Consider the following 72,089-nt stretch of genomic DNA (forward strand, 5'->3'; position numbering starts at 1 on the left):
GTGAAGTTTTTCCTAAAGGTTCTACAGCCTCTTGAGGATAAATACAGACATCTCTATACCGATCCGCGAGACTATACTAAACCGGCTCATAACTTGCGAGACCTATGTAACCTAGGCTCTAATACCAACTTGTCACGACCCCAACCCCGGTCGTGATGGTGCCCAACACACTGCTAGGCAAGCCTGACCAACTAACAACCCCAATCCATTTTCTTATAAAAATCATTATCAGCAAACACAGTTAAATTGCTAAATTACCCTAATAAGAGTTTAAGACAACGAGTTAAATATGTGGAAATTCAGATGATCATACCTCTCCATAGCCTATACAGATCTTGTGTCACAAGTCTCGAGCCTCTAGTAAAAGTTAAATAACCTAATACATAATCAGTCTAGGAAATGTGGATAAAATGAAAGGATAGAAGGGAGAGATCCGGGCTGCGGACGTCGTGCAACTACCTCGATGCTCCCGGATATGAACTGATCGACTGAAAATCCTCACTCAGCCTCTGGAACACCTGGATCTGCACGCAAGGTGCAGGGAGTAATGTGAGTACTCCGACCCAGTGAGTAATAAGAATAAATAATGATTGAGAATAAGAAATCACGAAAAACACAGAGTAATCTATAATGCGGCAGTTTTAAACAAGTAATATGAAAGTAATAAACCAATGGAAACGAAATATGGTAATGCTACAACAAATATGCAGTTAAGTGATAGACATATAAAGAAAATCAACACATAGAACGGTACCCTATAGTACCCGCTGCGGCGTGCAACTCGATCCATATATCGCTGCGCTGTGCAGCCCGATCCATATATCTCATCGACGACACTCACTAGGGGTGTGCAGACTCCGGGAGGGGGCCCCTTACGGCCCAAGCGTAATATCAAGCCATCTCGTGGCATCAAATCTAGGCCCTTTGCCTCATATCAATATCAGTATAACACTGCTGCGGCGCGTAGCCCAATCCCATAGTATCCTCACATCTGGCCCTTGGCCGTACTCAGTCCAGAAATCATATAAGCCCCTCGGGCATTAGTAAAACAGTAGTTCTCAGCCCAAAACAATATTTAATATATCATTTTAGTTTCAAAAACCGAGTAAAAGTGGTTGAGTTGTAAAATAGTGGAAAACGGTACGACTGAGTTCAAGTAGTAAGTCAAAACAGTGAGGAAATAGTGATAAAACTCCCCGGAGGGTTCAAATAGTTGGCACGAAGCCCAAATATGGTAATCAGTCCAAATAATGATGTTAACTAATAAGCTTCAATCAAATACGTGGTAAAAGCATCACTCGGGACGGACCAAGTCACAATCCCCAATAGTAAATGACCCCACGCTCATCATCAAATGCGTGTCTCACCTCAATATAGCACTACGATGTGCAAATTCGGGGTTTCAAACCCTCAGGACATCATTTACATTCATTACTCACCTCGAACCGGCAAAAACTCTAGCTCGCTACGCCTTTCTCTCTCAAATCGGCCTCCTCGCGCGTTGAATATGACCAAAACCAGAACGAATACGTCACAATATGCTAAGGGAACATAACCCAAGCGAAAACAACCGAAAAATATCAAAAATCTCGAAATTAGCAAAACCCGAGCCCCGGGCCCACTTCTCGAAACTTGGAAATTTTTGCATCATTAGATTCCTTATCACCCCACGAGTTCATACATGTCAAGAGTTCTCAAATCCGACCTCAAATGGCCCTTCAAATCTCAATTTAAAATCTCAAAATCCCAAGCCCTAGTTCTTCCATTTTTAGCTAAATTTCCATGAATATCTAGGTTAATTTCACAATAAAGTCACGTTTTATGCTCATAAATCTTACCTCCAATCACTTCTCCTCGAATCCCTCTTAAATTTCCCTCAAAGAGCACTCAAAATACTCAGCTATGGTGGAAAAAATGGCTCAAAATCGCGGATGAAATGTTTAATAAACTCACTGCCCAGTTCTGAACTTCCTTCATCGCGATCGCGACCTCAGGCCCGCGATCGCGAAGCACTTTTTTTTCTCAAAAACGACCCTACGCGAACGCGGGTCTCTCCCTGTGAACGCGATGCTCTGACCCTTAAACGTACGCGAACGTGTCCTATCCCATGTGAACGCGAAGAACAATTACCACTGATGCCCAACTCCTTTTACGCGACCGCGAAACTCCTCCTGCGAACGCGAAGCACAGGCTTCTGACCTTCCGCGAACGCGAGCCGCATACGCGAATGCGAGCCGCATACGCGAACGTGAAGGCCAAAATCATACCACTCAAAAATCCTTCTACTCGATCGCGACTGGCCCCTGGCAATCGCGAAGGCCAATTTCGTCTGCAACAGCTGAACAGTTTCTGCATTAATCCAACACCAAAACTAGCCCGATCAGCCACCCGAAACTAACCCGAGGCCCCCCGGACCTCAACCAAAAGCACCAACACATCCTAAAACCTCATTCAAACTTGTTCCAATCATCAAAATACCTCAAACAACACCAAATCCATCAATTCACATCGAATTCAAGCCTAAGTTTTCTAAAAACTTCCGAAACACACTTTTGATCAAAAACCCAACCAAACCACATCCAAATGACCTGAAATTTTGCACATACATCCCAAATGACATAACGAAGCTACAACAACTCTCGGAATTCCATTACGACCCCTGGATCAAAATCTCACCTATCAACCGGAAATCGCCAAAATATTAACTTCGCCAATTCAAGCCTAACCGGACCTCCAAAACCACTTCCGGCTACGGGGTACATTTTTAACTTAGAAAATTGCAGGTTTTCAGTTGTGCATAGCAGGCATGCAGGCTTCGCATTTGCGAAGCTTGGCTCGTAAATGTGATATCGCAAATGCGAGCGGCTTGTCGCAATTGCGAAGAAAGCCCAGGCCAGCTCCCTCTCGCAAATGCGAGATTATCTTCGCAATTGCAAAGTTTCCCATTTGGCCGGTAATCGCAAATGCGATGATGTGGTCGCAATTCCCAAGTCGCAAATGCGACATATTGATCGCAAATGCGAAAGTCCAGTTTTCCCTAAAGGGTACGCAAATGCGACCCTGTTTCACAATTCCCAAGCTAGCAGAGTTCGGGGTTCGCAACTGCGAACCCCTGTTCGCAATTCCCACATCTGAGACCTGTAACTTTTATACTTAGACAATTTTAAACTCATTTTTCACATCTTTTCAAAATACAAACTCCTTTGGGCGATTTTCCAAGAACAACTCTTCTTCCAAATCGATTGTAAGTTAATTTTAACTTATGTCCTTCAATCATTAACATCTTTTAACATGATTTCAACTCAAAATCAATGATTTTCATGGGGGAAATTAGGTGTTTTGGGTAAAACCTAGGTTTTTCAAAAATTGGGGATTTGGACCTCAATTTGAGGTCTGATTTCAAAACAAATTATATATTTGGGTTTGTGGGGGAATGGGTAATCGGTTTTTGGTTCGAACCTCGGGTTTTGACCATGTGGGCCCGGGGACGATTTTTGACTTTTTGGGCAAAACTTTAGAAAAACTCATTTTCATGCATTGGGGTGGATTCATTTAGCGTTTATTGATGTGTTAAGTAACTTGTGGCTAGATTCGAGCGAATTGATGGTGGAATCAAGGGGTAAAGCTATAACTGAAACGTGAATTGTGTTCGTGGCATCGAGGTAAGTGTTTGGTCTAACCTTAGCTTGAGGGAGTAGGAGTTATGTCTTATGTGCTACATGCTAATTGTGGAGTACGAAGTATAGGCATGATGACGAGTATCTATACGTTGGTGTCAAGCATGCCCGTGAGTCTTGTATTATAATGGTTATGACTCTGTTGTGGTTTATTGCGCTTCATATGTTATTATCACCATTTTTCCCTTGCCGGGATGTTTGTTTGATATTAATGATCCCTTGCCGGGATGTTTGTTTTGATAGTATTGTTCCCTTGCCAGGATGGTTGTTTTGATATTATTGTTCCCTTGCCGGGATATTGTTGAAATATCATTGTTCCCTTGCCGGGATGTTTGTTTTGATATTATTGTTCCCTTGATGGGATGTTTGTTTTGATATTATTGTTCCCTTGCCGAGATGTTATTGAAATATCATTGTTCCCTTGTCGGGAAGTTGTTATATTGCTCTTGTTCCCTTGCTGGGATTCCTTGTGATTATTGTTGGCTTGTAAATGGGAGCGGGTGGTACGCCTAACAAAGATATAATGAAATGGGAGTGGGTGGTACGCCTACCACAAGATAAATAAAATGGGAGCGGGTGGTACGCCTACCACAAGATATAATGAAATGGGAGCGAGTGGTACGCCTAACACAAGATAAATGAAATAGGAGTGGGTGGTACGCCTACCACGAGATAAATAATATGGGAGCGGGTGGCACGCCTGCCACGCAATACATGAAGTGGGAGCGGGTGGCACGCCTGCATGAGATACAGGAAATGGGATCAGGTTGCACGCCTGCAACAAGATGTGAAACGAAAGTGAAATCTGCCTTTGTTTTCCTTATTCTTGTTAGTGGTTGATTTTTATTCCTTTATAATTCTCTTGATATTCTGGTTTACGTGTTATTCCCCGAAGCATGTTTCCCCCTCCTATCTTTATTTGTTTATTTTTGTATTTCTTTTCCGCTGTATATATATTTGAAGTGCACATGTTTATTTGGTAGTCTGGTCCTCGCCTCGTCACTACTTCGCCGGGGTTAGGCTGGACACTTACCAGCACATGGGGTCGGTTGTACTGATACTACACTCTACACTATGTGTAAATGCCGGAGCAACTTTTGGACAGTAGCTTGGAGGCTTCCTTCAATCCATCCGGAGACCCAAGGTAGACCTGCAGACGTCTGCAGGCCCTGGCGTCTCCCTCTGTCCCTATTTCCTATTTCATTTTCCTTTATTCAGAAACAGTGTACTGTTATTTCTTCAGACTTTGTATGTAGCAATCCTAGACAGTCTGTGACACTGTGATACCAGGTTTTGGGTGTTTAAGGCTTAAGTATTCATAATAGATGCAACTTTTCATAAATCTTATTGTTGTCTTCCGCTTAAATTTGAATTTCTGTTGTTACCACGTTATCGTCTTATATTTGTTAAAAAGAAATAATTGGTTAATGAAGTAATTAGATTAAAGGTTTGGCTTGCCTAGCTCACATTATTAGGCGCCATCACGATTTCCGAGGGTGGGAAATCTGGGTCGTGACAAGTTGGCATTAGAGCTCTAGGTTACATGGGTCTCACAGTTCACAGACAAGCTTAGTAGAGTCCGGGGATCGGTACGGAGACATCTGTAATTATCCCCTAGAGGCTACAGAGTTAGGAACAACTTCATATTTATTCTCTCCTGTCGTGTGATTTGGTTTCTTAATGCTAATTGAAATTCTACTCTGTTCTTTCGTAGATGGTGAGAACACGCGCTTCCTCATCCACTGACCGCAGCCCGAGCCCCCAGCAGTAGCTCCCAGGAGGAGCAGAGGGCGAGGCCTAGGCCGGGCTAGAGGCCGAGGTAGGGGCAGAGCTCAGCCCGAGGAGCAGCACCAGTGAAGCCTCAGGTTGACTTTGATGATGAGGTTCCGGCCCCAGCAGTTTTGGTGGGCCCCGCTCAGGTCCCAGAGGGGTTTATTGCTACCCCAATTCTTCAGGATGCTCTGGTACATCTAGTGGGCCTCATGGAGAGTGTTACCCAAGCAGGCTTGCTTCGTGTAGCACCAGCAGTCTCTCAGGCTGGAGGAGGAGCCCAGACTCCTACTACTCGGACTCCGGAGCAGGTAGCTCCCTAGAATCAGACTCTAGCGGTTCAACCAGTTGGAGCAGTTCAGCCGGGTGTGGTAGCTCAGACCGGTAATGGAGCGGTTATGTCTGCCGATGCTTTGTGGAGGTTGGATAGGTTCACCAAGCTTTTCACTACTACTTTCAGCGGTGCATCTACTGAGGATCCCCAGGATTATCTATACAGCTGTCACAAGGTTCTCAGGAACATTGGGGTAGTTGAGACCAATGGGGTCGATTTTGCCACTTTTTGCTTGTCTGGATCCGCCAAGACTTGGTGGAGGGATTTCTATTTGGTTAGACCAGCCGGATCACCATCTTTGACTTGGGAGCAGTTTACTCAGCTATTTCTGGAGAAGTTTCTCCCTATCACTCAAAGAGAGGCCTATCGGAGGCAGTTTGAGCGTCTCCAGTAGGGTTCTATGACTGTTAGCCAGTATGAGACCAGATTCATCAACTTGGATCGTCATGCTCTTGTCATACTTCCCACCGAGAGAGAGAGGGTGATGAGGTTCATTGATGGACTTATTCAACCGATTCGTCTTCAGATGGCTAGGGAAACTAGGAGTGAGATACCTTTACAGGAGGCAACCAATGTGGCCTGGAGAGCTGAGATGGTTCTGTCACAAGGAGGTGGTCATGGGTCGGACAAAAGGCCTCTTCATTCAGGTAGATTCAGTGGTACCTCATCTGGAGGTAGGGATTCATATGGTAGGGGCCATCCTCACAGGCCTTTTCAGTCAGTACATTAGGTTTCTCACGGTGCTTCAAGTGGTCGTAGTTCTCAGATGCAGTATTCTGATTAGTAGTCCTACAGTGCACCACCAGCTCCTATCAGTGTACCTTCACTTCGAAGTTTCCATGGTCGTCAGCCCCAGCAGCCGAGGTCTTGTTTTACTTGTGGCGACACGAGGCACATTGCTAGGTATTGCCTTCGAGCACCGAGTAGCTCTCAGCATCAAGGTTCCCGTGCCATGGTTCAGGCACTAGGTGTTCCACAGCCGCCCAGCCAGCTAGAGATGGAGGTAGAGGTGCTAGAGGTGGAGGTAGAGGTATTAGAGGTGGAGCTCAGGCCGCTAGAGGTAGAGGCCAGCCAGTAGTAGGTCGTTCCAGAGATGTAATTCAGAGTGGTGGGGCCCAGCCCCAATGTTATGCTCTTCCAGCTAGGCCTGAGGCTGAGGCTTCCGATGCAGTTATTACAAGTACGGTTCTGGTTTGTGATAGAGATGCTTCAGTGTTATTTGATCTAGGGTCTACGTACTCGTATGTGTCCTCTTATTTTACACTATATCTGGTCATGCCTAGTGATTCTTTGAGTGATCCTGCTTATGTGTCTACGCCGGTGGGTAATTCTATTGTGATAGATCGAGTCCATCGTTCATGTATTGTTGTGATTGGAGGTCTTGAGACTCGTGTAGATTTGCTTCTTTTGGACATGGTCGATTTTGATGTCATATTAGGGATGGACTGGTTATCACCTTACCACGCTATCTTCGATTGTCATGCCAAGACTGTGACCTTAACCTTACGGGTTTACATCGTTTAGAGTGGAGAGGGACTCCTAGTCATTCTACTCGTAGTGTTATCTCTTATGTGAAGGCTCGGCATATGGTCGAGAAGGGGTGTTTGGCCTATTTGACATATGTTCGTAATTCTAGTGCTGAGGTTCCTTCTATTGATTCTGTGCCCGTTGATCGTGAGTTTCCTGAGGTATTTCCTTCAGACCTGACGGGTATGCCACCCAACAGGGATATTGACTTTTGCATTGATTTGGCTCCGGGCACTCAACCCATTTTTATCCCACCGTATTGTATGGCCCCGCTTGAGTTGAAAGAGTTGAAGGAGCAGTTGCAAGACTTGCTTGAGAAGGGTTTCATTAGGCCGAGTGTTTCGCCTTGGGGTGCGCCGGTGTTGTTTGTTATGAAGAAGGACGGATCGATGAGAATGTGTATTGATTACCGGTAGTTGAACAAGGTTACAATCAAGAATAAGTATCCACCGCCGAGAATTGATGATTTGTTTGATCAGCTTCAGGGTGCCAAGGTATTTTCGAAGATTAACTTGAGATCTCGCTACCATCAGTTGAGGATTAGGGCATCTGATGTCCCTAAGATAGCTTTCCACAGTCGGTACGGGCATTATGAGTTCTTGGTTATTTCATTCGGGTTGACAAATGCCCCAGCAGCTTTTATGGATCTGATGAACCGTGTGTTCAGGCCTTACTTGGATTCGTTCGTGATAGTCTTCATTAATGATATCTTGATTTATTCCCTCAGCCGGGAGGAGCATAAGCAACATCTTGGAGTGGTTCTTCAGACCTTAAAGGATAGTCAGTTATATGCTAAGTTCTCGAAGTGTGAGTTCTAGTTGAGTTCAGTTGCATTTCTGGGTCATGTTGTATCAGCAAAGGGTATTCAGGTTGACCTAAAGAAGATTGAGGCAGTCAAGAACTAGCCTAGACCAACATCAGCTACAGAGATTCGGAGTTTCTTGGGATTGGCAGGCTACTATTGTCGGTTCGTGGAGGGGTTTTCATCTATCGCAGCCCCGATGACCAGGTTGACCCAGAAGGGTGCCCAATTCAGATGGTCGGATAAGTGTGAGGCGAGCTTTCAGAAGCTCAAGACAGCTTGACTACGACACCTGTGTTGGTTTTGCCCACAGGTTCAGGGCCTTATATAGTCTATTATAATGCATCTCGTATTGGACTCAGTACAGTGTTGATGCAGGATGGAAAGGTCATTGCCTATGCTTCACGGCAGTTGAAGATTCATGAGACGAACTATCTGGTTCATGATTTGGAGTTGGCAACCATTGTTCATGCGTTGAAGATTTGGAGGCATTACCTATATGGCGTGGCATGTGAGGTGTTCATGGATCACAAGAGTCTTCAGTATTTGTTCAAGCAAAAGGAGTTGAATTTGAGGTAGAGGAGGTGGTTGGAGTTGTTGAAAGATATCACCATCTTATATCATCCAGAAAATGCCAATGTGGTGGTCGATGCTTTGAGTAGGAAGTCAGCTAGTCTGGGCAGTCTTGCTTATATTCCGGTCGGTGAGAGACCGCTTGCCTTGGATGTTCAGGATTTGGCCAATCAATTCGTGAGGTTGGATATTTCTGAGCCCAGTCGTGTGTTAGCTTCCACAGTTGCCCGTTCTTCTTTATTAGATCGTATCCGAGATTGGCAGTATGATGATCCCCATTTGTGTGTCCTCAGAGACATAGTGCAGCACGGAGGTGCCAAGAAGGTTACCTTAGGTGATGATGGAGTTTTGAGATTGCAGGGTCTAGTTTGTGTGCCTAATGTGGATGGGCTCCGAGAGCTGATTTTAGAGGAGACCCATAGTTCCCGGTACTCTATTCATCTGGGCGCCGCTAAGATGTATCAGGATTTGCGGCAACATTATTGGTGGCGGAGAATGAAGAAGAATATCATTGCATATGTGGCTCGGTGTTTGAATTATTAGCAGGTTAAGTACGAGCATCAGAGGCCCGTGGTTCATTTCAGAGGATTGAGCTTCCTGAGTGGAAGTGGGAGCGGATCACTATGGATTTCATTGTTGGACTCCCACAGACTCGGAGGAAGTTCGATGTAGTGTGGGTTATTGTTGATAGGCTGACCAAGTCAGCGCATTTTATTCCTATGGCAGTCTCCTATTCTTCCGAGAGGTTAGCTGAGATCTATATCCGGGAGATTGTTCGTCTTTATGGTGTACCCGAGTCTATCATTTCGGACCGAGGTACACAATTTACCTCACATTTCTAGAGAGAAGTTCAGCGAGATTTAGGCACGCAGTTTGAGTTGAGCACAGCATTTCATCCTTAGACGGACGGGCAGTCTGAGGAGACCATTCAGATTTTGGAGGATATGCTCCGAGCTTGTGTCATTGACTTTGGAGGCTCGTGGGATTAGTTTTTGCCTTTAATAGAGTTTGCCTACAACAACAGCTACCAGTCGAGTATCCAGATGGCTCCTTATGAGGCTTTATATGGTAGGCGGTGTCGGTCTCCAGTTGGATGGTTTGAGCCGGGAGAGTCTCAGTTGTTGGGTACGGAATTGGTTCACGAGGCCTTGGACAAGGTCAGGATTATTCAGGATAGGCTTCGTACAGCTCAATCCAGGCAAAAGAGTTATGCAGACCGCAAGGTTCGTGATTTGGCATTCATGGTCGGGGAGCGGGTATTGCTTCGAGTGTCGCCTATGAAGGGCGTGATGAGATTTGGGAAGAAGGGCAAGCTTAGCCCTAGGTTCATTGGCCCGTTTGAGATTCTTGATCGAGTGGTAGAGGTGGCTTATAGACTTGCGTTGTCGCCGAGCTTATCAGCCATGCATCCAGTGTTTCATGTGTCCATGTTTCGGAAATATCACGGCGATCTATCCCACGTGTTAGATTTCAGCACTGTCCAGTTGGACAAGGACTTGTCTTATAAGGAGGAGCCAGTGGCTATTCTAGACCGGCAGGTTCGTCAGTTGAGATCGAAGAGTTTTCCTTCTATTCGTGTTTAGTGGAGAGGTCAGCCTCCTGAGGCATCGACTTGGGAGTCCGATATGCGGAGCCGTTATCCCCATCTTTTCCCCGACTCAGGTACTTCCTTCTTTTGCCCGTTCGAGGACAAACAGTTGTTTTAGAGGTGGAGAATATGATGACCTTTAAATGAAATTCTACATTTCAAGGCCTTAAAAACCTCTTTTAGCATCACCTCGATTTGCATGCGCCGTCCGGGTGCGTAGCCGGAAAGCCTAAATGTGAAAATCTGTGAAAAATGATAAATTTTAACTATAAAATAAATTAATTTGACTTCGGTCAATGTTTTGGGTAAACGGACACGGACCCATGATTGGACGGTCCCGGAGGGTCCGTAGGAAAATATGGGACTTGGGCATATGCCCGGAATCAAATTCCGAGGTCCCAAGCCTGAGAAAAGAATTTTTGAAGAAAATTATTTTCTGAAATTGTTCATAAGGTTTGGAAATGAATTTTGATTAGAACGTGTTGGTATCGGGCCCGTACAGGTCTTATATATGATTTAAGATAATTCTGTGAAGTTTGGTAAGAAACGGAATCCGTTTGACGGGATTCGGACCTTAAATGCAAAATTTGATGTTTACAGAAGTTTTGAGAAATTTCATTGATCTTGAGGTTTAATTCGATGTTCATGATGTTATTTTGGTGATTTTATTACACGAGTAAGTCCGTAGAATGTTTTTGAGGTTGTATGTGTATTTGGGTTGGAGCCCCGAGGGCTCGAGTGAGTTTAGGATAGGCCACGGGGTGCATTTTTAACTTAGAAAATTGCAAGTTTTCAGTTGTGCATAGCAGGCCTGCAGGCTTCGCAGATGCAATATCGCAAATGCGAGCGGCTTGTCGCAATTGCGAAGAAAGCCTAGGCCAGCTCCCTCTAAATGCGAGATTATCTTCGCAATTGCAAATTTTCCCATTTGGCCGGTGATTGCAAATGCGATGTTGTGGTCGCAATTCCCAAGTCGCAAATGCGACATATTGATCGCAAATGCGAAAGTCCAGTTTTCCCTGAAGGGTTAGCAAATGCGAGCCCTGTTTTGCAATTCCCAAGCTAGCAGAGGTCGGGGTTCACAATTGCGAACCCCTATTCACAATTCCCACATCTGAGACCTGCAACGATTTTAAACTCATTTTTCACATCTTTTCAAAACACAAACTCCTTTTGGCGATTTTCCAAGAACAACTCTTCTTCCAAATCGATTGTAAGTTAATTTTAACTCATTTCGTTCAATCATTAACATCTTTTAACATGATTTCAACTCAAAATCAATAATTTTCATGGGGGAAATTGGGTGTTTTGGGTAGAACCTAGGTTTTTCAAAAATTGGGAATTTGGATCTCGATTTGAGGTCTGATTTGGAACAACAACATTGTACTAGGTGATTTGGAACTCTCCAAGAGTCGTTGTGACTTTGGGTATTGTAGGTGGATTAGAGTTGATGAAGTTGAGGGTGCTATCAGTAAGATGAGCGGGGGCAAAGCGACCAGGCCGGATGAAATCCCAGTAGAGTTTTGGAAGAGTGAGGGCAAGGCGGGCTTGGAGTGACTTACCAGGTTATTTAATGTCATTTTTAGAATGAAGAAGATGCCCGAAGAATAAAGGTGGATCACGGTGGTTCCTATATACAAGAACAAGGGTGATATCTAAAATTAAAACAATTATCGGGGTATCAAGCTGCTTAGCCATACTATGAAAGTTTAGGAGAGAGTGGTAGAGCTAAGGGTGAGAAGGAGTGTCACTATTTACGAGAACCAATTTGGGTTTATGCCGGGGCGTTCGACTACAGAAGTTATCCACCTTCTTAGGAGATTGATGGAGCAGTATAGGGAGAAAAAGAAGGACTTACATATGGTGTTCATCGACTTAAAAAAAAGGCGTACGATAAAGTTCTGAGGGAGGTTTTGTGGAGATGTTTGGAAGCTAGAGGTGTTCCTGTTGCCTACTTTAGGTTGATTAAGGACATATATGATAGAGTAAAGACTCGAGTGAGGATGGTGGGAGGGGGTCTTAAACCATTTTCCGGTTATGATGGGGTTGCATAAGGGGTCAACACTCAGCCAATTTTTGCTTGCTCTGGTGATGGACGTACTGACGCGCCATATCTATGGGGAGGTGTCGTGGTGCATGCTATTTGCAGATGATATTGTATTGATTGACGAGACGCGAGACGGTGTGAACGTGCAATTAGAGGTATGGAGGCAGACCCTGGAATCTAAAGGTTTCAAGTTAAGCAGGACCAAGACATAATACTTGGAGTATAAGTTCAGTGGCGAGACTCTAGGAGGGGAAGGGAAGGGAAGGTGAGACTAGACTCGAAGGCTATCCCTAGGAGAGGGAGTTTTAAGTACCTCGGGTCTATTATTTAGGGGGATGGGGAGATTGATGAAGATGTCGGACATCGTATTGGGGCAGGATGGATGAAATGGAGACTCGCTTCCGGTGTTTTATGTGACAAGAAGGTGCCACCGAAACTTAAGGATGAGTTCTACAAAGTGGTGGTCAGACCAACGATGTTGTATGGGGCTGAGTGTTGGCCAGTCAAGATTGCTCATGTCCAAAAGATGAAGGTAACAAAGATGAAGATGTTGAGATGGATGTGCGGGCACACCAGGTTAGATAGGATCAGAAATGAGGTTATTCGAGATAAGGTGGGGTGGCCTCTATTGAGGACAAGATTCAAGAAGCGGGACTTAGGTGGTTTGGTCATGTGAGGAGGAAGAGCAAAGATGCCCCGGTGAGGAAGTATGAGAGGTTGACATTGGAGGACCTACGGAGAGGTAGATGTAGGCCACAGAAGAGGTGGGGAGAGGTGATTAGGCAAGACATGGCGCAGCTTCAGCTGATCGAGGAAATGACCCTTGATAAGAAGGTATGGAGGTCTAGAATTAGGGTAGTAGAGTAAGTAGTCTTACTATTCATAACATTAGTATTGGTACACAATCTCGTTTTCTATTGGTAGTAGGTTTTGATGACTAACGGTTGTTTTCTTTCATTGTTGATCACTTTACTGTCTTGTTGTGTTGTTCTGCTTTTATATGCCTTTTTGATACTGTCCATTCTTGCCTATATTTTCATTAATGTGGCACTTCTACTATCTTGAGTCGAGGGTCTGTTGGAAACAACCTCTCTATCCTCACAAGGTAGGGGTAAGGTCTGCGTACATTACCTTCCCCAAACCCTACAATGTGAGATAATACTGGGTATATTATTGTTGTAAAATTTTAGAAAAGAAAAAATGGAAAAAACCAGCAAAAAGGCCCATCCGCCCATGCCTAGAACTTATCGCTAAGTTAAGAACTTAACGCTCTAATAGCCTGTTTGGTCAAGCTTCTCCAAGGCAAAAAGTACATTTTTTTTAAAGTTGAAATATTTGGCTTAGATTTAAGAAGAAGAAAATCCTTTTGAATAGAAGCAAAAATAATTTTGGAAAAGCAGAAAAGAGTAGTTTCTCCCCAAAAGTATTTTTCTGAAAAGCACTTTTGGAAAAAATACACTTAAAATCACTTCTGAAAAGCTTGGCCAAACACCAATTGTGGCTTAGAAGTAATTTCAAACTAAATAGCTAAACACAAATTGCTTCGTACCAAAAATATTTTTGAGAAAAAATACTTCTCAAAATAAGCTAATTTTAAAAGCTTGGCCAAACATGGTATAAATCCCTAATTACCATCTCTAGACTTCTAATTAATGTAATATTCATATTCCAAACGGGCTTAACTGTCATAATATTGAACTTCAAGGTCCCCTAATGTGTTTTCCAGACCTAAACAGCAGGAGTTCATAGCTTCGCCGGCGACGAATCACCGTTACTGTCCGTGGCTGTCATCCGCCGATGGAACACCACCTCCGGAGGAATTTGGAGATCAACGAGAACATCAGGCCTCAAGCTCTCTTACAAGCCCTCTCTCTCATCGTCAACCCTTCAACCTCCGACTCCACCCTTTCATCCATACTCAAAACCCTAACGCTCTCTCTCAAAAATCCTAATACTAATCCTTTTCTCAGCCACCACATTCTCCGCCTCTTCTCTCTACTTTTCCATCACCGTCTACAGCTCCCTCACAACCTCATCTCCACCGTCCGTGAATTCTCTCTCCTCCCTTCAACTTCCGCGCGCTCACTCGCCGATTCCCTCGCGTGTCTCTCCATCTCGGATATCAACGTCAACGATGAATCGACATTCCTCTCACTCGTTCTTCGTCCCTGTATTTCTGTTCGCCATTGGTTGCTTTTGAATGCGAGTAAATTTGACATACGGCCGTCGGTTTTGCTTACGGTTCTGCTAGGATTTACGAAGGACCCCTATCCATACATTCGTGGTGTTGCTTTGGATGGATTAGCTGAGTTGTGCAAGTGCATTGTTGTCGAAGATGAAAGTCTCATCCACGGTTGCTATTTTCGAGCTGTTGAGTTTCTGTTTGACTCCGAGGACTCAGTGCGATGCTCTGCTGTTCGTGCAGTAAGATCTCCGAAAGCTGAATAAGTCTGATGTGTATATATGAATTATTTATATCTTAGTAGAAAATTTATAGAGATCCTTTAGTGTTAAAGAATTCAAAATATTGAATATTAGCATGAAAAATAGGTGCAAAAGTAGCGTAATGGATATTTGAGATTGTATGACCGAACCAACTAGCTTGGATAGAGGCATAATAGCGTATGTAGGTGTTTCTATTGCTGTAAGTCATGATGAGGCTCTTATTTATCTATTTTATTTTTGATAAAAGTATGATGAGGCTCTTGCTAGAAAGATGTTTATTTGCGATTGAATAAAACTTGTTCTTGGCCAGTTTCTATATTACATCCCATTGCAACTAAATTATATGTTCTTCTTTGGTTAATTATGTTGCAATTATGAATTTTTGTCATGTGTCAGAACTGGAATAAACAAGTGTTGTCAAATAGTACTAGTTATCTTCTGTAGTAGAATTAAGTTTGTGACAACTTAACTCTGGCTTTTACCTTTTTTACGCCAAGTATTGTTGTGGATTTCATCCAGATGACTGGATTCTGCTTGTCAAATACACCCTTGTTTTGTATTTATAGGGCCAAAAGATTATTGAAAAAACATGTGTTTACTTTTAAAACAATAAACATTTTGTATACTGTAATGAGGGTTAGTTTTGTCATTTGAGTATTTTTAGTCCATGTATTACTAAAATCCGCATTCTTATTTCACATTCTATCCTGCATAAAATGATGTACACAGATTCCTACATAACTTATGCAACTATTGTTTATGAAAACAACAAAAGTAGGAAGCAAACCAACATTAAAATAATGTTGGATTTTATCTGGAGATTAAATCTCCTTCCTAGACCAACCAAACAACCCTTAAAGGTTTCGTGTTGAAATAAAATGCTGAAGTTTTTGTTTTAAGATACACAAGGTCTTTCTTGTTGTTCAATGGGTTCATTTTCATGTTCATTTTTGTTTATTGTTGAAATTTTCATGTACATTTGTTCCTACTTATTGTTGCATTAAATTTTCTCTGCTGTAGGAAAATTAACGTCTGAGGATCAGAGACTTTCCTGCTTAGAGGATATTTATAATCAATGACTAATTCTTTATTCCTGTCACTGATCCAGGTTAGTGCATGCGGGCAGTTAATTGTGGCATCTAAACAAGAGAGAAGTAAAAGGGACTGGTCTGATGCATTATTTCTGCAGGTATCTTTTCCATTTAACTCTCTGATTGGGTGTTACATGAAATTCATCTCTGTTAATATCTCACCCTTGCCACCCTTCGTTTGAAAATGGAATAAGGTATTTACCTACAGAAAAGAAAAGAAGGAAACACAGGAAGTAAACTTAATGGTAATTATGATGCTTCTAGAGGAAGATGGCACCCAAATTGGTCCCATAATGAAGAACTTGAAAAATATTAATAGAGATTTAATATTTGTAATGAGTCATTTTGCATTTACTGTATTAGGTTCTGGAGGGAGATCAGAAGAAACCGTTGGAGATACTTCTCTTGTTAATTTAACAATTATGTTGCCGTGAGGTGTCTGAGTCTTGCCATGATCATCTTGTGAATCAAAATTGTGTGAAACCGAATTAGCCAGCATGTACTCTCTCACTCTCTCTTCGCGTTTTTCTAATTTGTTTCAACAGTACCTGGTAGATGCTTCAAATGTATGAGTATAAGATGTTTATAATAGTGTTTTTATCTTGTTTTTGTGCAATGGTCATATAAACAATAATGCAAGATATCTTTTTGATTCACCTTTCTCATTCTACATGATATGCTTGCAGCTATGTTCAATGGTGCGAGACATGAGTGTCAAAGTCAGGATTGAAGTTTTTAGTGCCCTAGGGAAGATTGAAATTGTTTCGGAATATATTCTGTTACAAACACTATCTAAGAAAGCTTCATCTGCAACAAAAGAAATGAATTTTCCTGGCCAGTATGCTGATAAAATTTTCAGGATACCAGCATCGAGTGCTAGTTTTGCTTTTCTACATGGGCTGGAGGATGAATTTAGTGAGGTAATGTTTTTTTGTTGTTGCCATGTTCCGAGAGTCACTTCTCTTTCTCTTTCTCTAATTTTAGAAACTTTACAATAAGGAATATGCAAGTATAACTCTCTTTTGCTTAATTGAAGGTAAGAGAATCTGCTTGCCGAGCTTTGCAAACATTGGCTATCCTTTCTGCTGATTTTACTAATGAGGTTGTGAACTTTCTAATGGACGTACTTAATGATGATTCAACGGCTGTAAGATTACAAGCTTTAGATACTATGCATCATGTGGCAATGGTTGGCCAGCTAAAGGTGCAACAAGCGCATCTGCATATGGTAAATCTTTGATCCATCTTGAGGCCTTTGTTTGATGATCCTTGATTCCTTGTTGAGAGACAGGCAAGTGTGAATACCTTGCCTGCATCTCATTCAAATTTTACACCTGGACCGCATCTTGCTATATTGCTGCATTTAGTGTTTGTTTGTCAGCGTGACTGAACATAGTACAACTTTAGCAGTTATGGAATAAACTGGTTAAAAATAACATCTCATCTTGATAATTGAGACTGGAATGCTGGTCAAGTCTTGATTTATCCCTTATCCCTTTCTAATATAGCTATGCTTGCTTAAACATCAAGAAGTTGATGTGTTTCTCTTTTTAATTTGACTGTTCGAGCTACTTACAAAGGAAATGTTGACTACTGTAGTGTTGAAATACATAATACTGTATTTTCTTTTGCTCATTTGAAAGAAAGACTGTTGCGGTTTCTTCTAAACTTTTTATTTGTGGTTTTACAGTTTCTTGGGATTCTACTTGACAGTCACAGCTTGATAAGATGTACAGCGAGGAAGGTACTAAAACTGACAGAACTACCGAGCTTGGCTATGTTCAAAATGTGTGTAGATGGACTTATAAGAGATTTTGAATTGTATCCACAGGTATGTTGCAGAAAGATTGTTTTACATTGCTATTCACAGAGCAGTTAAATCCATACATGGTTAGGGTGTCAATTTTGTCGGTGACAAATGCTAATCGACAACCACCATTCAAGATGAAGCTCGAGATTCTAAAAGGCCTAGCAACCCAACTTGATTCTTTCTGCTTCTCTCCTTGATGGGAATTCAAACAAGAAGAAAATTCCATTTAATCCTTTAACTTAAACTCCAGCCAGAATTTTCCAACTTCTGCCAGCCTCCTCAAGTGACCTTCTCTCATTTTATCCTCAGAGTGTGCTACTTGCGCTTTGTGCGAATGTGGTCATTTTAATCTTGTCTAATCTTGTAACCACAAAATATGAACTTATCACAAGCTATTCTATCAAGAATTTTTATTGTTCAATAATGTCATACCAATTCTCCCCCAATTATGAGACTTCGAACGAATTGTCCCTACCAAGACTAAGGTTCTTCTCCCCATTGTAACCAGATATTTTTAATAGTATCACCGTAAACAAGGCTTAAATAACTCAAGTGACTGCAGAAATACTGCTACCTAAAGGACAACAATGATAGAACGAATGATGTATGAGAATGGGACTAAAAGAAAATAATTCGGATCAATAATGGCAAGAAAGAAGGTACTTCTCCCACGAGCGCTTTGATTTTGTAAAATCAATAATAATCTTCTAAATTTTTTAACAGAGAAATAGAGTAAGAAAAGCATTAAAGAAATTTACCTCAGAAAAAGATATTTGCTTTTCCAAGCAAACAGAACTTGCAATTGATAATGATGGGACAATGTCCTTTTTGGTAATTGCTGACTTGAGCTGAGGTATTTGCTAATTGCTGAGTTGCAACTGAGATGTTAAATAGAAGGAGATGTTAAAGTTTTATATCAATCTTTAGGTTGGGTTCAGACTCAACTTTCACCCATTGACCCAGCTTTGTGCATTCATTTATGGTGCTTTATTTTAGGAGAAGCGGAATTGTTGCTTGAAATCCCAATTTGAGGATATCCCATTTATGATATTTCCTTTTTACTTTTAGTAGATTATTTACCTAGATATGGGAAGCTAGGATACATTTGTTATCTAATTATTGTTCTGACTTTGCTGAAAATTTTATTTATCAGGATGAAACTGAAGTCTTTTCCGCTTTGTTCATGGTTGGTCAAAACCACGGAAAGTTTTTAGTCAGCTTGATTAATGAAGTTTCCCAAATGGTAAGTATGGATCCCTGTATGATCCAGTACGTTAGTTTTTTTTTCTTCAAAGTTCCAGTACATTAGTTCAAGATGATCCTTTATGGACAATTCTAGAAATGCATGTGGAGCTTCTTTGTGTGCTGTAGATGTTACGAGTTCTATATATCAGCCTTTTCAACTAATTGATAACTTTCTTTTATTTTTTTAATATGGTTTTTGGTCAAAATCCCTGTTCTTACCCTAATCTAGACACATGAGTTAGTTTCTCTTTTGCCACTGTTTAATAAGTAATCATGTTGAACATGAGTGCTTATAATTGTTTAATTCAGCAGTTCAGATTCTGAAAAATGACATTTCTAACCAACTAGAAAGAAAGCCTAAAAATCAGAATAGCTATGCAGGACAAAAATATTCTGAAAGCTCTTCAATTTCCTTACATGTGCAGTTAAGATGTCTAAGTTGCCCGTTTTTAAATGACCTATTGCACATTTCACACCACCCAAAATAAGTCGCTTACCTTAATACATGTATTTTTGTAGGATAGTGTCATGCATGAGACTCCTACAGAACCCTACTTATTTTTTTACTTTTGTTAGTTACATATATCCACACAGATGATATAACTGTGTCAAATAAACTGAAAAACTCATAAACAAAGTGAAAGATATGATCTGACAGCATTTCTGGCATTTAAAAACAGAACTTATGGAAACGTCTTATTTTAGATCTAATCACCTTGATTCTTTGTATTCTGGCTATTTCACTTATATAAGTTTTTGTAGTCACCATGTAATGTTTGTGCAGGTAGAGCCCTCTTCTGGAGGTAAGTTGGGTTATGACAATGCGAGAAAAGCTTCATATTTAGTGTTAGCCACCTCTGCGCCAGTCTCAATGAAGCAGCAAACTTGCAGCATTCCACCAAGAATATTCTCTTATGCAGTCACGCTATTAGGGAGAATCACTCGTAGTTTGGCTGAAATAGTTGACCAGAGAACACTTTTGACTTATCTTTCTTATTGCAGTAGATTCACATTTGTTTCTGCATCGGAGTTTTTTAAAGTGGAAAAGCATCTGGAGGGATGTGATGTGCAATTGATACAAAGATGTGAAGTTATCTCTAATTATCACATTCGGAGGAAATTACAACTGAAGGAAGCAGAAAGCTCGCTTTTGGACTTCCAGGTTGAGCAGAATAAAGAGATAAACTGTGTGAATATCATCCTTCAGGCGGTAATAGACATTTGGCCATCGCTGAAACTTGGATTGATTGATGAAGTAACTCGAACATTGAGGTTGCAATTCTTTAGTATCAAATTATGACTACCCGTTAATGCAACTGTTATTTTTGTTTCATTTTATTATTTTGAGTACTTGCAGGAATTCCTATAATTGTTTATAGAAAAAAGTTGCATTCTGCTGCAATGATGGCTATCCTTTCTAGCATATCTTGCATGTTGTAATTTGTTGGTATATTCCAGTCAAGGTATCTAATATTACCCATTAGGAGTGGCAAACGGGCGGATCGGTCGGATATGGTTCGGGTTGAAAACGGATAATGAAAAAACGGGTGAATTATCCAGCCCGACCCATATTTAATACGGATAAAAAACGGGTTAACCGGCGGATAATATGGATAACTATATTATCCATGACTTCTTACGTATGATCACTTTTGGGAGAATTCTTAGTCTCCCTAACTTGAGGAACCCCCAATTTGAGGCTTTACAAATGTAAAAGTTAGACTCATTGGTTATCCATTGGCTATCCATTTTCTAAATGGATAATATGGTTCTTATCCATATTTGACCCGTTTTTAAATAGTTCATTATCCAACCCATTTTTTAATGGATAATATGGGTGGTTAACTGTTTTCTTTGAACCATTTTGCCACCCCTACTACCCATTGCTAATGTTTCTCAATTGTATGGTTTCTGCAGGAATTTGAAGGCAGAATTGGCAATGATATCAGATAACAATCACAGCGGTGAGTTAGTGTTTGCTTTGCTATATATAGATGCTTTGGAACGACTTGGACACTTATGTTCACACTTGATGTTCTCCAAGGAGTTCTACTGCCATAAATGGGGGAAATTGGACTGCTCTTTGGGAAAACTCGACAGATGCCTGAGGGATATGAGGTATAAGTTCATAGGTTTAAGCAAAGAGGACAATGTTCTTATCTTAGAGTTAATAATTGCAAATGGTATATTGACACTTTGTAAAATGGAAGCCTGTGCAGACAAGACTACTCTAAAGAAATTACATTCTGTGATGTCTTGTATTGAACATATTTGTGGAGAAGGATCCACTGTATCGTCCAGTTTTGTGGTTGAAGTTCAAAAGTCATTGAGTGAGATTGATACCACTAGTTGTCCGATCTTGGATAATCCATATCTCCTTCTGAAGTCACTTGAGCATTTCACTCCAAGCAAGGTAGTTTCTTCGGGAAGTCTCAAATGTATGGAAGCTGAACTGCATTTTCAAGGCAATGACTTTCAAAATCCTCTTCCTTTTATCTCTGGGCTGCCTGTTGGTGTATCCTTAGATATCACACTCCATAACATCTCGAGTGAGAATAGGCTGTGGATAAAAATGAGTCTCGAAGAGAAGTTAACTCAATTTGTTTTCCTGGATTTTCATGAGTTTGAAGGGCACAATGAAGTAAGGAAATTCACGTTTGTTGCACCCTTCTATCAAACCCCCAGGGCAAACTGTTTCTCATTGAAGATCTGTATCGTTTTAGAATGCATGTCTGACGATGATCAGTTGTTCAGGAGCTGTGGAGGTCCTAATCATGAAGTTGCTCATCTCTGTGAAGAAAAAGAAGTCTATTTTTCCGTCGTTGTTAGGTAGTTGTTTCGATTTGATCAAGTCTGGCCAAGAGACTACTCTAGTTTTCTGAATTATGCTGCTCACTGGCAAATTCGGGTAAAATCAGTTGCTGGATTTACACAATTTTCTCCTTATCAATTTTGTAATTACTGTGGATTACGGATTACCCCACAGAACAAGAGGTCTAAGTGAGCAACGTGATCACAATGAGACCAAGTGGCAGAGCAGGAGTAGAAGGAGGTTCACAGTTCAGAGCTCAGACCATAACAAGGCATTTAAAGTATTGCTGTACTTCAGAAATTGCTTGGTGCTAACTCAACATGCCTGAACTTGTTTCCTTTTTGTCATCTAGGCATCATGTTATCGAATATATTATTCACCTAGTTGTATCGATATTGTATATAGTGACCTAGGTTAAGCTTGTAACGTTACTTATGACATTTTAAATTATTGAATTATTGATTAGTTTGTACTTAAATATTAAAGGAACAAGAAAAGAATACAGGCTACATTAATGATTTCTGAAGTTAGCCCCGAATCTATTATGCTGCTCCAATTTTGTCCAGTAGAAGATTTGCTAATAAGCTTAGTGCTAGATACTCTTAAATCGTAGTCATTTTAAATATACTTAAACTATAAAAGAATCTCAAACTCGATCTTGGTTTTAGCAGAAAAAGAATATACTTAGGGTGTGTTTGGTATAACGGAAAATATTTTCTTGGAAAACAAGTAGTAATCTTATTTATTTTCCGGTGTTTGATACGCAAATTAAAGAAATAACTTCTCAAGAGTATTCATAAATAATTTAGATACAATAAACATGAAGCCATAAAATTTCGAACCAACAACCTTCCGAACCCACAAATTTCATAAACTTCCAAACCACTAAACTTTCGAAAGCGCGAACTTTCGAATCCGTAAACTTTATAATTTCTAAACCCGTAAACTTCCAAACGCATAAACCTCAGAACTCATAACTTTCGCAAGCGCTGAAATATGATATTTAATTTTGGACCAGCAAATGCTTCTGGCATTTTACTTGAATTATCTTCTAAGTGAGGATCATATTAATGATAATTTGATTCATATAGCATATTTTTCAGTTGTTTATTCCATCCCCCAAATGTTAGAAAAACTAACATATATTCTCAATCTTCTTTGGGAAACATATCTTTGTGCATTGTGGTAGAGAAATTAATCATATACCACACATCAAAAGATAGTAAAAGTATTTGGTTTCTGATCCTAAACCAATTGTGAGGGGAGGACTTATCATATATTGTTGGTCTGATGCATACAAGTGTTGCTATATGCAATTTAGAAAATCTTAGACCAACACATGAAGCTTTGTTCTCATAAGAAATGGTTTAACCATTAATAGAAAGTATTCAATGCTAAACCAGCTTGGATATAAACCAACATTATCAAGATGAACTGTCTTGATTTCATAATCTGAAAGTTATGCTCTTAGTTGAGAAAAGCAATTTCAAATGTCAAACTGCAGGTTAACAATGAACACACATGTAACCATCTTATATATGCATCTATAAGTGGTTCACATGATAGGTGAATGAGCCCATATTCACCTTTATATATTCCAGAATTCAGGGGTTTTAGTTTCAACTTTAGCCGGTATAACCAATTTATTATGAGAACAAGCAGCACAAGAGAATTATTGAAGAATCTTCTGGTTCTTCAGTATATGCTTATCAGAATTCTCAAATAGCTCATTTAAAAATGGCAAATGAAAACTTAAATTTATCATAGCATGTGCTATCTCTTAGTAAACTTCTAGTTTACTATGGCGTAAACTTTTGCATTAGTAAACTTCTGGCTTACTATGATACATGATGTAGTACAAATTAAAGATATACATATTATTTTAACCCCTATGATTGTGGAAACGTGAAGATTTTCAATCTTCCAATCATTTGTAGTCTCAATATGATAGCCAGTTGTATTAGTAAACTTCGGATTTACTACAACATATGTTTTGACCATAATCATATAATATGAATGACAAATTTGCATATAAGCTCTTCGAGATCCTTCAATTTATTTTTCACAATCAAATATTATTCAAACACTACTTGTATCGTGTGTCTTTTAGACAAACAGTTAGCTGTCACGACCCCGGTTCGCCCTCCGTGAACCATCGTGATGACACCTTGTCTCTACGACTAGGTAAGCCTAGCAATGCGGAAAATAAACCAATTTGTGGAAGACATAATAAAACCGAAATAGTGAAATAAAACAGTGTTTAATAGTGTCGCTCGACATACACAATAACAACTCTCGAAATCTGAATACATTTCCCAAAACCTGGAATCTCATGATCACAAGCCTTTGAATGTCTACAAGTATCTAACTCCAGAATATCTAACAAAGGAAGGGAAAATACAGAAGGGCTAATATTAAAAAGAGGGAGTAGAAAAAGACTCTTCGGTCTGCGGACACGACAGATATACCTTGGAGTCTCTACAAGCGCCTCGTCTCAAGCGTGATGAGTCTGACTGGAGGTACCTGGATCTGCACATGAAAAACATGCATAGAAAGTGCATGAGTGCACCACATCGGTACTCAGTAAGTGTCAAGCCTAACCTCGGTCGGGTAGTGACGAGGAAGATCAGGGCCCTACTGAGATTAAATGAAATATAAGGTGCGACAGTATAAGATAAAATAGTACAGTTGGAAGATAACAATAAGAATCAATACAGGATAACTACAGCTGAAAAAGAAATAGAAACAATCACCAGGAATACCACTCTTCTCAAAGATAATAGCCGGGGATCTCTCAGTATCCCGGGGATCTCTTAGTACCCTCAATACATGTCAGGGATCTCTTAGTATCCCGAGGATCTCTTGGTATCCTCAATATATGCTCGGGATCTCTTGGTATCCCGAGGATCTCTTAGTATCCTCAATATACGTGCTAGGGATCTCTCGGTATCCCGCACCTCAACTAAAATCATAAATACGTACATGGAATCTTCCGGGATGTCATCCCATAGTCCCAAAGTAAACCACACAGTAACAACACAAGGAATACTCAATTAAGCTAAATTTCGTACCAAGTAAAACATGTAATTCTAACCTAACATGCTTCACATAATACAATTACGGCAGTTTAAACAATAAAGCAATTAAATAAATTAAACATGCTTTTTCTAAGCTAACAACAGCTTTAAATTTCAAGTAGAGTAAGTAGGAAAGGAAAACACAATTAAAGCTACTTAAGTGAAAACAGGATTTTCAACAATTAGCACATGTACGCACTCGTCACCTCACGTACAAGGCATTTCAATTACCACAATACCAAATCCTAAGGGGAATGTCTCCCACACAAGGTTAGGCAAGCCACTTACCTCGAGCCGGCTCAAAAGTCAACCCGAAACCACGTTCTTGCCATGAGTACTCAACTCCAAATGGCCCAAATCTATTCAATTCAATTGCATAATGTAAATAACACTTCAAGTAACTGATTCTACAAATAAATTCTACGCTAATATGTGAAATTAAGTAAAATGACCAAAACGTTCCCTCGGGCCACGTTTCGAAATCGGGTGAAATTTACATTTTCAGAATCCTCATACTCTTACGAGTCTACACATAATAAGAACACTGAAATCAGAGTTCAATTGACCCCTCAAATACCCATGTTAAGGTCTCTTAATCTCAAGCCCTAATTATCCATTTTTCCCAAATTTTCACCACTAATTAGGCCTTTAATCACATATAAACGAGTTATGAAGTCAAAAATGTTACCTCCAAGTGATTCCCCTTTGGTTTCCACAAAAATCACCCTCAAAAGCTTTAATCACATTCAAAAATGGTGGAAAAATGAAGAAGATCGCAGATGGGCTATTTAAATACTGCCCAGATATCCCTTCTTCGCGAACGTGGAAGGCCCCTCGCGTTCGCGAAACACAAATTCGCTTGGGTCTAGATCCCTACATCGCAAACGCGATACACAGTTCGTGAATGCGATGCAAAGCCTCCTCCTCCTCCTACGCGAACACGGGAACACCATCGCGAACGCGTAGGTATGAAACCTCCCAGCTTCGCGAAAGCGGGAGAACCATCGTGAACGCAAAACATTAATCCTCCCCAGCCCCAGCTCCTCTTTGCGAATGCGAGACCCTACTCGTGAACGCGAAGAAAGAAACCATAACTGGGCTGCTACAATTTTTCTACAATTTCAACAAGTTCCAAAATGCCCCGTTGAGCATCCGAAACACACCCGAGGCCCCCGGGACCTCAACTAAGCATGCCAACCAATCCTAAATCATCATTCAATCTTGTTCCAATCTTCGGAACGCTCAAAACAATATCAAAATACCAATTTAGCATCGGATTCAAGCCTAAGAACTTCAAAAACTCTCAAAATACGCTTTCGATCAAAAAGTCTATCAAACCTCGTCTGAATGACCTGAAATTTTGCACACACGTCACATTCAACACTATGGAGCTACTACAACTTTTGGAATTCCATTCGGACCCTCGGTTCAAAATCTCACTATCGAACCGGAAACTTCAAAAATTCAACTTTCGGCATTTCAAGCATAAATTAGCTACGGACCTCCAAAACACCATCCGAACACGCTCCTAAACTCGAAATCACCCAACGGAGCTAACAGAACCATCAGAATTCCATTCCGAGGCCGTCTTCACACTAATCCAACTAGGGTTAAATTTCTAAAACTTAAGCTCTCATTTAGGGACTAAGTGTCCCAAAACTCTCCGAAACTCCCAATAATTCCTCCCGACAACTCACCATATCACAACAGCAGAAACAAACACGGGGAAAGCAGTTAATAGGGGATCGGGGCATAAATTATTAAAACAACCGGCCGGGTCGTTACATCCTCCCACACTTAAACGTTCGTTCGTCCTTGAACGAGCATAGTGACATACCTGAAGTAGTGAAAAGGTGAGGGTAATGGCTGCGTATATCCTGCTTGGTCTCCTAAGTTGCCTCCTCGACCGGCTGACCCCGCCACTGAACCTTCACTGATGCAATGTTCTTTAACCTCAACTTTCTAACCTGCCTGTCCAATATTGCCACTGGCTCCTCAATACCCATGTTAAGGTCTCTTAATCTCAAGCCCTAATTACCAATTTTTCCCAATATTTTTACCACTAATTAGGCCTTTAATCACGTATAAACAAGTTATGAAGTCAAAAATGTTACCTCCAAGTGATTCCCCTTTGGTTTCCTCAAAAATCACCCTCAAAATCTTCAATCCCGTTCAAAAATGGTGGTAAAATGAAGAAAGGTCGCAGATGGGCTATTTATATACTACCTAGATATCCCTTGTTCGCGAATGCGGAAGGCCCCTCGCGTTCGTGAAGCGCAAATTCGTTTGGATCCAGATCCTTTCATTGCGAACGTGATACATAGGTCGCGAACGCGATGCAAAGCCTCCTCCTCCTACGTGAACGCGGGAACACCATTGCGAATGCGTAGGTATGAAACCTCCCAGCTTCGCGAACGTGGGAGAACCTTCGCGAACGTGAAGCATTAATTCTCCCCATCCACAGCTCCTCTTAGCGAACGCGAGACCCTACTCGTGAACGCGAAGAAGGAAACCAGAAATGGGTTGCTGCAATTTTTCTGTAATTTCAACAAGTTCCAAAATGCCCCGTTGAGCATCCAAAACACACCCGAGGCCCTCGGGACCTCAACCAAACATGCCAACCAATCCTAAAACATCATTCAAACTTGTTACAATCTTCAAAACGCTCAAAACAACATCAAAACACCAATTTAGCATCGGATTCAAGCCTAAGAACTTCAAAAACTCTCAAAATACGCTTTCGATCAAAAAATCTATCAAACCTCGTCCGAATGACCTGAAATTTTGCACACACGTCACATTTAGCACTATGGAGCTACTCCAACTTCCGGAATTCCATTCTGACTCTCGTATCAAAATCTCACTATCGAACCGGAAACTTCAAAAATTCAACTTTCGACATTTCAAGCCTAAATTAGCTACGAACCTCCAAAACACCATCCGAACATGCTCCTAAATCCGAAATCACCGAACAGAACTAGCGGAATCATCGGAATTCCATTCCATTGTTCCGACTACGGTCAAATTTCCAAAACTTAAGCTCTCATTTAGGGACTAAGTGTTCCAAAACTCTCTAAAACTCCCAATAATTCCCCCGGCAACTCACAATAGCAGAAACAAATACGGAAAAAGCAGTTAATAGGGGATCAGGGCATAAATTCTTAAAATGATCGGCCGGGTCGTTACATCAGCTATTCAGGAGTTTTTGATAAATTTGTACTACCAAAAAGTGCTTAGACGCTTCTGTTGTCATAAGAGAAAATCATAATCAAATTGACAATATAGAGACGATATAAAGACAATTCTAAATTTATAAATGTAAGAAATTAAGAATTTCAGTATTTTTACCACCAACTTTGTGACAAATATCTTCTTCAGGGAGAAACACCATTAACATCTGAATACTTTATGTCAAAGCGGTAACAACATAGTCATTACATCCTTCAGGAAAAGATAAATGAGTTGTTATTTTGGGGAACTCGATAACTAACCATAACATATTAGTGTGGTTTTAGTAGAAAGCATTCTACAAGAATACTTTTGCCTTGGAATGATATTTAATAAAATTTTCCAAAATATTTTACATACAACGAGTACGTGCGACAATGATCTTTATGCCACAAAAATAAGATTTATATCCTTTGTTATTCTATCTCTTTAGGAGGTGAGTTGTGGTATTTTTTCATTCACTACAGGGAATGAAAATGTACTTCAAAAATAACTTTGAATAGCTTATTATTTTGTTTAAGCACAGAAAGACACAGTTTCATAATATTTTCCTGCTTTAGGAGAAAATTTCAATTGTGTTACTTCTGCAGGACCAAATTTAAAATACGAAATATTGAGTATATATTCCCTCAATCATATTACCTCTTTTGGAGGTGAATTGTAATATATTCACATTAAAGCGTGTTCATATTTACGAGCGTTATTAATATTGTCAGATTCACTTCAGGAATGGATTAATATTTATCAAAAATTCTCATCCTTCAGGGAACGGAATATAATTATTTGAGCGTGCATTAATCACACCAAATTGTGTGACGGCTTAGAACCTCTTTTAAGATATTGCTACTTCAGGAGCAAATCGAGGCATGTAAGTATTATAGAGAAGTTTTCTCTAACTTATCTTCAATTGTAACCATAGAAAGCCTAAATTATCACTTCTGGTGGTTATAGGCATATACCACTTCTAATGGTTAACAAAATTTAGTTACAATGAGATATAAGAAATATAACCACTTCTGGTGGTTATATATTTTTTGCAAACTCTGCATGAGTTTAAGTAGATCTAACAATGTTATCCACTTTATAATCCTTTATTATGATAGTTAGGATGAAAAAAATAAATACCAAAATAGGTACTGTATACGTAGCATATAACCAAGCAAGCAATGATAAAGATATTAAACCAAATATAAGCAAAAGGCTCAAATTACTTCACACAAATTTGGCCACTCCAGACGTAAGTGATATCCACATCTCTACCGCCAAGAAGAAAAGCTCACCACCTCAAGGATATAATCTGCCTTATGATGCTCTGAATGAACAAGATCTTACCACGGATGTAAGAGCGTCTCCATACATCGGAGATGAACACTGAAATAGAAATTAATTTCGAAGTAAGTGCTCAAAATGGCAGAGTCTCGTGCTGATAACGTGTTATAAAATAAAGACTTTAAAGTAAAGAAACCAAAGACATGTAGAGAGAGAGAGAGAGAGAGAGAGAGAGAGAGAGAGAGAGATTTATTATTCAACTTCAAATTCACGTACATAATGAACTGAAATCTCCTCTATTTATAGAAGAAAGGAAGCTGTTGTGTAAGTTGCTACTGCAAGCTGTTGTGTAAGCTGCTTGTAAGTTGCTTGTAAGCTGCTACTGCAAGCTGTTGTGTAAGCTGCTTGTGAGTTGCTACTGCAAGCTGTTGTGTAAGCTTCTTTTAAGTTTCTTGTAAGCTGCTACTGTACCAAATATAGATAATCTTCTACCGGGGGTAATATTTATCCATAATGGATTATCGAAATGATAAGCTTCTTCAGGAGGCTTATTTCCAATAGAGTACTAAATAGATAACCATATTTACGGCAGAGTCCCATATGAATAAGCTTCTTCAGGAAGCTTATTTACAATAGAGTACTAAATGAACATTCATAATATAATATATATTTATAATAGGTCTAACATTTTATATTAAAATATAATTTTTTGAATAGTTAAAGAAGCTTTAATTTTCGAAAGCTATCAAAATTGCACAATTTGTATCCTTCATAGAACGTTATGATTCTTTTTATAAAAGTATCATACAAATCTAGATTGTTATAAAATAAAAATTGTAAAGTAAAGACAAGTATAGAGAGAAACTAATATATTATTCGAATTCAAACTGATGTACATAATGAACTGAAATTTCTTCTATTTATAGAAGAAAGGAAGCTGCTATTGTAAGTTGCTGTGTAAGCTGCTACTACAAGCTGCTGTATAAGCTGCTACTATACCATATATGGTTAATCTTCTACTGAGAGTAATGTTTATCTATAACGGAGTACTGAAAGGATAAGCTCATTGTACCCGGTATGGATAATCTTCTACCAGAGGTAATGTTTATCTATAATGGAGTATCGAAAGAATAAGCTTATTATACCTGGTATGGATAATCTTCTACCAGGAATAATGTTTATCCATAACCGGGTACCGAAGTGATAAGCTTGTTTAAGAGGCTTATTTCCAATAGCGTACTAAATAGATAAACATATTTACGGCGGAATGTCATATGGATAAGCTTCTTCAGGAAGCTTATTTACAACGGAGTACTAAATGAACATCCATAATATAATATATATTTATAACACTCCCCCTTGGATGTTCATTAAAAGATAATGTGCCTCATTAAAACCTTACTAGGAAAAACCCCGTGGAAAAAAATCCGAGTAAAGGAAAAAGAGTACACATATTTAGTAATACGCATTGCTAGGTGCCTCATTAAAAAGCTTATAAGGAAAACCCCGTGGGAAAAAAACATTAGTAAGGAAAAAAGAGTGCATCGCATATTTAACTCCCCCTGATGAAAACCTTGTTTCAAATATTTGAGTCTCCGCATTCCAATCTTGTATACCATCTTCTAAAAAAGTTGAGTTTGTAGAGAATATTATCCACCACTATTTCAGATCGATTTAAATCAATCTCATCAAACCAAGAAACTGCTACAAGTCATTTTATTGAGTTTCTTGCAACTTGTCTGCATCAGCTGCTTGTAGAAAACTTCAATGGAGTACTAAATGGATAATCTTCTTCAGGAAGACTATCTACAGTGGAGTAATAAATGGACATCCACAATAATATTTTCATTACACTCCCCTTTGGATGTTCATTATTATGTGCCTCATTAAAACCTTACTAGGAAAAACCATGTGGGAAAAAATCCTAGTCAAGGAAAAAGAGTACACTAATAATATACATTGCAAGCTGCCTCATTAAAAAACCTTACCAGGAAAAACCCAGTGGGAAAAAATCCGAGCAAGGGAAAAAGAGTACAGTGCAGAGACTTGGGTATATCTGGACCAAGGAGTTCATCACTCTCTTTTGGAGGTAAGAACAGATCCTTAATATGTGTAGGAGAAGAACTATATCTTGCTAGTAAATTAATAGAAGATGCTATGTTAGGCCTTGTTGCATTAGCAAGATACATTAGTGCACCAATTGCACTGAGATAGGGTATTTCGGGACCAAGAAGTTCCTCATCCTCTTCTGGAGGATGGAACAAATCCTTATCCACTTCAAGTGATCGAACAATCATTGGTGTACTCAATGGGTGCGTTTTGTCCATGTAAAAGTGTTTTAAGACCCTTGCTGTATGGGCAGATTGATGAATAAAGATCCCGTCTGCTAAATGTTCAATTTGCAGACCAAGACAAAGTTTTGTCTTCCCAAGATCTTTCATCTCAAATTCTTTCTTATGATATTCAATTTCCTTTTGGAGCTTTCTGGAGTTTCAACAAGATTTATGTCATCAACATAAACAACAAGTATAATAAATTCTGAAGCCATTTTCTTTATAAAAATACATGGACAATTAACATCATTTATGTAGCCCTCTTTTAGCAAATATTCACTGAGGCAATTATACCATATGCGCCTAGATTGCTTTAAACCGTACAAAGATCTTTGTAATCTGATTGAGTATATTTCTTGAGATTTTGAATATGCTTCAGGCATTTTAAATCATTCAGGGATCTTTATAGAGCTTTGATCAAATGAGTCATATAAGTTATGACTTGCATTTAAATGGCATGACATCTTCAGGTGTCTAGACTACTTGTCCGATCCTCACAATATTTCATAGTATTGTGCACTATATTGTATCAAATATATCGTTGACGATCATTTTGTATTGGTTCGCAAGCGACATAACTTGTTGAGATTTCATCACTTTCTTTATTTTCAGGTACCTGAACTTCTTTTGGAGTTTCATGAAATGTTATGTCGTGGGTTCTTCTAGAGCTCATTTCCTCCTCATTATGGTCATTTTGATCATTAGCTCCTTATCATTTTCAAGGATTGTTAACTTTGGAACTGATTGGTCAACCACGCTTTATGCGTACAGTAAAATCTATCCTTCAAGGACTTTAAATTTTAATAGGAGCATTTACAGCTGAAATATGATATTTAATTTTGGATCAGCAAATGCTTCTGGCATTTTGCTTGAATTATCTTCTAAGTGAGGATCATATTAATGATAATTCGATTCATGTAGCATATTTTTCAACTGTTTATTCCATCCCCCAAATGTTAGAAAAACTAACATATATCCCCAATCTTCTTTGGGAAACATATCTTTGTGCATTGTGGTAGAGAAATTAATCATATGCCACACATCAAAAGATAGTAAAAATATTTGGTTTCTGATCCTAAACTAATTGTGAGGGGAGGACTTATCATATATTGTTGGTCTGATGCTACTATATGCAATTTAGAAAATCTTAGACCTACACATGAAGCTTTGCTCTCATAAGCAATGGATTAGCCATTAATAAGAGGTATTCAATGCTAAACCAGGTTGGATATAAACCAGCATTATCAAGATGAATTGTCTTGATTTCATAATATGAAAGTTTTGCTCTTAGTTGAGAAAAGCAATTTTAAATGCCAAACTGCAGGTTGACAATGAACACACATGTAACCATCTTATATATGCATCTATAAGTGGTTCACATAATAGGTGAATGGGTCCATATTCACCTTTTATATATTTTAGAATCAGGGGTCTTAGTCCCAACTTTAGCTAGTATAATCAATTTATTATGAGAAGAAGCAACACAGGAGAATTCTTGAAGAATCTTCCAGTTCTTCAGTATATGCTTATCTAAATTCTCAAATAGCTCATTTAAAAATGGCAAATGAAAACTTCAAGTTTATCATAGCATGCGCTATCTCTTAGTAAACTTCTGGTTTACTATGGCGCAAACTTTTGCATTAGTAAACTTCTGGTTTACTGTGGCTATTTTTGTATAAATAAATTTCTCATTTACTATTGCTGCTTTTGCATTAGTAAACTTCTCGTTTATTGTGATACATGATGTAGTACAAATTGAAAAATAAGGCGGGTAACTTCTCACATACTGTGACGACCCGGCTAGTCGTCTCATGAGTTACCACTCCGTTTTCCCCATTTATGCTTCTTTATACTTTTTTTATCCGTGTTATGTGATATTGGGTTGGTCAGATCGAATCCGGAATGAATTTGGTAAGGTTTGAGACACTTAGTCTCTTTTAAGGAGGCTTAAGTTGGAAAAGTCAATTGGATGTTGACTTATGTATTAGAGGGCTCAGATATGAGTTCCGATGGTTCGGTTAGCTTCGGGAGGTGATTTGTGACTTAGAAGCGTGATCAGAATGAATTTTGGAGGTTCGTGGTAGATTTAGGCTTGAATTGGCGAAGTTGATATTTTGGATAATTCTAGTTGGTAGGCGAGATTTGATATAGGGGTCGGAATGGAATTTCGAGAGTTGCAGTAGTTCCGTTGAGTGAGTTGGGATGTGTTTGCAAAATTTTAGGTTATTCAGACATTGTTTGGTTGGGTTTTTGATCGAAAGCATAATTTGGAAGATTTTAGAAAGTTTGGCTTGAATCCGATGTGTTTTGGGTGATTTAATGTTGTTTGAGGTGTTTTGGTGATTGGAACAAGTTTGAATAAGGTATTGGGATATGTTTGTGCTTTTGGTTGAGGTCCCCGGGGCCTCGGGATGATTTCGGATGGTTGACGGAGAAGTTGAATTTTTGTTGCAGCTGCTGAATTTGCTGCTTCTTGTATTTTCGCACCTGCGGATTGGGGACCGCAGGTGCGGTGCTGCACGTGCGGGAGATCTATCGTAGAAGCAAAAAAGGGTCAGGTGAGCAGTGACCACCAAAGCGGTAAGGTGACCGCATCTGCGATGTCGCAGATGCAGAAGTGTCGTCACAGATGCGATTTAAGCTGGATAAGTAATTTCTGCAGAAGTAGAGGATTTAACCGCAAATGCGGTACCGCAGAAGCAGGTATTGTGCCACAGATGCGAAAAGGTCTGGGCAGAACATATAAGTTATTTCATTTCGCAAAATTGAGCTATTTCACCATTTTTGACTTCGGCCTTGGAGCTTTTTGGGCGATTTGAAAGAGGGATTTCATTGAGGTAATGGATTTAGACTTAAAACTCATTCCTATGCTATTATTTTATGGATTAAAGCTAGAAATTTTGGAAATCAAAGGTTAAAATTGGGGGAAACTAGGGCTTGGAAACTTAGGCTTTTAATTGTGGATTTGAAGGACCATTTAGGGTCAGATTTGAGAACTTTTGATATGTATGAACTCATGGGAGATAAGGAATCTATTGATGTAAAAAATATTAAATTCCAAGACGTGGGCCCGGGGGTCGGGTTTTGATAATTTCGGGATTTGTGTCATATATTGATTATTTTCGCTTGGGCCTCATTCCCTTAGCATATTTTGACGTCCTCGTTCTGATTTTGGATAGATTCGACGTGCGTGGAGGCCGATTCGAGGGGAAAAGGCGTCGGGAGCTAGAGATTTAGCCTGTTCAAGGTGAGTAATGATTGTAAATGATGTTCTGAGGGTTTGAAACCCTGGATTGCACATCTTAGTGCTATATTGAGGTGAGGCACACGCTTGATGACGAGCGTAAGGTCGTGCACTGTTGGGGATTGTGACTTGGTCCGTCCCGATTGATGATTTTACCGCGTATTTGACTAAAAACTATTTGCTATCATCATTATTTGGGCTGAATGTCATCTTTGGGCTTCGTGCCAACTATTTGAACCCTTTGGGGATTTTTATTGATATTTCCTCACTGTTTTGACTATATACTTGCACTCAGTCACGTTATTTTCCACTGTTTTCATACTCAGCCATGTTTACTCAGTTTTAATACTTAAATGATATTTTAAATGATGTTTGGGCTGAGAAACAGTGTTTTACTATTGCCCGAGTGGCTTGTGAGGATTTTTGACTAAGTAAGGCCGAGGGCCTGAGATATGTATGCCACGAGGTGGCTTGATTGATATGAGGTCGAGGGCCTAGTTTTGATGCCATGATATGGCTTGTTATTGCGCTTGGGCCGTAAGGGGCCCCTCCAGGAGTCTGCACACCCCCAATGAGCGCGAGTACCCATTGTGATGTGAGATTGAGCCCGAGGGGCTGGTATTGTTCTATGTGATTGCCCGAGGGGCTGGTACTGTTCTGAGATGTTGCCCGAGGGGCGGATTTGTTGATACTGTGCCCGAGGGGCGAGCCTTTATGTGTTTACTTCTCATAATTGACTGTCAATTACTTGCTAAAACATTTAGAAAGGCTTTTCATGAAACTGCATTTAAATTAAACAATTCTACCTATCTTTCACTGGTTTACTGTTTTTAAATGATTTTACTGCTTCATTATAGAATGCTTTGTGCCTTACATGATTTCTTGCTTTCAGTCTTTATTTACATTTGTTACTCACTGAGTTGGAGTACTTACTTTACTCCCTGCACCCTGTGTGCAGATTCAGGCGTAGCTGGTTCACTCCCGAGTGCTGATCCCTCCAGCTTCAGGCAGACATTCGGAGTTCACGAGGTAGCTGTTGGCGTCCGCAGACCCGTGTCTCTACTCCTTTATCACTTATATCTCTTTTCACATAGTTATACTATTTTATTGACTTAGTGGATTTGTATTATGACTTATAGATGCTCATGACTAATGGCACTCCGGTTAGGGCTGTGTATGGGTGTTCTTCCGCGTATTTATGTTATTATCCATTGTTTTGAATTTATTTTATCCTGTTCTTAAATGCTTAACTGTTAAAAATTGGAAAATGGGAAGTGTCGGCTGGCCTTATCTTCACGAGAGGCGCCATCACGACCGGGTCCGAGTTTGGGTTGTGACACATACATATTTACCCCCTATGATTGTGGAAACATGAAGATTTTCAATCTTTCAATCATTTGTAGTCTCAGTATGATTGTTATTTGTATTAGTAAAATTCAAGTTTACTACAACATGTGTTTTGACCATAATCATATAATATGAATGACATATTTATATATAAGCTCTCAAGAGCTTTCATTCATTATCCACAATCTAATATTTATTGGACACTACTTGTGTCATATGTCTTCTAGACAAACAGATAGCTCTTCGGGAACTTTTGATAAATTTTGTACTACCAAATATTGCTCAAACACTTCTGGTGTCATAAGAGAAAATCATAATCAAATAGACAATACAAAGCCAATTCTAAATTTATAAATGACGAAAATCAAGAATTTTAAATTCTACTACTAACTTCGTGACAAATATCTCCTTCAAGGAGAAATACCATTAACATCTGAATATTTTGTATCAATGCGGCAACCACATAGTCATTGCATCCTTTAAGAAAAGATACACGGGTAGTTATTTCCTTCGGGGAACTCAATAACTGTCACGACCCGAATTTTCCACCCTCGGGAGTCGTGATGGCGCCTACTAGTGTGAGCTAGGCAAGACAAACCCTTAACTTCTTACTTCATTAATCAACTACTCCTTTTTAACAAATGTAAGGCGATAACAGAAAAGCAGCGGAAATTTAAATAATTAAGCGAAAGATAACAATTAAATATCTGAAATCTACATCTCAACCACCCAAAACCTGGTTTCACAATGTCACAGACAGTCTAAGATTTACTACATACAAAGTCTGAAGAAATAATAATACACTGTTTCTGAATAAAAGGAAAATGAAACAGGAAATAGGGATAGAGGGAGACGCCAGGGCCTGCGGACGCCTACAGGTCTACCTTGGATCTCCACGTGAACTGGAGGTAGCCTCCACACTACGGTCCGAAAGCTACTCCGGGATCTGCACACAGTGCAGAGTGTAGTATCAGCACAACCAACCCCATGTGCTGCTAAGTGTCTAGCCTAACCTCGGCGAAGTAGTGACGAGGCTAGGACCAAACTACCAAACAAACCTGTGCAGTTCAAATATATATATATAGTAGACAAGAAATGCAAAAATAACCAGTCAATATGGGAGGGGGAACATGCTGTGGGGGACATAACAGTTTTGAATAGAAAGACATCAAGTAAGGAAAGAATCAATATAACTCGGATATCAACAAAGAATCAGAAATCAACAAATGCATGGCATCACCCTTTGTGCTTTTACTCTCGTCCTCACCAAAGCAGTTATATAATAAAAATGTGCACGACATCACCCTTCGTGTTTTTACTCTCTTTCCTCACCATGTAGTCAATAAAATTGGCACGAAATGGTACATCGTGCGGCACGACATCACCCTTCGTGCTTTACACTCTTTCCTCACAATAACAAACAATGTACGACATCACCCTTCGTGCTTTAACACTTTTCCTCACCCAAACAACAATTACAGCAATGGGGCAAGGGAATAAATGAAATTGCAATAAAGATCCCGACAAGGGAATAACAATTCAATAAATAAATCCCGGCAAGGGAACATCATCAATAACCTCAACATCCCGGCAAGGGAGATAATGAATAAATCAACAAAAGCCCGGCAAGGGCGACAACATAATGATCACTTATACTTTCACAATTCGTTATACAACTTGAGCCAACGCTCCTCAATGTTCATAGGTCATAATTACTTCCACAAACTTTATACAACAAGTAGAAACCATTACCAAGGCATGATAGATACAACGAAGTCATGATAATCACAATATAAGACTCACATGTATGCTAGATACCAACGTATAGATACTCATCACCATGTCTATACGTCGTACTCAACAATTACCACATAGCAAATAGGACTCGACTCCTAATCCCTTAAGCTAAGGTTAGACCAAACACTTACCTCGATGCCACGAACGCAATTCACGATTCAATTATAGCTTTTCCCCTTGATTCCACCACCAATTCGCGCGTATCTAGTCACAAGTTACTTAATTACATCAATAAATACTAAATGAACCAATTTGAATGCATGAAAATGAGTTTTCTAAAGTTTTACCCAAAAATTCAAAAATCGCCCCCGATCCCACATGGTCAAAACCCGAGATTCGAACCAAAACCTGATTACCCATTCCCCCCACGAAGTCAAATATATAATTTGTTTTGAAATCAGACCTCAAATCAAGGTCCAAATCCCCAATTTTTGAAAAACAGAGGTTCTACCCAAAACACCTAATTTCCCCTATGAAAATCATTGATTTTGAGTTGAAATCATGTTAAAAGATGTTAAGGAGTGAAGAAAATGAGTTAGAAATCACTTACCAACGTTTTGGAGAAGAAAGGTTGTTTGAAAAATCACCTCTTATGTTTTTGGGGTTTTAAAAAATAAAAAATAACTGAAAATCCCGTCTAAATATACCCCTCTCAGACCCCCTGTGCGGACCGCACAAAATGGAGTACGGCCGCACAGCTCACCAGGTTGACTACAGGGAAATGCTCTAGTATTTTGGCCATAACTTTCTCTACAGATGTCCAAATTGTGATTTCTTCAACCTTCTGGAAACTAGACACGAAGGGCTAGAACTTTCATTTTTCGAATCATCTCAAAATTCCTTGTAGATCAAAAGATATGGGCTTCCGAAGTCGGACCAGTGAAACGTTCTTCACTGCGGACCGCACAGAATCTAGTGCGGCCGCACAGGCCCACACCGCGGTCCGCACAAGCCCCTTCGCGGTAGCATTCCTTTTTGTGCGGACCGCACTGGTCAGTTCAGAGGCCTTCCACCTCTCTGAACCTGCAACACCTATGTTTTTAAGCCTAAGACATCCCGGAACCTATCCGAAACTCACCCGAGCCCTTAGAACTCCAAACCAAGTGTGCATACTAACTCAAAAAATCATATGGACCTATTAATGTGATCACATCATCAAAATAACATGTAAAATCATGAATTAAACCTCAAAACTCAACATTTTCCTCAAGAACTCTTAAAGTTCATAACTCTTCAACCAGAAGTCCAACTCACGTCAAATAAACTCCGTTTTTCACCAAATTTCACAGTTATCTTTCAAATACTATAACAATTGTACCGGGCTCTAGAACCTAAATACGAGCCCGATAACAATGGTTTCAAATATGAATTCTTTTCTTTATTCCTTAGATAATTCAGTAAAACAATTTCTTTCAAAAATTGATTTCTAAGGGTTGGGACCTCGGAATTCATTTCCTAGCATACGCCCAAGTCCCATATTTTATTCCGGACCTCCCGGGATTGTCGGAACACGGATCTGGGTCCGTTTGCTAAAAATGTTGACCAAGGTCAACCATAATCAAAGTTTTAACTCTAAAATTTCTATTTCTCATATTTTCACATAGAAGGCTTTCCGAATATAGGTCCGGACCACGCACGTAAATCAAGGTGGGGTAAAAAGGGAGGTTTTTAGGCCTCGGAACACTGAATGAACTTGCAACACAAGTGATGACCTTTTGGGTCATCACATTCTCTACCTCTAAAACAACCGTTCATCCTCGAGCGGACATAAGAAGGAAGTACCTGAGTCGGGAAAAAGATGGGGATAATGGCTCCACATATCGGACTCGGACTCCCAGGTCGATGCCTCAGCGGGCTGACCTCTTCACTGAACACGAATAGAAGGAAAAATCTTCGATCTCAATTGACGAACATGCCGGTCTAGAATAGCTACTGACTCCTCCTCATAAGACAAGTCCTTGTCCAACTGGATAGTGCTGAAATCTAACACGTGGGATGGATCGACGTAATATTTCCGAAGCATGGACACATGAAACACTGGATGCATGACTGATAAGCTCGGCGGCAATGCAAGTCTATAAGCCACCTCCCACTCGATCAAGAATCTCAAACGGGTCAATGAACCTAGAGCTAAGCTTGCCCTTCCTCCCAAATCTCATCACGCCCTTCATAGGCGACACTGGAAGCAATACCCACTCACCGACCATGAATGCCAAATCTCGAACCTTGCGGTCGGCATAACTCTTTTTCCTGGACTGAGCTATACGAAGCCTATCCTGAATAATTCTGACCTTGTCCAAGGCATCCTGAACCAGATCCGTACCCAACAACTGAGCCTCTCGCGGCTCAAACCATCCAACCGGAGACCGGCACTGCCTACCATATAAAGCCTCATAAGGAGCCATCTGGATACTCGACTGGTAGTTGTTGTTGTAGGCAAACTCTGCTAAAGGCAAAAACTGATCCCACGAGCCTCCAAAGTCAATAACACAAGCTCAGAGCATATCCTCAAGAATCTGAATAGTCCGCTCAGACCGCCCATTTGTCTGAGGATGAAATGTTGTGATCAACTCAACTTGAGTGCCCAACTCTCGCTGAACTACTCTCTAGAAACATGAGGTAAAAAGCGTACCTTGATCCGAAATGATAGATACGGGCACACCATGAAGGCGGACAATCTCCCGAATATAGATCTCAACTAACTTCTCGGAAGAATAAGAGGCTACCATAGGAATGAAGTGCGTTGACTTGGTCAGCCTATCAACAATGACCCATACTGCGTCGAACTTCCTCCAAGTCTACAGGAGTCCAACAACGAAATCCATAGTGATCCGCTCCCACTTCCACTCGGGAAACTCAATCCTCTGAAACAAGCCACCAGGCCTCTGATGCTCATACTTAACCTGCTTACAATTCAAACACCGAGCCACATATGCAATGATATCCTTCTTCATTCTCCGCCACCAATAATGCTGCCGCAAATCTTGATACATCTTCACGGCGCCCGGATGGATAAAGTACCTGGAACTATGAGCTGTGTCACACCTCCCTTTTTCCTATCCCCCGAGAAGGGAGTATATGGGAGTTTTTTCCAATTTAAGTGACAATCGAAACAGAATTATTTATTTAAAATTCAGAGTCGCCACTTGAGATAATTTATGGTGTCCCAAGTCACTGGTTTAAATCCCAAATCGAGGAAAGATTGACTGTGTTTTACAGTCCGCGAACACAGATATTCGGGTAAGGAATTTTGTTAACCCGGGAGAAGGTGTTAGGCATTCCCGGGTTCCGTGGTTCTAGCACAGTCGCTCAACTATTAATATTAGCCCAATTATCTGATTTTTGCACGTTTTAAACCTATTGTGCCTTTTTAACCTTTTAGCTGCTTTTATTTATTTAAAGAATTAATTCAAGGTTATTTAAAATATATCGCAAGCCACGCTACATGAAATGCACTCGTGATTCACGACACGTTCTATTTAACCTTGTTGGGAATTAGAATCGGGTCACATGAAATGCACACCCGTATTGAGATTCACGTATCGTGACCATACCACGGGAACCGTACCCATGGCCACGATGATTTATTAATCGCGCATCAAATTCCAACCGACTTTAGCAAACATGAAACATTATGAAAAGCACTATTACACACAATTTCTAAAATACTTCATGAAAGGTTAATAAGTGATATTTCTCAATGGAAACCTTCAAACCAAGAGTCTTCCCACGCAAAAAAAATCATGTTTAAACAAAAGATAGAAAGCAAATGCTATTATTCTAATCAACTCAACTTTGAATCTACCAGGAAATGTAGATCAACCTGTCATTGCTCATCTCATACAACCTAAACCACCAAAAGACTATAACTATTGTAGCCTATCCACCATTGAACCGAAGCTGCTCTTAAGTTTCCACCACAACAAAAGCTAATCAACTAATACCAAGTCAAGCTAAAGATTGATTTATTATTCACCTATATACAATCTTCTTAAAAAAACCAACTTGCAAACATAGGTAACTGCCTTATTTAAAAATTCTTCACTAACCCCTCATCACACATTCATCAATCCACATTTCAAGATTGAGAATGCGATGAAGAGTCTATCAAGAGCGATACATTACTATCTCAAATCAGAAAAGCTAAAACATATGTTAACAAGACATTCCAACTTGACTAAATTAATGGATTGTTCCGAATAAATCAAATAAAGAAGAGAAGAATGGAAAATGGACCTGTTTAGTCGAAACTCATTCTTAATGTTGAATCGACGGATACAAACCTCAGCTCCGCAATTCGGCTAAGGACAACCATAAAAATCGAGCAAAGCCACGAACCAAATCGGAGCGACGAACAAAACCTCAAACGACTAGTTTTATGGCTCAAAAGCTTTGAATCGCAAAACTCATTAACTAATCACAAAACTCAAAAGCTAGTGGTGTCTCCATTCGTCGATGATCAATTTCGATGAGGCAACAACTCGAGCGACAAAACTAAAGGGGGATCGGCTACTATCATCTTTCACTGTTAAGAGGAAAATGAGAGAGATTTTTGGGAGTTGGCGGCTGATGTTATCTTAGAATCAGTGGAGAGCTGAGAGTTGAGAGCTTTTTTTTTTCACGGGGTATACGATTGCTCCCTTTTCAACCAGAAGGAGTAGCTGCTCTCCTCTCTGTATGTTAGGTTCGCTGTTTTCCTTTTTGTGTTGTGTGTGTGTGTTTTCGGTTGTTTCTTTATGTCCAGAAGATGATAGGAGGGCTCCGTTCTTAGAGGATTCGAGGGTTTCTGTTCAGTCCTTCATGAAGAAAAGACTTAGTTTTTTTTTGTGCAGGTCTCCTATCAGAAACAGCGGATGCTTCGTGTATCTCTGTTTGCGGCTGATGTCCTCCTTTTTGATTTTAGGCGTTAGGTATATTGTATAGGTCTAGGTTTTAGGTTATTTTTTGCTCTTAGGTCCTTAGGGTCTTTTTATTTATTTTTGTTCTCAAGAAAAGTCTAGAAGGGTCCCTAGGGTTAGCTTGATAGGTATTGGGTATTGGGCTTAAGGAATGGGCTAGAAACTTGGGCCTTTATGACTAGCTATGCTTAAAATTAGCTTAATTAATTAAAAATCTATCCATAAAGAAATATTATCAAAAATATTAATTAGCCCTACTTAAATAAAAATAATTATTAAAATAAAGACTAACCATTAAAACAAAATTATTTTTTTGGTATTTTTCAAGATAAAAATGACTACCAAACATTAATGAAACTATTTTTTGTAATTTTTATTTTCTTGTAATAAAATAAAGTAAAATAGTCAAAATTAATTAAAATAACGCTATTAGGCCTAAATTAAATATTTACATACTAAAATATAAAAAATCTTGGGGAGGGTCAAAAATCACATGTCTACAGCTGCCCCTCTTTGACTGGAAACACGAAGAGTTTTCAGACAAAGAACGTCTAGGCAGGTTTTTTGACCAGACCCTTATTTGGAGAGACTAAAGATAAGATAAAAGGGGAATGTGACCGAGCCCTGGTATCTGAACTGCCTACATATCCTTGGCTATAAAGAAATCAGGTCACGTATAGTTCAGAGGTTAGTGAGATGATGGAGTATGCCGAGGTGGAGAGCCAGTCGAGGTGCCGTTCCGCTAAGGTTCTGGTCCACGGTTCCGTTATTACATCAAAAATCAAAACATGAAAAAGACTAGCTAAGCCTGTCAACTACGAGTTACAAGATTCATATCTATAAGTCTTCTGAAGCTTGATCTTGAGTCTTGAATGGTTCTTCATGCAGACTTTAGCTTTGAACCTCGGCGCTTGTTAGCTGCAGGTGCTAGCTCGTTCTTCTTTAGCTTTTGGATCAAGACCGGATATGCAGTGCTTGTGACCTCAGTCATGTCTTGAGAAATCTGCCTCTTGTTTCAGCTTCTGCAATTTGGCTTCACTCCCTTTTTTCCTTTTTCTTTTCTTATTTTTTTTTGTTTTTTTTTTAATTCTAGACTGAGATTACTTCCATTGATCATCTCATCTGTTGACTCGCCTTCTTGCCGCGAGCTTCTGCCACTTCTAACTTGAACTGTTTTCCTTTGAGACTTGAAGTGCTTTCCCTTGAAACTCAAATTGTTTTCCCTTGTTCTCCAGGTGGGCGCCTGATTGCTGAAACTTGAACTGTCTTCCTTTGAAACTTACAACTGCTTTTCCTCGAAACTTGAACTGTTTTCCCTTGTTCTCCAAGTGAGCGCCTGATTATAACAAAACAGATAATACAAAAAGAAATTTTTTCTGCCCCAGTTTGCACTAGGAAGATTTGTGGGTTGTTAGCAAAATTGTAAACCACTTGTACTATTGATGCAATGATGAGATTAAACTAAAGAATAGACTAGGAAAACTATGAACTAAGCTTGACTAAAGTAAAGACTGACCCTATTCTCCAGGTGGGACCCCTGATTTCAAGAAAACTAAATATTGATAACTTAAGAAAACTAAAAATTGACCCTTTTTTTTTCAAATCCAGACTTCCTTTTTTTTTTTCCAAAATATCCTAGGAGAAAATTCATCAGACTAGGTCCTTTTCTCTTTTTTGTTTTTGTTTTTTAGTATCTTAGGAGAAAGATTCATCCGACTAAGATTTCTATCCTAGGAGAAAGTTCATCAGACTAGGTCTTCTATCTTAGGAGAAAAATTCATCAGACTAAGATATTGATTCTAGGAGAAAGTTCATCAGACTAGGTTCTCTTTTTGTTATCTTAGGAGAAAGATTCATCAGACTAAGATTTTGATCCTTGGAGAAAATTCATCAGACTCAGTTTTCTATCTTAGGAGAAAAATTCATCAGACTAAGACATCTATCCTAGGAAAAAGTTCATCTGACTAGGTTTTCTATCTTAGGAGAAAAATTCATTAGACTAAGATTTTGATCCTAGGAGAAAAGTCATCAGACTGGGTATTCTAATTTATTATCTTAGGAGAAAGATTCATCTGACTAAGATTTTGATCCTAGGAGAAAATTCATCAGACTAGGTCCTCTATCTTAGGAGAAAAATTCATCAGACTAGGTTTTCTATCTTAGGAGAAAGATTCATCAGACTAAGACGTTAATCCTAGGAGAAAATTCATCAGACTAGGTCCTTTTTCTCTTTTTTTTTGTTTTTGGTATCTTAGGAGAAAGATTCATCCGACTAAGACGTTTATCCTAGGAGAAAATTCATCAGACTATGTTTTCTATCTTAGGAGAAAAATTCATCAGACTAAGATTTTGATCCTAGGAGATAGTTCATCAGACTAGGTCCTCTTTTGTTATTTTAGGAGAAATATTCATCAGACTGAGATTTCTATCCTAGGAGAAAGTTCATCAGACTAGGGCTTCTATCTTAGGAGAAAAATTCACCAGACTAAGATTTTGATCCTAGGAGAAAGTTCATCAGACTAGGTCTTCTATCTTAGGAGAAAAATTCATCAGACTAAGATTTTGATCCTAGGAGAAAATTCATCAGACTAGGTCTCTTTGTCTTAGGAGAAAAATTCATCAGACTAAGATTTTTATTGGGAGAAAAATCCATCATACTAGAACTTTTTATCCTAGGAGGAAAAAATGTGAAGATCAATGGCAATATTTTATGCACCATAGCAAAACAAATAAAGGAAAAGATTTGAGAAACTTCCCTTTGTAGTTTTTTCTCTTCTTTTCTTTTTCTTCTGTTTCTTTTTTTTTGAACACTTTCCTTGCACTGCTTTGTTACTGTTTCACGCAAAGAAAAATTTGTCAGTTTTGAAAATGGTGCCCAGTTTGTGGCCTTGAGTCTTGGGCAGCTTGGCTTTTGCTCGAGTCGGTCTCAAGAGACTTTTGCTCTGCATTAACCCTGATTGTTTCACACCCAGTACCATTTGTATTTGTGGCTCAATCAGCCTTATCCCAACTGGGGATCTTTTCTTAGGTGACCTTTTCTGATATCTTGAAACGACTTTCTACTTTTAGCAATTTGTCCGTCAGATAGAATCACGAGGTGTCTTTGCTTGTGCCAAGTAGGCTGTCGAGAGTCTTTTGGGGGAGCCTTTGCATGAATCCTCAAGGCATGTTAACAGTAACAATCGAGTGTGCTGGCCAAATTTACTTTGTGCAATTGAAAAGCTGGTAGCAGATTTTGAAATCTTTTCTTGCTTGTTTTGACAAGGACTCAATCAGAGTGAAGGACACAATGATGCAAAGAAACAAGTATTAACAAGAAATGCCCCCGTCGGAAGGACAGAAGGAAGAGTTTTTTTTTCTTTTCTTCTTCTTTTTTTCTTTCTTCTTTTTTTTTCTTTTGTTCCCCAATAACTAGCCTTAATGGTCATGACATGCATTTGGACTCAACGACCTGATCTATCAAACTAATCCAATTTTCCCTATTGCCATTCTTATGACCTTTGAAGTCGGGCTTGTTCGTGCCAATTCTTTGCATCAACTTCATGACCCACTTTCGACTAGTGGTGCCCCGGGGGATTTTCACCAACAAGCATCTCTCATTTATTCATCTCTACTTACCGTCGTCTTACTGTGCCCGTAAAGGTTTTCACTAGTAAGACTCTCTCATTTCTTTTATTTTTTTTTCTTTGTTTTCTTGTGTGAGCAGCTTGACAGTGTTCTATGTCGCGTGGCAACCGTTGCTCATTGCATGCATCTCTTGGCATTCTTGAAGGTTGATCAGGAGGTCTTTATTTGGAAGGATTTTGGATATAGGTAGGAAGAAAGGACGACATGAAGGCTCAAAGTAGACTCAAAACGAGGTGTTGTGGATTTACAACTCTTGGAATCGACTCTTTCAAAAGTGAAATAAAATCTCTGCTTCAATTTCAGCTACTGGGGATTTTTGGATTTTTCTATTTTTTTTCTTTTTCTTTTTCTTCTAAATTCTTATTTAGTTGGACCGAACCGTGAGGCTGCCTACATATCCTTATTTTTTAAGGAATCAGGTCGAACGTAAATCAAACATCTAACCTAACTATAATTGTTTCATCCTTCTTTCTGTATCTCTTTTTTTTTTTTTTTTTTCAAAACAAGTTTCCCCAGCTTCTATTTTTTGAGGGAAGACAATTCTTTTCTTCTTTTTTTTTTCACTTGAACTTTCTAAGAATTGCCCCAGTTTGTACTCTTGGGACATGAACTTTTTTTTTCATTTTTTTTCATTTTTCATTTTTTTTGACTCTTGACTTTAAACATGATTCCAGAAGAGGGTGGTCAAAGAAAATAACACAGGTTCAAAAGGGGTAACAAAGGGTATAAAGTGTTTGGATAGCAGAAAAAGGGCCTCCCAGCCTCGAGAGCGCCAATTATAGTATTTTTCGCGATCACATCATTGATGAACATGACTGACTTCTTGGGTCTTTTTTAGTGTAAAGCTGTATGAACAATTCTTTCCTCGTTGTGAATGACCCTTGTTAATTTGGGTGACTTTTCTTGGAATTTGTCTTGATGTAGAAGATGCATTTTGCCACTAACTGATCCATTTCAAGTTGTCTAGAATACACCTTCTATTGAAAACACTTTCTATCTCTTAGTGCTAAACAGACTTCAGCCCATCCGATTATCCTTAAGCCCGATCTTTTCAAATGATTCAAAAGGTAGAGATACTTAACTTCCATGAGCATGACTGCTTTGGTTCCATGTAAACTTGGCTCATGCTTATTTTCCAAATGTTTCATGTCTTTATTCATCTTCCAAAAGTGTCTCTTTCTGACTTATCCAATTCAAGACTATGTCAGTTTTCTAAGATCTGGCCAAAATTTCGCATGCATGTCATGTTACTATTACTAGCGTGAAAAGAATTATGCACAAAACGGACACAAAATGACTGGCTGTCTTTTATTGAATGAAGCATAGCAGGGTCCGATAACACAAAAGAAGAAGAAAAGAAGACAAAATAAGCTACCATGGCTAAAGGAGGAATGACTTTCCAGTTGCTAAGCGATATCTTAGCCATAGATTCGCACATCAACATTACCACGACATTTTGACCATTTTAATTGCTTTGGATTCAATGCTCAAACTTTGACAATCATCCCGAGCAGAATGTCTTATTGCTCAAATCTAGTAAAGTCACCCCCACATTTGCCTCCATTTTTATTTTTCACCGCCAACTTGACTACTTGCCTTTTCGTGACCTTGGATCAACAACAATGGTGCTTATTCCCTTGGTTGAAAAGATACTTTTATTTCCGAGAGATCTTGGATTGTTCTTATGACTCGTTATTACAAACAAACAAACCGACCACCTTTGACTAGCTTTTATTTCAAAACAACAACCATGTTAGAATAAACACTCTTTCTTTTTTTCCTTCTTTTCTTTTCTCTTTTTTTCTTGTTTCTTTCTTTTCCCTTTTTTTTGGTTTTTTTTTTCTCTTTTTCATTTCCCCTTTTTTTTAAACCTTTTGATTGAACCTGATGTGGGTTGCCTACGTATCATGTGGGAACATGAATCAGATCTTGCATAGTTCTGAAAAGATCATGAATAAAGTAAATAAACTAACTCTTTTTTTTTATTTTGAAATTTGTTTTTTTCTTCGAAAGAAATACTTACAAAGAAGAAAGAAAATATTTTTGGATTTCAAATTTTTTTTTAAGAATTTTTGAAAAGAAAGACTTCTAAAGAAGAGAAAAATAATATTTTCTTGAATTTTAACTTCTTTTTCTTTTCTTTTTTTCTGAAATTTCGAAAGAAAAATTTCTAAAGAAGAAATGAAATATTTTTGGAATTTTACTTTGAATTTATGAAAGAAATACTACAAAATAAAAGAGAATTTTGTTTTTGAATTTGCAAACAAATATTTTTGGATTTTGAGAGAGATCAGAAGAAAATATTGTTGTATTTATTTATTTTTTTAAAAAAAATTGGGGTCTAAAAGAAAGAAGTAAATGAAAATATTTTTTGGATTTTTTTTAAAAATGGTGTCTAAAAAAAAGACTTTTCTAGAGAGGAAGTAAAGGAAATTTTTTTTTGGATTTTTTTGAAAATTATGGGCCGGAACCGATGAGGTTTGCCTACGTATGTCACATCCAGTGAGAATCAGACCCGCGTAGTTCGCCCAATTTTGACGGAACAAAAGAAAATATAAATTATTTTGAAAATGACTTTTCTTTTCTTTTTTCAAAATTTCAACAGAATTTCAGGGTAATTCAAATACCTACCTATCACTCTTTTTTTTTTTTTTTTTTCATTTTTTTTCATTTTCTTTCCCTATTCTAGAAGCCAGTCAGCATGCAAGCCGAAATAGACAGATACACAAGTAGCACGTAAGATGTATCAGGATGGTCTTTTAATTTGGGTTCACCTGTCCTAGACAGACCCAACCCCTGTGTTGGGTCTCCAAAGTCAAATGCACATGATGCAAACAAATATTCCTACTAGGGATCCGGCATGAGGCTGAGTTATTCTAGGTTCAAAAACCTCGGTATTTGTTCTAGACTTGTGTACCCGAGCGGACGACTCAAGCCGAGGAGGGGCAGCGTACCGGGAATACAGAAGCTTCACCGGCTTTGCAACTTGTCCGAGCCTCGTTCTAAAATTTGGGATATGACTCTAACAGAAGAGAAGTCACACGAAGTGCACACTTCTCCATGATTTAGAAGACTCAGAGAGAAGAAGGGTTTCGTAGCAGTTTATATACAGTTCACAGAATATCAAAGCGGTAAAAGCAACATGTAGCACATTAGGCTCAAACATGTAATAAAACCAGATAGTAAATAAAGCCAAGTATAACAATTTTCTAAGCTCGAATTCTCGAATCCTGAACCAGAAGTTCTGGGTTCTTATTCACCAGCAGAGTCGCTAGAGCTGTCACACCTCCCTTTTTCCTACCCCCCGGGAAGGGAGTCTATGGGAGTTTTTTCCAATTTAAGTGACAATCGAAACGGAATTATTTATTTAAAATTCACAGTCGCCACTTGAGATAATTTATGGTGTCCCAAGTCACCGGTTTAAATCCCGAATCGAGGAACGATTGACTCTGTTCCGCGAACACAGAAATCCGGGTAAGGAATTCTGTTAACCTCGGAGAAGGTGTTAGGCATTCTCGGGTTCCGTGGTTCTAGCACGGTCGCTCAACTATTAATATTAGCCCAATTATCTGATTTTTGCACGTTTTAAACCTATTGTGCCTTTTTAACCTTTTAGCCACTTTTATTTATTTAAAGAATTAATTCAAGGTTATTTAAAATATATCGCAAGCCACGCTACATGAAATGCACCCGTGATTCACGACACGTTCTATTTAACTTTGTTGGAAATTAGAATCAGGTCACATAAAATGCACACCCGGATTGAGATTCACGTATCGTGACCATACCACGGGAACCGTACCCATGGCCACGATGATTTATTAATCGCGCATCAAATTCCAACCGACTTTAGCAAACATGAAACACTATGATAAGAACTATTACACACAATTTCTAAAATACTTCATGAAAGGTTAATAAGTGATATTTCTCAATGGAAACCTTCGAACCAAAAGTCTTCCCACACAAAAAAAAATCATGTTTAAACAAAAGATATAAAGCAAATACTATTATTCTAATCAACTCAACTTTGAATCTACCAGGAAATGTAGATCAACCTGTCATTGCTCATCTCATACAACCTAAACCACCAAAAGACTATAACTATTGTAGCCTATCCACCATTGAACCGAAGCTGCTCTTAAGTTTCCACCACAACAAAATCTAATCAACTAATACCAAGTCAAGCTAAAGACTAATTTATTATTCACCTATATACAGTCTTCTTAAAAAAACCAACTTGCAAACATAAGTAACTGCCTTATTTATAAATTCTTCACTAACCCCTCATCACACATTCATCAATCCACATTTCAAGATTGAGAATGCGATGAAGAGTCTATCAAGAGCGATACATTACTATCTCAAATCAGAAAAGCTAAAACATATGTTAACAAGACATTCCAACTTGACTAAATTAATGGATTGTTCCGAATAAATCAAATAAAGAAGAGAAGAATGGAAAATGGACATGTTTAGCCGAAACTCATTCTTAATATTGACTCGACGGATACAAAGCTCAGCTCCGCAATTCGGCTGAGGACAACCATAAAAATCGAGCAAAGCCACGAACCAAATCGGAGCGACGAACAAAACGTCAAACGGCTGGTTTCATGGCTCAAAAGCTTTGAATCGCAAAACTCATTAACTGAACGGGACCTCGACCGGAATCAACAGACGGAGCTTTGGACAGGACCTCAAGCAACCGGACAGATTTTGATCTTATTTTTTACGTACAAACCCAAACGGCAACATTACTCTACGGACTCACTGCTGCTAGTGGTGTCTCCATTCGCCGGTGATCAATTCCGACGAGGCAACAACTCGAGCGACGAAACTAAAGGGGGATCGACTACTATCATCTTTCACTGTTAAGAGGAAAATGAGAGAGATTTTTGGGAGTTGGCGGCTGATGTTATCTTAGAATCAGTGGGGAGCTGAGAGTTGAGATCTTTTTTTTTCACGGGGTATACGGCTGCTCCCTTTTCAACCAGAAGGATTAGCTGCTTTCCTCTCTGTATGTTAGGTTCGCTGTTTTCCTTTTTGTGTTGTGTGTGTGTTTTCGGCTGTTTCTTTATGTCCAGAAGATGATAGGAGGGCTCCGTTCTTGGAGGATTCGAGGTTTCTGTTCAGTCCTTCATGAAGAAAAGACTTAGCTCTTTTTTTGTGCAGGTCTCCTATCAGAAACGGCGGATGCTTCGTGAATCTCTGTTTGCGGCTGATGTCCTCCTTTTTGATTTTAGGCGTTACGTATATTGTATAGGTCTAGGTTTTAGGTTATTTTTTGCTCTTAGGTCCTTAGGGTCTTTTTATTTATTTCTGTTCTCAAGAAAAGTCTAGAAGGGTCCCTAGGGTTAGCTTGATGAGTATTGGGTATTGGGCTTAAGGAATAAGCTAGAAACTTGGGCCTTTATGACTAGCTATGCTTAAAATTAGCTTAATTAACTAAAAATCTATCCATATAGAAATATTATCAAAAATATTAATTAGACCTACTTAAATAAAAATAATTATTAAAATAAAGACTAACCATTAAAACAAAATTATTTTTTTGGTATTTTTCAAGATAAAAATGACTACCAAACATTAATGAAACTATTTTTTCTAATTTTTATTTTCTTATAATAAAATAAAGTAAAAGAGTCAAAATTAATTAAAATAACGCTATTAGGCCTAAATTAAATATTTACATACTAAAATATAAAAATTCTTGGGGAGGGTCAAAAATCACATGTCTACAGGCCTCCTCCAAAATCAACTCTTGGAGCCCATCCACATTAGGCACACAAACTCGACCCTGCAATCTCAAAACTCCACCATCACCTAAGGTAACCTGCTTGGCACCTCCGTGTTGCACCGTGTCTCTAAGGACACACAAATGGGGATCATCATACTGCCGATCACGGATACGCTCCAATAAAAAAGAACAAGAGACCGTGCAAGCTAACACCCGACTAGGCTCAGAAACATCCAACCTCACGAACTGATTGGCCAAAGCCTAAACATCCAATGCGAGCGGTCTCTCACCGACCAGAATATAAGCAAGACTGCCCATGCTGGCTGACTTCCTACTCAAAGCATCGGTCACTACATTGGCCTTCCCCGGATGATAAGATAGTGATATCATAATCTTTCAACAACTCTAACCACCTCCTCTGCCTCAAATTCAACTCCTTTTGCTTGAACAAATACTGAAGACTCTTGTGATCCGTGAACACCTCACATGCCACGCCATACAGATAATGCCTCCAAATCTTCAAAGCGTGAACAAAGGCTGCCAACTCCAAATCATGAACCAGATAGTTCTTCTCATGAATTCAACTGTCGTGAAGCATAGGCAATGACCTTGCCATCCTGCATCAACACTGCACCGAGTCCAATACGAGATGCATCACAATAGACTATATAAGGCCCTAAACCTGTGGGCAAAACCAAAACCGATGTCATAGTTAGAGCTGTCTTGAGCTTCTAAAATCTCACCTCACACTCGTCTGGCCATCTGAACTAGGCACCCTTCTGGGTCAACCTGGTCATCGGGGTTGCGATAGATGAGAACCCCTCCACAAACCGACGATAGTAGCTTGCCAATCCCAAGAAACTCCGAATCTCTGTAGCTGATGCTGGTCTAGGCCAGTTCTTGACTGCCTCAATCTTCTTCGAGTCAACCTGAGTACCCTCTGCTGATACAACATGACCCAGGAATGCAACTGAACTCAACCAGAACTTACACTTCGAGAACTTAGCATATAACTGACTATCCCTCAAGGTTTGAAGAACCACTCTAAGATGCTGCTCGTTCTCCTCCCGGCTACAGGAATATATTAAAATATCATCAATGAAGACTATCACGAATGAGTCCAAGTAAGGTCTGAAGCCTCGATTCATCAAATCCATAAAAGGTGCTGGGGAATTTGTCAACCCGAATGACATCACCAAAAACTCATAATGCCCGTACTTAGTGCGGAAAGTTATCTTAGGGACATCGGATGCCCTAATCCTCAACTAATGATAGCCAGATCTCAAGTCAATCTTCGAAAATACCTTGGCACCCTGAAGCTGATCAAACAAATCATCAATCCTTGGAAATGGATACTTATTCTTGATTGTAACCCTGTTCTACTTCTGGTAATCAAAACACATTCTCATCGACCCATCCTTCTTCTTAACAAACAACACCGGCGCACCCCAAGGCAAAACACTAGGTCTAATGAAACCCTTCTCAAGCAAGTTTTGCAACTATTCCTTCAACTCTTTCAACTCCGGCGGGTCCATACGATACGATGGAATAGAAATGGGCTGAGTGCCCGGAGCCAAATCAATGCAAAAGTCAATGTCCCTATCGGGTGGCATACCTGGCAGGTCTGAAGGGAAAACCTCAGGAAACTCACGAACAACAGGCACAGAATCAATAGAAGGGACATCAGTACTAGAATCACGAACATATGCTAAATAGAACAAACACCCCTTCTCGACCATACGCCGAGCCTTCACATACGAGATAACACTGCGGGTGGAATGACTAGGAGTCCCTCTCCACTCTAAACAAGGTAAACTTGGCAAGGCTAAGGTCACAGTCTTGGCATGACAGTCCAAGATAGCGTGGTAAGGTGATAACCAGTCCATCCCTAATATAACATCGAAATCAACCATGTCTAGAAGAAGCAAATCTACACGAGTCTGAAAACCCCCAATAACAACTATACACACACGATGGACTCGATCTACCATAATAGAATCACCCACCTGTGTAGACACATAGATAGGAGCACTCAAAGAATCACTAGGCATGACCAGATACGGTGCAAAATAAGATGACACATACGAGTATGTAGACCCTAGATCAAATAACACTGAAGCATCTCTATCACAAACCAGAACCGTACCTATAATAACTGCATCTGAAGCCTCAACCTCGAGCCTGGATGGAAGGACATAACATCGGGGCTGGGACCCACCACCCTGAACTACATCTCTAGGACGACCTGCTGCTGGCTGGCCTCTACCTTTAGCGGCCTGAGCTCTACCTCTAGTGCCTCTACCTCCACCTCTAGCACCTCTACCCCCACCTCTATCTAGTTGGGCGGGGTGTGGAACACCTGGTGCCTGTACCATGGCACGAAAACCCTGATGCTGAGAGCTACTCGGTGCTCGAGGGCAAAATCTAGCAATGTGATCCATATCACCACAAATGTAGCATGCCCTCGGTTGCTGGGACTATTGGCCCTGACGACCTGAATGACCACCCCAAAAACTCTGGAGCAGCGGTGCACTGATAGGAGCTGGTGGTGTACTGTAGGACTGCTGATCAGAATACTGCATCTGAGGGCCACGACTACCTGAAGCACCGTGAGAAACCTAAAGTGCTGACTGAAAAGGCCTAAGAAGATGGCCTCTACCGTATGAATCCCTACCTCCAGACGAGGTACCACTGAATCTGCCTGAATGACGGGGCCTCTTGTCTGACCCATGACCACCTCCCTGTGACAGAACCATCTCAACTCTACGGGCCACATTGGCCGCCTCCTGGAAAGATATCTCACTCCCAGCCTCCCTAGCCATCTAAAGACGAATTGGCTAAATAAGTCCATCAATGAACCTCCTCACCCTCTCTCTCTCTCTCGGTGGGAAGTATGATAAGAGCATGACGAGCCAAGTCGATGAATCTGGTCTCATACTGGGTAACAGTCATAGAACCCTGTTGGAGGCGCTCAAACTGCCTCCGATAGGCCTCTCTTTGAGTGATGGGGAGAAACTTCTCCAGAAATAGCTGTATAAACTTCTCCCAAGTCAAGGCTGGCAATCCGGCTGGTCTAGCTAAGCAATAATCTCTCCACCAAGTCTTGGCGGATCCAGATAAGCGAAAAGTAGCAAAATCGACCTCATTGGTCTCAACTATCCCCATGTTATTGAGAACCTCACGGCAGCTGTCTAGATAATCCTTTGGATCCTCAGTAGATGCACCGCTGAAAGTAGTAGTGAAGATCTTGGTGAACCTATCCAACCTCCACAAAGCATCGACAAACATAGCTACTCCATCACCGATCTGAGCTACCACACTCGGCTGAACTGCTCTAGCTGGCTGAACCGCTGAAGTCTGAATCTGGGGAGCTACCTGCTCCGGAGTGCGAGTAGCAGGAGTCTGGGCTCCTCCTCCATCTTGAGAGATGGCTGGTGCTATAGGAAGCAAGCTTGCTCAGGTGACACTCTCCATGAGGCCCACTAGATGGACCAGAGCATCCTGAAGAACTGGGGTAGCAATAACCCCTCTGGGACTTGAGCTAAGCCCACCAGAACTGCTAGGGCCGGAACCTTATCATCAAAGTCAACCTGAGGCTCCTTCACTGGTGCTGCTGCTCGGGGCTGAGCTCTGCCCCTACCGCGGCCTCTAGCACGGCCTCGGACTTGCCCTCTGCCCCTCGTGGGAACTGCTGCTGGGGGCTCGGGCTGCTGGTCAGTGGATGAGGAAGCGCGTGTTCTTGCCATCTGCGAAAGATCAGAGTAGAAATTCAATTGGCATTGAGAAACCAAACCGTACGATAGGAAAGAATAAATGTGAAGTTTTCCTAACTCTGTAGCCTCTGGGGGATAAATACAGATGTCTCCGTACTGATCCCTCAAACTTTACTAAGCTTGTCTGTGAACTGTGAGACCCATGTAACCTAGAGCTCTGATACCAACTTGTCACAACCAGGATTTCCCACCCTCGGGAGTCGTGATGGAGCCTACTAGTGTAAGCTAAGAAAGCCAAACCCTTAACTTCTTACTTCATTAATCAACTACTCCATTTTAACAAATGTAAGGCGATAATAGGAAAACAACGGAACTTGAAATAATTAAGCGGAAGATAACAATTAAATATCTGAAATCTACGTCTATTACGATTACTTAAGTCTCAACCACCCAAAACCTGGTGTCACAGTGTCACAGATGGTCTAAGATTTACTACATACAAAGTTTGAATAAATAATAATGCACTATTTCTGAATAAAAGGAAAATAAAACAGGAAATAGGGATAGAGGGAGATGCTAGGGCTTGCAGATGCCTACAGGTCTACCTTAGATCTCCACATGAACTGGAGGTAGCCTCCACACTACGGTTCGAAAGCTGCTTCGGGATCTGCACACAGTACAGAGTGCAGTATCAGCACAACCGACCCCATGTGCTGGTAAGTGTCTAGCCTAACCTCGGCAAAGTAGTGACGAGGCTGGGACCAGACTACCAAACAAACCTGTGCAGTTCAAATATATATACAGCGGAAAAGAAATGCAGAAATAACCAGTCAATATGGAAGGGGGAACATGTTGTGGGGGACATAACAGTTCCGAATAGAAAGGCATCAAGTAAGGAAAGAATCAACATAACTCGGATATCAACAAAGAATCAAAAATCAACAAATGCACGGCATCACCCTTCGTGCTTTTACTCTTGTCCTCACCAAAGCATTTATATAATAAAAATGTGCACGACATCACCCTTCGTGCTTTTACTCTCGTCCTCACCAAAGCAGTTATATAATAAAAATGTGCACGGCATCACCCTTCGTGCTTTTACTCTCTTTCCTCACCATGTAGTCAATAAAATCGGCACGGAATGGTGCATCGTGCGGCACGACATCACCCTTCGTGCTTTACACTCTTTCTTCACAATAACAAATAATGCACGACATCATCCTTCGTGCTTTAACACTCTTCCTCACCCAAACAACAGTCACAACAATGGGGCAAGGGAATAAATGAAATTGCAATAAAGATCCCGGCAAGGGAACAACAATTCAATAAATAAATCCCGGCAAGGGAACATCATCAATAACCTCACCATCCCGGCAAGGGAGATAATGAATAAATCAACAATAGCCCGACAAGGGAGACAACATAATGATCTCTTCTCTTTCTCACTTTTACTTCACAATTCACTTCACAACTCGAGCCAATGCTCTAGAGGTTCAATTATCACTTATACTTTCACAATTCGTTATACAACTTGAGCCAACGCTCCTCAATGTTCATAGGTCACAATTCCTTCCACAAACTTTACACAATAAGTAGAAACCATTACCAAGGCATGATAGATACAACAAAGTCATGATAATCACAATATAAGACTCACGGGTATGCTAGACACCAACGTATAGATACTCATCACCATGACTATACGTCGTACTCAACAATTACCACATAGCAAATAGGACTCGACTCCTAATCCCTTAAGCTAAGGTTAGACCAAACACTTACCTCGATGCCACGAACACAATTCACGATTCAATTATAGCTTTTCCCCTTGATTCCACCACCAATTCGCTCGTATCTAGTCACAAGTTACTTAATTATATCAATAAATGCTAAATGAACCAATTTGAATGCATGAAAATGAGTTTTGTAACGTTTTACCCAAAAACTCAAAAATCGCCCCCGACCCCACATGGTCAAAACCCGAGGTTCGAACCAAAACCCGATTATCCATTCCCCCACGAACTCAAATATATAATTTATTTTGAAATCGAACCTCAAATCGAGGTCCAAATCCCCAATTTTTGAAAAACATAGGTTCTACCCAAAACACCCAATTTCCCCCATGAAAATCATTGATTTTGAGTTGAAATCATGTTAAAAGATGCTAAGGAGTGAAGAAAATGAGTTAGAAATCACTTACCAACGTTTTGGAGAAGAAAGGTTGTTTGAAAAATCACCTCTTATGTTTTTGGGGTTTTGAAAAATGAATAATAACTGAAAATCCCGTCTAAATATACCCCGCTCAGATCCCCTGTGCGGACCGCAAAAAATGGAGTACGACCGCACAACTCACCAGGTTGACTGCAGGGAAATATTCTAGTATTTTGGCCATAACTTTCTCTACAGATGTCCAAATTGTACCTTCCTGGAAACTAGACACGAAGGACTACAACTTTCATTTTTGAATCATCTCAAAATTCCTTGTAGATCAAAAGATATGGGCTTCCGAAGTCGGACCAGTGAAACGTGCTTCACCGCGGACCGCACAGAATCTAGTGCGGCCGCACAGAATCTAGTGCGGCCGCACAGGACCTCACCGTGGTCCGCACAAAATCCAGTGCGGCCGCACAAGCCCCTCTGAGGCAGCATTCCTTTTTGTGTGGATCGCACTGGTCAGTTTAGAGGCCTTCCACCTCTCTGAACCTGCAACACCTATGTTTTTAAGCCCAAGACATCCCGGAACCTACCCGAAACTCACCTGAGCCCTCAGAACTCCAAACCAAGTGTGCATACTAACTCAAAAATATCATATGGACCTACTCGTACGATCACATCATCAAAATAACATGTAAAATCATGAATTAAACCTCAAAACTCAACAGTTTCCTCAAGAACTCTCAAAGTTCATAACTCTTCAATCAGAAGTCCAACTCACGTCAAATAAACTCCGTTTTCACCAAATTTTACAGTTATCTTTCAAATACTATAACAAGTTTGTACCGGGCTCCAAAACTAAAATACGGGCCCGATAATAATGGTTTCAAATATTAATTCTTTTCTTTATTCCTTAGATAATTTAGTAAAACAATTTCTTTCAAAAATTGATTTCTAAGGCTTGGGGCTTCAGAATTCATTTCTGGGCATAAGCCCAAGTCCTATATTTTACTACGGACCTCCTAGGACCGTCGGAACACGGATCCAGGTCTGTTTTCTATTGGCCAAGGTCAACCATAATCAAAGTTTTTACTCTAAAATTTCTATTTCTCATATTTTCACATAGAAGGCTTTCCGAATATGGGTCCGGACCATGCACGTAAATCAAGGTGGGGTAAAAAGGGAGGTTTTTAGGCATCGGAACACTGAATGCACTTGCAACACAAGGGATGACCTTTTGGGTCATCACAATAACTAACCATAATGTACTGATGTGGTTGTAGTAGAAAGCATTCTACAAGAATATTTTTGCCTTGGAATGATATTTAATAAGAAATTTCAAGATATTTTATGTACAACGGGTACGTACAACAATGATCTTTATGCCACAAAAACAAGATTTATATCATTTGTTATTCTACCTTTTCAAGAGGTGAGTTGTGGTATTTCTTCATTCACTCCAGGGAATGAAAATGTGCTTCAAAAATAACTTTGAATAGCTTATTATTTTATTCAAGCAAAAAAAGACACACTTTCATAATATTTTCCAGCTTTAGGAGAAAAATTTAATTGTTTTACTACTTAAGGAGCAAATTTAATATACGAAATATTGAGTATATATTCTCTCAATCATATTACCTCTTCTAGAGGTGAATCGTAATATATTTACATTAATAGCGCACTCATAACGAGCTTTATTAATAATGTCATATTCACTTCAGGAAATGGATTAATATTTATCAAAAGTTCTCATCCTTCAGGGAACGGAACATAATTATTTGAACGCGCATTAATCACACAAATTGTGTGATGTCTTAGAATCTCTTTTACGATAATACTACTTCAGGAGAAAATCGAGGTATGCATGTACTATAGAGAATATTTCTCTAGCTTATCTTTAATTGTAATCATAGAAAGCCTAAATTATCACTTCTAGTGGTCATAAGCCTATACCACTTCTGGTAGTTAACAAAAATTTAGTTACAATGAGATATACGAAATATAACCACTTCTGGTGGTTGTATATTTCTTGCAAACTCTGCTGGAGTATAAGTGGATCTAACAATGTCATCCACTTTATAGTTTCCTATGCAATATTACTCTTCTGGAGTAAAATTAAAATCTTTATTCGAAAACGAGTAAGTGAAAAACGGAACATAAAGATATACAAATAGTGTTTTAAAATTCATAAAATGCTCCAGAATCTCGTCCAATGATTATGGCTCACTAGGTTCCTAAGTACCTTTTTTATTTTATTTTAATGGTAGTAACATACATAGCAAGTAAAACGCATAACTTATCTTTGATGGCGTCTGCTAGACCCATCATATCAAGATGAATTTCAGCATCAAGCACCCAAGTCACGTAGCTTTTGCCCGATATATCCAATACTACAAATTCACGTTTAGAAAGATTTGACATTATTTACAAAAAGAAAGTTCGTACCTTTAATACTTGCAAAGTATTTGCTCGAGATGCAGAGTCTCGTGCTGATAACGTGTTATAAAATAAAACTGTAAAGTAAAGATAAGTATATAGAGAAACTGATATATTATTCGAATTCAAACTTATGTACATAATGAACTGAAATCTCTTCTATATATAGAAGAAAGAAGTTGTTGTGTAAGCTGCTACTATAAGCTGCTGTGTAAGTTGCTACTACAAGCTGCTGTATAAGCTGCTACTATACCATATATGGATAATCTTCTACTGAGAGTAATGTTTATCCATAACGGAGTACTGAAAGGATAAGCTCATTGTACCGGGTATGGATAATCTTCTACCGGAGGTAATGTTTATTCATAACGGAGTATCGAAAGGATAAGCATATTATACCTGGTATGGATAATCTTCTACCAAGGGTAATATTTATCCATAACCGGGTACCGAATTTATAAGCTTCTTCAGGAGGTTTATTTCCAATAGCGTACTAAATAGATAAAGATATTTACGGCAGAGTCCCATATGGATAAGCTTCTTCAAGAAGCTTATTTACAATGGAGTACTAAATGAACATCCATAATATAATATATATTTATAATATAGATGACATTATGTGTATGGAACCGTTATAGGGTTGTTGCCATTCATAGTACTCACTCACTTACGTTCACCTTCCAATGGCATTTAGTCCTTCAACTCTTAAGAAACTTCAATTTGACATATATCATAAGTGGCCTGTACAGATTGTTTTTTTTTAAATAAACGGATGATATTGATAAAAGAAAATTACAAAGTCATTACATAGTCCCTGAGGACATTAGCATTGCCAAACTTGGCATGTTTGTTACACACACTAGAAACAACATACTTAGAACTATTACTAGGTCCATGCTTGTCCTTTGACAAATGAGATTCAACAAAACAAGGTGGACGTGCATGGTAAACATATTTAAAAGGTTTGACATTTTTTACTGCTTCCTTCGCTAAGAGATAGGCCACTTCATTTCCTTCCTTGAAGTTATGCATCAGGTTTGGGAGCTTCAACTGGTGTATTAACCACCTGCATTCAAAAATTAGGTTAGAGAGGTTTTGGTTGTTCTCAAAGAGAAGTTTTACGATATCCGTTGAATCTGTCTCTATCTCTATCTTGGGGAACATCATTTCCCGAACAATTTTTAAGCCTTCATGAAGAGAGATTAGTTCACTTTGCATGACTGATGCTGCATGTGTTGATTTACAGAAGCCAACAATCCAATCTCCATTGTTGTTTCAAAAGACACCACCAAGACCAGCTTCCACTGTGGTTTTTGAAAAGGCATCATCAATGTTTAGCTTAATAGTACCTCCTGGGGGTTTATTCCATTTGATCTCAATTAAAAATCTACTTTCCTTGAAGGAATTTTTTTTCCGGGAAGAAATTGTATTCCCAGGCTTGTTGTAAAACATTGATGGGTTGAACATCATAGTTAAAGTTGTTAATGTTGTTGTTATTTCTGTTTTTCCAAATATTCCAAATGATGAAAGGAAAAAAAAATTCCAGCTAGTAGCATACTTACTATTGTGAATAAATTTTTCTTTTAGGCTAATCATCCAGTGGATGGCATCATTTAAAGGGTGAATGGGGATGCCCATATTCTTCCAAAAAAGCTTAGTGTCAGGGCAGTGGAGGAAAATATATATGACGACCCGGCTAGTCTTCTCATGAGTTACCATTCCATTTCCTCCATTTCTACTTCTTATTGCTTTGTCTATCGGTTCTATATGTGATCGGGTTGGTCGGCTTGGGTTCGGAAAAGATTTGGTAAAGGTTTGAGACACTTAGTCTCTTTTGACGAAGCTTAAGTTGAAAAAGTTAACCGGATATTAACTTATATGTTAGAGGGATCGGATGTGAGTTCTGAGGGTTCGGATAACTTCGGAGGTGATTTGGGACTTAGGAGCGTGATCGGAAGGTGTTTTGGAGGTCCGGAGTAGATTTAGGCTTGAATTGGCGAAAGTGGATTTTTGGCATTTTCTGGTTGATAGGTGAGATTTTGATATAGGGGTCGGAATGGAATTCTGAGAGTTTCAGTAGTTCCGTTGTGTCATTTGAGATGTGTGTGCAAAATTTCAAGTCATTCGGACGTGGTTTGGTTGGGTTTTTAATCAAAAGCGAAATTCAGAAGATTTTAGAAACTTAGGCTTGAATCCGATGTGTTTGGGTTGATTCGATATTGTTTGAGGTATTTTGAAGATTGGTATAAGTTTGAATAAGGTTATGGGATATTTTTGTGTTTTTGGTTGAGGTCCCGGGGGCCTCGGGGTGAATTCCGATGGTTGATGGAGAGTTTGGGCGTTTGGAGGAGCTGTAGATTTTTTTCTTCTGTTGTTTCTGCACCTGCAAATTGGGGATCGCAGATGCGATGAAGGGGGCCGTAGAAGCGAAAAGGATCTAGGGAGCCAGAAACTACAGAAGCGGTTGGAGAACTGCACCTACGATGTCGCAGGTGCGAAAATGAGGACTTAAGTGAGGACCGCAGATGCGGTGGTCTTGACCGTAGAAGCGGTACCGAAGAAGCGGGAATTTCATCGCAGATGCAAATCCCTGGGCCAGAACATATAAATTGTTTCCTTCACGAATTTTGAGCTATTTCACCATTTCTAAGTCGGCTTTGGAGCTTTTTGGACGAGTTTGAAGAAGGGTTTCAAGGGAACTTCATTGAGGTAAGGATTTTGGACCTAAAACTCGTTCCTATGGTATTATTTCATGGATTAGAGTTGTAATTAAGGGAATTTAAGGGTTAAAATTGGGGGAACTAGAGCTTGGTATTGGAGACCTAGACTTGAGGATTTGAGGGACCATTTGTGGTCGAATTTTGTTACTTTTGATATATATGAACTCGTGGGGAGATAAGGAACCCATTGATGTAAATTTTATCGAATTCTTAGATGTGGGCCCGGGGATTGGGTTTTGGTAATTTCGAGATTTAAGTTGTAAATTGATTATTTTCAATTAGGCTTCGTTCCCTTAGCATATTTTGACGTCGTGGTTCTGATTTTGGACAGATTCGACTCAAGTGGAGGCCGATTCGAGAGGCAAAGGCATCGCGAGCTAGAGTTTAGACCGGATTGAGATGAGTAATGATTATAAATGATGTCATGAGGGTATGAAATCCCGGATTGCACACTGTTATGCCATATTGAGGTGACTCACATGCTAGATTACGAGCGTGGGGTCGTGCACTGTCGGGGATTGTGACTTAGTCCGTCCCAAATGACTATTTTACCGTGTATTTGACTGAAAAATATTTGTTGTCATCATGTTTTGGGCTGAACGCCATATTTGGGCCTCATGCCAACTATTTGAACCCTTAGGGGATTTTTATTGATATTTCCTCATTGTCTTGACTTTATACTTGAACTCAGTCATGCTATATTCCACTATTTTCATAACTTAACCATGTTTACTCTGTTTTAACACTTAAATGATCTTTTAAATGATATTTTGGGCTGAGAATCATGTTTTACTATTGCCCGAGTAACTTGTGAGGATTTTGACTGAGTAAGGCAGAGGGCCTATGTTGTGAGGAAACACTGATTATGATTATGAGGCCGAAGGCCTAAGATATGTACGCCAAAAGATGGCTTGATGTTGCGCTTGGGCTATAAGGGGCCCCTCCAGGAGTATACACACCCCTAGTGAGTGCGGGTACCCATTGTGATGTGAGATATAGCCCGAGGGGTTGGTATTGTTCTGAGATATTGCCCGAGTGGCGGATTTGTTGACATTGTGCCCGAGGGGCAAACCTTTATGTGCTTATCTTTCTTATTGCCTATGATTTACCTGCTTAATGGTTAAAAAGGCCTTTTATGAAGTTTAAACTGAACTGAAGTGATTTTTACATATCTTTACTAATTACTATTTTACTGGCTTTTACTGCTTCATTATAGCCTGTAATGTGCTTTACGTGATTTCTTGCTTTCAGTATTTATTTATAATTATTACTCACAGAGTTGGAGTACTCATTTTACTCCCTGCACCCCGTGGGCCGATTCAGACATTGCTGATCTTGCTAGCAAGAGTTGAGAGCTCCTGACAGACTTTAGAGTTCACGAGGTAGCCGCTTGGCATCCGCAGTTCCGTTTCTCCCCCTTATCTCATTTCTTTTCCTTTATTAGTGACTTTGTAATAGCTTTGTAGACTTTTCAGACTTGTGTTAGAATTGGTCAATGCTTATGACTAGTGACACCCCGGTATCAGGCTGTGTTGGGTTTATTTTCCGCAAACTATTCTGTTAACTGCTTACTTTTGGATTATTTATTACGTTTTTACCTAATTATTATTGTTAATTGTTTAAAACTGAAATGGGGAAGTGTTGGCTGGTCTTGTCTTCAAGAGAGGAGCCATCACGATTGGGTCCAGGTTTAGGGTCATAATAAGTTGGTATCAGAGCCTAGGTTACATAGGTCTCACGAGTCTTGAGCAGGTTTAGTAGAGTCTCGCGGATTGGTACAGAGACGTCTGTATTTATCCTCGAGAGACTGCAGAACCTTTAGGAAAAACTTCATATTCTTGAAATTCTTGTCGTGCGAATTTGTTGATCCGAGTACTAAACTTCTGTTATTCTATTCTCTCACATATGGCGAGGACACGCGCTACCGGTTAGGACGGACGACCACTAGTACCACTAGCTGTGACCACTAGGGACCGAGGACGCGGTCGTGGTCGCGGTAGGGGAAGGGGTGTTACCTGCACAACAGCTAGGGTAGCACCTGCAGATCTACCAGCCGCCCCAGTTCAGGATCAGGTTCTAGTTGTGGACGCTCCAACAACACCAGTTGTGCCTATTGTGATTCCAGGTCTTCAGGAGGATTTGGCTCAAATCCTATCAGTTTGCACTGGCCTAGTTCAGGCGATTTCAGTCACTACAGCCGCAGCTACTTCTTAGGCCGAGGGAGGCACTCAGACTCCCACCGCTCGCACACCTGAGCAGGTCGTGCAGGGACTTCAGACGCCGAGGGCACATTCAGCCCAGCCGGTTGTAGCTGCTTAGTACTATGTAGTTCCTGTTATGCCAAAGGACAAGTAGCATAGGTTCGAGAGGTTTGGTAGAGTTCATCCTCCGACCTTCAGTGGTGCAGAGCGTGAGGATGCCTAGGGTTTCTTGGATAAGTGTTAGAGGATGCTTCCTACAACGGGTATTCTAGAGACCAGCGGGCTCGCTTTCATTACTTATTAGTTTTCTGGAGCTGCCTTCACTTGGTGGGAGACTTTTGAGAGACGTAGGCCTGTTGGTGCAGCACCCTTTACCTGGCAGCAGTTCTCCGTTCTCTTTCTGGATAGGTATGTGTCGTAGTCTTGTAGAGAGTAGCTGCATAGGCAGTTTGAGTGGTTGCATCAGGGAGAGATGACTATGACACAGTATGAGATAAGGTTCTCCGAGTTAGCTCGTCATGCGATTTGGTTGATTCTGACAGATAGAGAGAGGATTAGGAGGTTTGTGGATGGCCTCACTTATCAGCTTCGTATTCTCATGACCAGGGAGAGGGTGGCTGGTGCTACTTTTGAGGAGGTGGTAGACATTGCTTGTGAGATTAAGTCTGTTCATCGCTAGGAGCGAGATGAGAGGGAGGCCAAGAGGCCTAGAGGATCTAGTTGTTATAGTGTGCTTCTTAGAGAGGTCAGTTTCAGCACGGCAGAGGTTGTCCATTCAGGCATGCTCAACCAGCTTGCCCAGGTTATCGTGGGGCGTCATCGGGTCATAGTTCTCACAGTTCTCATCAGGGCCAATCATCACTTAGTGCCTTTCAAACTCAGAGTTCATCCCATGCTCCATTAGTTCGAGGCTCTTCTATGCCAGGTGCATCTACTAGTCATTCCGGTGCGAGAGGTTCCCTTCAGTCCCCTTCTCCAGCATTGGGTAGTTGCTATGAGTGTGGAGAGATGGGTCATATGTGGAGGCAGTGTCCTCATCGTCTCGCGAGTCCATCTCAACAGTGGGGTCAGTCATCGACTTCAACGCCAGTTACTTCATCATCACCTACCCATCCAGCTAGGGGTGGAGGTCAGTTAGCTAGGGGTCGCCCTAGATGGGGAGGTCGATCAGGTGGTGGTCAGGCCCATTTCTATGCACTTCCAGATAGACCTGATGTTATTGCTTCTGATGTTGTTATTACAGGTATTGTTTCAATCTGCCACAGAGATGCCTCTATATTATTTGATCGTGGTTCCACCTTTTCTTATGTGTCATCATACTTTGCTCGTTATTTGGGTACGCCTTGTGAGTCTCTTATTTCACATGTTCATGTATCTACCCTAGTGGGCGATACTATTGTTGTAGACCGTGTGTACCAGTCGTGTGTGGTGACTATTGGGGGTCTGGAGACCCGAGTGGATATTTTATTATTATGTATGGTGGATTTTGATATTATTTTGGGCATGGATTGGCTATCTCCATGTCGTGCTATTCTGGACTATCATACTAAGACAGTCACATTGGCTATACCGGGTGTGCCATGGATTGAGTAGCGAGGTTTGACTGATTATGTTCCCAGTAGAGTAATTTCATTCTTGAAGGCCCAGCGTAGGAAGGGTTGTCTTTCATATCTAGCCTTCGTGATGGATGTTGGTGCAGAGACTCCCAGTATTGATTATGTTCCAATTGTGAGGGATTTTCTCAATGTGTTTCCTGCAGACCTACCGGGCATGCCACCGGACAAGGATATTGACTTTGGTATTGACCTGGTGCCGGGCACTCAGCCCATTTCTATTCTGTCGTATCGTATGGAACCAGCGGAGTTGAAGGAGTTAAAGGAGCAGCTTCAGGAACTCCTTTATAAGGGGTTCATTTGTCCTAGTGTGTCACCTTGGGGTGCACCGGTTTTATTTGTGAAGAAGAAGGATGGCACTATAAGGATGTGCATTGATTATAGGCAACTGAACAAAGTAACAATTAAGAACAAGTATCCTTTTCCTCGCAATGATGATTTATTCGACCAACTTTAGGGAGCGAGAGTGTTCTCCAAGAATGATCTCCGTTCAGGTTATCACCAGTTGAAGATCAGGGACTCGGATATTCTTAAGACATCTTTTAGGACCCGATATGGTCATTATGAGTTCTTGGTGATGTTTTTTGGGCTGACCAATGCCCTAGCATCGTTCATGCATTTGATAAACAGCGTGTTCCGACCTTATCTTGACTCGTTTGTCATAGTCTTCATTGATGATATTCTAGTGTATTCGCGTAGTCAGGAGGAGCACGGGGAGCATTTGAGGGTTGTGTTGCAGAGATTGAGGGAGGAGAAGCTTTATGCAAAATTCTCCAAGTGTGAGTTTTGGCTCAGTTCAGTGGCTTTCTTGGGGCACGTGGTGTCCAGCAAAGGTATTCAGGTTGATCCGAAGAAGATAGAGGCAGTTCAAAGTTGGCCTAGACCGTCCTCAGCCATAGAGATTCGCAACTTTCTTGGTTTGGCAGGCTATTGTCGCTGGTTTGTTCAGGGATTCTTGTCTATCGCATCGCCCTTGACCAAGTTGACTCAAAATGGTTCTTCATTTGTATGGTCGTACGAGTGTGAGGAGAGCTTTCAAAAGCTCAAGACATCCTTGACCACAACTCCAGTGTTAGTTCTGCCATCAATTTCATGTTTATGTACCGTGTATTGTGATGTTTCGAAAGTTGGTATTGGTTGTGTATTGATGTAGGAGGGTAGAGTTACTGCTTATGCTTCTCGTCAGTTGAAGCCCCATGAGAAGAACTACCCCATTCATGATCTAGAGTTAGCCGCCATTGTGCACACGTTGAAGATTTGGAGGCATTACTTGTATGGTGTGTCTTGTGAGGTGTTTACTAATCATCGTAGCCTCCAACACCTTTTCAAGCATAAGGATCTTAATTTGAGGCAGCAGATATGGTTGGATTTGCTAAAGGATTATGATATTACTATATTGTACCATCCAGAAGGCCAATGTGGTGGACGATGCTTTGAGCCGAAAGGCGGTGAGTATGGGGAGTTTGGCATATATTCCAGTTGGGGAGAGACCTCTTGCAGTTGATGTTTAGGCCTTGGCAAATCGGTTCGTGAGGTTGGATATTTCGGAGCCCGGTCGGGTATTGGCTTGTGTGGTTTCTCGGTCTTCCTTATATGATCGCATCAGAAAGCGCCAATATGATGATCCACATTTGCTTGTCCTTAGGACAGAGTTCAGCATGATGATGCCTGAGATGTGACCATTGGTGATGATGGGGTGTTGATGATGCAGTGCCAGATATGTGTGCCCAATGTAGATGGGATTCGGGAGTTAATTCTGGAGGAGGCCTATAGCTCGCGGTATTCCATTCATCCGGGTGCCGCGAAGATATATCAGGATCTGATACAACATTATTGGTGGAGAAGAATGAAGAAAAACATTGTGGGATTTGTAGCTCGGTGTCTCAATTGTCAGCTGGTGAAATATGAGCATCAGAGACCAGGTGGCTTGCTTCAGCGGATGGATATTCCATAGTGGAAGTGGGAGCGGATCACTATGGACTTTGTAGTTGGATTCCCATGGACTTTGAGGAAGTTCGATGCTATTTGGGTGATAGTGGATGGTTGACCAAGTCCGCGCACTTCATTCCTTTGTGTACTACCTATTCTTTAGAGCAGTTGGCAGGGATCTATATCTGGGAGATTTTTTGTTTGCATGGTGTCCCAGTTTCCATCATTTCAGATAGGGGCACTCAGTTTACTTCGCAGGTTTGGAGGTCTGTGCAGCGGCAGTTGGGTACCCAGGTTGAGTTGAGCACAGCTTTTCACCCTCAGACGGACGGGCAGTCCCATCGCACTATTCAGATATTGGAGAGCATGTTGTGTGCTTGTGTCATTGATTTCGAAGGGTCATGGGATCAGTTTCTACCTCTTGCAGAGTTTGCTTATAAAAACAGCTACCATTCGAGTATTCAGATGACTCCATATGAGGCTTTGTATGAGAGGCAGTGTAGATCTCCAGTTGGTTGGTTTGAGCCAGGTGAGGCTAGGCTATTGGGGACAAACTTGGTACAAGATGCTTTAGAAAAGGTGAAGGTAATTCAGGAGAGTCTTCGTACAGCGCAGTCGAGGCAAAAGAGTTATGCTGATAGGAAGGTTCGGTATGTGTCCTACATGGTTTGTGAGAAGGTTCTGTTGATGGTTTCGCCCATGAAGGGTGTTATAAGATTTGGAAAGAAGGGTAAATTGAGTCCTTGGTTCATTGGTCATTTTAAGGTGCTTCTGAGGATTGGGGATGTGGCTTATGAGATTGCTTTGCCACCCAACTTGTCGAGTGTGCATCCGGTATTTCATGTTTCTATGCTCAGGAAGTATATTGGGGATCCGTCTCATGTTCTGGATTTCAGCACGGTTTAGTTGGATGGAGATTTGACTTATGATGTGGAGCCAGCAGCTATTTTGCAGCGTCAAGTTCGAAAGTTGAGGTCAAAGAATATATAGCTTCAGTGAAAGTGCAGTGGAGAGGTTGGCCCATGGAGGAGGCTACTTGGGAGACCGAGCGGGAGATGCGGAGCCGACATCCTCACCTTTTTGAGGCTTCAGGTATGTTTCTACAATCGTTCGAGGACGAACGTTTGTTTAAGTTGGGGAGGATGTGACGATCCGGCCAGTCGTCTCATGAGTTACCCCTTCGTTTCCCCTATTTCTGCTTCTTATTGCTTTGTTTATCGGTTCTATATGTGATCGGGTTGGTCGGCTTGGGTTCGGAAATGATTTGATAAAGGTTTGAGACACTTAGTCTCTTTTGACGAAGCTTAAGTTGGAAAAGTCAACCAAATATTGACTTATGTGTTAGAGGGCTCGGATGTGAGTTCCGATGGTTCAGATAGCTTCGGGAGGTGATTTGAGACTTAGTAGCGTGATCGGAAGGTGTTTTGGAAGTCCGGAGTAGATTTAGGCTTGAATTGGCGAAAGTGGATTTTTAGCATTTTCCGGTTGATACGTGAGATTTTAATATAAGGGTCGAAATGGAATTCCAAGAGTTGTAATAGTTCCGTTGTTTCATTTGGGATGTCTGTGCAAAATTTCAGGTTATTCGGACGTGGTTTGGTTGGGTTTTTTATCAAAAGCGGAATTCGGAAGATTTTTGAAACTTAGGCTTTAATCCGATGTGTTTTGGTTGATTCGATGTTGTTTGAGGTGTTTTGAAGATTGGTATAAGTTTGAATAAGGTTATGGGATATGTTACTGTTTTTGGTTGAGGTCCTAGGTGTGAGCACGTGATTTTTGCCCTATACGAATTACTCCCATAAATTCAAAACAATTTCTTTCAGTGTTTGCAATTTTGGGGATTTTCGTGGTATTTTTCTGGTAATTGTTTGCATTTGTCTGCGCATTTTTTATTTTATTTAATTAATGAAAATTACGAAAAATATGTTGCATTTGCATTTAGGATTTAATTTTACATTTTAGGATTAATTGACAAATTAGTTAGTTTATAAAAAAATGATAAAAAATCACAAAAATAGTTTATTTTGCACTTTTAATTTTAATTTTGAATTTTGGTAGTTTTTCCTTTAATTTGGTTTTTAATTATTTGTAGTAACAATTATTAGGGTTAATTCATTTAATGTGGTAGGATAATTTGGTTTAGGTTTTAATTTTAATTCTGGAAAAAAGAAAAAGAATTTTTAAAGAAAAAATGAATTGAAAAAAAAAGAGAAGGAAATAATGGAAAGGAAAAAAATTAGGCCAAATCAGGCCATGTCCCCAAGCCCAGACTAATTGCCCCTTAGACCCGTCCAAAACGCAGCTAAAACCGGCCCAAACCCGCCCTTAACCCGGTCCACCCCTCCAGTACCCTAAAACGATGCCGTTTCGGTGAGCCTGATCTGAGTCGTCTATGTTTTCTAATCCAACGGTTGTGAAGTGGGTTGGGGTTGGTATATAGCTGTCTGAACCTAGCCTTACCCCCCCTCGTCTCATCTCATCTTCCAAACCCCCTCGTCTCTGAAAAACCCTAGAGATGCCGCCCCTGTTCTCCACCACCATTAATGGCGGCGCCACCTCCAAATGCCTCCAAATTAACACTATAGGCTCGCCTCGACCTCCTCAACCTTAATCCACCATTAGTTTTCTTCAAAACTTCCCTGAATCCCTCGAATCTGAAGTTGAAGGCACAAACCCTAGCGCCGCCCTCATTTCTTCCGGTGGCGGTGCCTCTACCTTTTCCCACCAAATCAACACCTTAATGCCTCCTCGACCCCCTCTTCCCAAATCCATCACCAGCTCCCCTCGAATCTGTCCGGAACTCGTCGAATATTGAATCTGAGGTTGAGCCCTAGAAGCCCAAACTTGACCAGTGCATGCAAGGTTATATCCCGGATTCCCCATAAGATTGAGGGCCGATTTTATCCCGAAATAACATCATTTGCTTATTCTTAACCAAGCACAAGCGATTGGCGTTATTTGGAGATCTGATCGGAGGTTCAGTCAAGTTCAAGGCTTGAATTAGTGAGTCTTCTTAGCTTTTCTGTTCAATTTTTCTTATCTTGT

At 40.1% G+C, this 72,089-nt stretch overlaps 1 protein-coding gene and 1 long non-coding RNA gene across 2 annotated transcripts; one reads left to right on the plus strand and one right to left on the minus strand.

Annotated features, from left to right (window-relative positions):
- The first annotated feature begins 13,986 nt into the window (after positions 1–13,986).
- Positions 13,987–22,243, plus strand: LOC107769626 (protein SIEL). Its single transcript, XM_016588861.2, has 8 exons — positions 13,987–14,742; positions 15,872–15,952; positions 16,541–16,774; positions 16,891–17,082; positions 17,545–17,685; positions 18,818–18,907; positions 19,694–20,181; positions 20,827–22,243. The coding sequence occupies exons 1-8, from the start codon at positions 14,116–14,118 to the stop codon at positions 21,740–21,742; spliced, it is 2,769 nt and encodes a 922-aa protein (XP_016444347.1). The 5' UTR covers positions 13,987–14,115; the 3' UTR covers positions 21,743–22,243.
- A 14,684-nt stretch (positions 22,244–36,927) lies between these two features.
- LOC142166349 (uncharacterized) lies at positions 36,928–42,940 on the minus strand. Its single transcript, XR_012696704.1, has 2 exons — positions 42,253–42,940; positions 36,928–37,165 (listed from the first exon to the last, which is right to left on the minus strand). It is a non-coding gene; the product is annotated as an uncharacterized LOC142166349 (long non-coding RNA).
- Between the last annotated feature and the right edge of the window lie 29,149 nt (positions 42,941–72,089).

This window comes from Nicotiana tabacum, chromosome 11 (assembly GCF_000715075.1).
Source record: "Nicotiana tabacum cultivar K326 chromosome 11, ASM71507v2, whole genome shotgun sequence".
Taxonomy (NCBI): Eukaryota; Viridiplantae; Streptophyta; class Magnoliopsida; order Solanales; family Solanaceae; genus Nicotiana; species Nicotiana tabacum.

Coding starts and splice junctions, on each gene's coding strand:
- LOC107769626 (XM_016588861.2), top strand. CDS start 14,116: ATGGAACACCACCTCCGGAGGAATTTGGAGATCAACGAGAACATCAGG. Junction 16,775..16,890: donor TGGAGGATGAATTTAGTGAG/GTAATGTTTTTT, acceptor GCTTAATTGAAG/GTAAGAGAATCTGCTTGCCG. Junction 17,686..18,817: donor ATTTTGAATTGTATCCACAG/GTATGTTGCAGA, acceptor TTTATTTATCAG/GATGAAACTGAAGTCTTTTC.